A 56738-nucleotide genomic window follows, 5' to 3' on the forward strand; every position below is an offset into this window, starting at 1 on the left:
CTGAGACGTTTTCCATTCATCAGAAAACTGCAGCTCCTCTGATTTGGATGTTGCATTTCACCACATTGTGATTTGATAATATCTTGATTAATTGTTCAGCCCTACCACCAACACAGTTATATAATTGAACATTATTATTGATTTTGTGCATCCTGTAGACTTTTAGCATCACTTTTTCAAATGATTCTGGTTTAGGTTAAGTTTAACTTTTATGTTCAGAAAACTTCCCTCAGTTGCAAACTTGAGCCACATATTGATGATTGAACCTGTTTTGTCAGAGCTGCAGGTGAATATCTCCACCGACCACCCCTCACTTTCTGCGACATATTGTTGTGTCGTCATGTCTCTTCTGTTTAACACTTTCCGAGTAACGAAATATACTCATTAATTTCCACAAATTGCACAAACGTTTGGAGTGCCAAGCATTTGCTCCTGCGTGAGAAAGAGTTGGTGGGCAGAACACCTGCAGCCGTGACCTGCTGTTGTGTTGGAGTTTGATGTATCCCTGCGTCGCTCCAGGAGGAAGTGGCCGTTTGTTTGCGTGATAGATCCACAGCGGTTGCGTCCTTGCCTTAGCGGTGGCCCGTCTGGTGCTGCCAAGCTGGGTGATATCCCACTGCATCAGAGTCCCGCTGAAGGTCACCACTGATGGGACAGAGGAAGTAGCAGCGATCCATCGTGGGACGGGACACGGGCTTAACAAGGCCGCAGGACTGGGGAGGGGGGAGAAGAACAATAAGTAACCCAAAGCTTTCTTTTGCTGAAGACAGACGGCTGTTGAAACGTCTGATGGCATCTTACTCGTCTGAACAAGTTGGTTTAAAAGCAGATTTGAGAACGTTTTTCCTCAATGCACCAAGAATTCTTTTCAGGCACAAGAATTCCTTTAGAAAACACACATTTTATGAGTAATCTTCATCCTTTTGGGAACTTTTTTGTTATGTTGTCAATGCAATGGAGTAACCTTCAATTGATGGAGGAATTTTGCTGGAAAAAATAATAATCCTGAAAAATATTTGTGGACTGTCCTCCAAACTGTGAGCTTTCAAAGAAACGTTGAGTCTTACCAAAGGTCACGTGATCCTCAAGTTTAGTGATTTTCATATTTTATCCGTCTCCAAATTAAATGAATGTCCTGTGAGATGCTTTGTAAAAAAAATGCATTCATTGGGTGGCCATAATTGTTTTAGTATGGAAACTTTTACAGTGTGTAGTGCAAGTGATTCAATAAAGGAACAAATGTGTGGAGATTTTAGTCCCTTCACGATCAAAAGGGTCTCGCAGTCATTCAAGCTTGTTGTTCCCGCAGAGGCAATCTGGTCAGGGGACATTTTCCAAACAATGTGATGAAGAACAAAGAAAGAGGAGCAGCAGCCAAATTCTGATGTTATGAACAAGCTCATGATTAAATGTGTTTAGGAGCAAAGCTGGAAAGTTCTTCCTGTGTTGTGAGGAGCCACCTGTGTTGTGCACTGAGTTGGGTCAAATATGATAAGAGCAACAAAGAGCCGAGAGGAGGCTGCAGAGGAAGAGCAGGTAAAGTAAAAATAGTCTTCATTCAGAAACAATGTTGGCAACAGTGAAGGCAGTTTGTTCACGAAGGGGCGGCGAAAGCTATGAGGCACATTAGATAAAGTGGCTGAAGTGAGATGAGTGTAGCTTGAGGACAAGAGCAGGTAGAGAGTGTCTGATTAGAGGGAATGAGGGACAGGTGTGCAGGCAGGTACTGAGGAGGTGACTGATGCCTCGTTCACGTGCACATGAGCCTTATTTAAAACAGCTTTTTCTGTGAGTTTTGGTCTTTTGTCCACATACAAATTCAGTTTTATATCACTGAAAACAGTCCTTTTGTGTAAAGGTGCTTGGAATCGTGCTGATGCTAACCTTTGCTCACAGGACTTTTACATGTTTATCCATAAAAGTACACCTCCACTTTTATTGAGGCGCCTGTTGGTACTAGCTTTTCTTCGGGCTTCTGATCAATGTAACTTTAGGGTTAAGGTTAGGGTTATTTGCTTTTATGTTAAGCACACTGTGTTGCATTTATGTGCCCAATAAATGAAGTTTATGATTATCATGGCCACCTGGTGGTTTGGCATTCTCTTGATGGAGGACATGGGTTTTCTTTTTGGAGAATGAAGGAGGAAAAACTGTGTTTTAAAAAATAGTACATGTGAAGTAGGCATGAGGAGCAGCTCAGGTCAACTGCTCAGCTCGGTGGGAGGGGAGTCAAAGGGTTTGGAAGGACAACAAAAGTTAATACTGGCAGCCGTGGATATATATTATTTTTGGAATAGTGCAAAAATAAACCAAGATGAAGATGCTGAATTCATGAAATACTTAAAGGACATCTCCATTGTTCCCTGAATGCAGCAGAACACAAGATGAAGTCATTGACCCTTAATTGTCCAGTTAATTTTGTAAAATGGCAAACTTCACATTAACACTAACTGTTTATACATCTAACAGACAAGGAGCCTTATTATCAGTGTGAAGTGTTTCTGGTTACCTGATGGAAAAGTCCAATATTTTAGCCCTGTTTGGGTCTCCACCACCATTAAATTTGACTGTAACTCATCCTGCCTCAGTACATGTCAGCTCCTTAAAACCATATCTAAGATACTTGACAAAAACATTTACCAGTGATGTGTGTTATGGTGAACGTGTCACTGCTATTTCAATACTGAAAGCAACAGTTCTCAATGTAGTGTTTTTGTATAACACACCTGCACTGTGCACATGAAATACTGCATAAATGTTTCAATACCCCTTCATTCCTTTAATGTTCACCAGTTTGAAGCAGCTTAAATGGCTGACAAAGTTAAAATCTTCAAACTTTTTGAGTTAACAAGGACTGTCTGAATGCCCCATTTGCCTGAACCCACTTGGACCAACTTGGAATAAAGTTTTGCATCTTTGAATTTCGCCCTTAAAATCAATGAATAATTAATGAACGTAATAAAAGGAAGTTTTTGATGCCCGTTCCTCTATACATCTTGGCGTGAAACTCTTGAACAAAGCCTCCATTCAGGCCGCTGATGCCTCGGGATCCTGATGGAGCCTTTCCAGGTCGGTCCTCTCTAACAAGATCAGACCCAGCCCTCATAGATTCTATTACCCAACCACTCTATTACATTACATCTCCATTTACGAAGCTTAAGCAGCTCCGAGCACGGCTGGGGCTTCGACCTTGTCAAAGAGGAGAAGCTCTGACCAGATCGAGTAAGAGAGTAAAAGAGAGAGAGGACAGAAAAGACAGAATAAAACAAACCTCAGAGAGACAGGCTGAACTGTTGGAAGTGTGTTTGAGAAGATGGAGAGAGCTGGAGGACAGGGGAGAGGAGGGGGAGAAAAGGGAAAATAGAAAATCGATAAGCCAGGGGAGCAGGAGGATGAAGATTGAAGGATGATGTGGATGGGATTTGGGGGGCTGGGGAGGAGGTGGCATTTGAGAGATTGCAGAGTAGCTTAAGGCACTGACAGTGATGGCCATCGTCGAAAACGTATCGATGGACGCGATGTGAGACGGTGGGACAGGACAGCAGCTCCCAGAGGTGACCAGCTCGTCGGCCGAGACACTCCGGGGTCACGGTTTCCCCACTTTTCCGAAGAGACTGACCAAGTCCTCCTCTGTTATTGAGACTTGTCCATTTTCTCCCCTGTCCGATCTGAAAACGTGTCTCAGGAAGCAGCGCCTGTGACACTCCATCCGCCTCACTGTCCACGTGAACGAGGAGGACAATCACCTTGTCAATGATTTATTCTTTCAAGGTGATAGTCTGCTCCAAAGAAAACACGTTGAACCGCCAGCCCTCACTCAGAGTCCAGTGTCCTTGGCTATTGTAGTCAAGTCACTTTCTCAACAGACCAGAAAAAAAGCCATTTGTTCATCAGGAAAAAAAGCTGTGATTGATTAATTTTATTTACCTGCTTGTTCCTGTTCAGGGTTAGAAGAATGCTGAGGACATCCCATCATGCAGTGGAATGTGGTGGAAGGCAGGAAAACAATCAGAACCACGTACAGGCAAACAAACAAACAGTACAGTTCAATCCTTCGCCGCCTCTCCAACTGTCAAAGCTGCAGCCAGGCTACCATCATGGCTCGAGCGATGACAATGCTGGTCCATCCCCACTGAAATATTTCTACAACCTTTGAATGGATTGCCATGAAATTTCATACAGACCCTTGTGTCCCCTTGATTTGATTTGTCCAATATTTTAATTCAGTTCATACTGGTTTGGGATTAAATGGACAGTCTGCAATCTGTGCTAAAATCCATTCTAAAGCTCAAGTGTAGCTAATATGAGGTCAGCCAAATCAAGCTAGTACCTTCATCCTTGTAGCTGCAGTGGATTTTGTCTCCCAGTTAGCTGCATTTCATATTGACAGTTTGAAGATTACATGATTACCATGGCAAACCGTTTCAAACATACAGTATATATGGTGTTAAGGCATGAAGGTAGACTTGTAAACAACTGAACCAATCCTTTGCTTAAAGAACAATTCTTACATTAGGGAGGTGAAATCAGCAGTTAGCACCAAGCATTGTGTGGAGGGTCAACGGTGAGTTAAATTTCATTCTGCTGGTCAATGTAAGTTAAGGTTTGTGACTTTTTAGCATTATAAAACAATCTTATTCTTTTATGCCTATCCATCCATCCATTTCTGCTTATCCAGGGCCGAGTCATGGCTGCAGCAGGCTAGGCGAGGTAGTCCAGACGTCCGTCTCCTCACCAGCGTTTCCAGTTCCTCCTGGGGTATCCTGAGGCATTTCCAAGCGAGGTGAGATATGTAAGCTCTCCAGCGTGTTTTGGGTGTAACTCGTGGTCTCCTGCCAGTTCAACGTGCCTGGCAAACGTCCAAAGGAAGGTGCCCGGGAGGCGTCCAGATCAGATGTCCGAACCACCTCAAGAGCTCCTCACCCTGTTTCTAAGGCTGAGCCCAGACACCTTGCAGAGGAAACTCATTATGTCCCTGACCTCATTCTCCTGGTCACTATCCAAAGCTCATGACTGCCGGTGGGGGTTGAAACATAGGGTGACTGGTAAATCGACTGCTTCGCCCTCCAGCTCAGCTCCCTTTCCACCAAACGGTCCGACACAACGTTTGCATTGCTGCTGACACTGCACCAGTCCACCTGTCCATCTCACGCTCCGTTTTGCCCTCACTTTGTGAACCCCGAGGTACTTGAACTCTGTCATTTTTGGTAGTAAATATGTCATATTATTTAAATTCATACATTTTAATTACCTGTCATTTTTATGGTGACATCGGTCAGGCTGGTGGTCCATTGGCTTAATGTGGCCTTGACTGTTGGCAGAGGCGATGGGCAGTTAAGCACTACAGAGCCTCTGTGTGTGTTTGGACTCTGAAAGGACGAGGAAGCGTAGCATCATCCTCTTCACAGGAGGAGCGTTCAGACCACGAATCAAACTTAAAAGGTTTTATCCACTGAACCATTGAGCCACCACCTAAACAGCCCAGATGGGACTATTTTAATGCCAAATAATCTGCTTCCACTCCATTCTGAGTCAAAAAAAAAGGTCACATGGACCCCTTTGGATAAAGAACAGCGGGGAGACTTATAAATTATTCTCCATTTGTCAGAGTGAGCGATTGTAAATCAGAGCATCCATCGGTGATGGTGATGCATTTCCCCTCCCTTGGTCCGCACAGTGATTATAACTCTCTGGAAAGCTTGCCAGTGCTCAGGGCGTGCATTACTTACAAACTAATGTACCCACCCAGCCCAGATACACTATCACCATGCCCTAATGTTGCCTGCTGCTCCATAATATGGCCCTTATTTGCCAGCATACTGATGTTCTCTCATCATGTTTGGTCACTGAGGAATGTGCAGGCAAATAAACAGTCCTATGGAGACACACAAACTCTATTTCCTCTCCTCCTGTCTGTCTCTACCCGTCTCTCTGCTCTCCTCGTCCCTCTCAGCCCCCATATTTCCGAGGAAGACCTAATGAATATTTCCCTTTGAGTGAGAGAGTGTAAAACAAACACGAGCCTGGATCTCGCTTCCCTTTGCGTGCTTCCTTGAGGGGAGAAAATGTGAGATGCATGAAAAGGCTGCGAGACAGAAGATCACATACAGTATTTTGGCATCTGCTCTGCCTCCTCTCCTCTCACCAAATCCTCTCCTGTCCTCTGATCATCTCCAACAACATGGCAAATGCTGATGGCAAAGAGCGGGGATGAGAGAGAGACAGACCATCCTGTAAGACCCTCTCTGCCGCCCTAAATGAGGTGCTGACAACTCTGCAGAGGACTTGATGATATAAATGCTTAATGTTGGGAATATAATGAACCGTGGAAGGAAAGGAAGTGGAGTTTTTCTTGCCAGGTGGAGACATTTACCTTTGGAAACGTTTTTTTTTTGTCATCGACAAATGGTACTAAATACTTGTAGTCATTGTATTTTACTCATTTAGTGATGTATGATCTTGTATGGCTGAAATTTTAGAAGACTATTGCATTTCTATTCCTAAGCATAAGGTGCTGTCCTATTTGATTTGAAATGAACAGCCTCATTTGCAGTATTCAGTTACTCCTCTGTTCATTCCTCATACTCAAATCCTTGAACAAGCAAAGTACATTAAACATTAAAGCGTAATGTTTTTCTGTAGTAAGCTTTCACACCATCCATGGGTTACATTAGCATGAACAACATTTACGTGACATTTTTAATTAAAACGCTGCACAGTAATCCCAGATCTAACTCGCTATATCCATTTGACTTTATATAAAGATAACTTACAATAGTCTATTTCCTCTAAATGGATCATTAGCTCGTGAGGAGACCCTCTAACAGGCTGCTGGTTTGGAAACGAATTGCTGGAAACATTCAAAAATCAGCTGGAGACTTCAAACAACTCACAGTTTTAATGTTAGCATTAGCTTAAGCTAGCTAGCTGCAGCAGTCTGACAGTCGTCATTTTAGCTGATGAAATCTGTCGTGTAGAAATGAGAAGCCTGTTCTCTGATTGTGAACCTTGTAGCAACAAAATGGTGTCAGAAATCTCTTGAAGCAGTGGGAAATATGTGTAAACTCTTAATTCATGATAGCTTGTTCTCAACTGGGAGCACACGTTTTGTTAGCAAGCGTAACTGGAAGAAGCTTTTATATAACGAGGTTTCCATGAAAGCTCTCCATCACCCACTCCAAATGTCAGTTTTTCCAGAAGGTGCAGTTTTACTGAACATAGGCTTTTACTCTGATTACGAGTTTAATAATAGCTCCATGTTTATGTTCCTCTCTGCTACCTCCAACCCGCTCGCTGGGTCTCCAGGGTGGGCGCTCGGTGCAGCAGGCCTCCCCTGGGCCACGCCTCGTGTATCGGCTCTGATCAAAGGGGCTCCGGCGAGAAGATTACCCAGAGAGGGAGCACTCCAGCCTGGGTTTCCGCCGGGCACAGATGGCACACAGCGAGGCTGGAGGCCCGGAGCAGGAGCTGGTGAGGAAAATCAGAGAGATGCGGGCATGGCGCTGGGGCCGTCTGGGGAGAAGAGCCCCCTGGCCACTGACAGTCCATCCAAATGGAGGCAATCTTAGAGCCCCTCGAGGGAACGGCTTGCAAATGTACCCATTCCCTCCTTCATACTAGTGTGCCTCCATCTCCTCCATCTGATGTATGAATGAAGCCGAGCAGGCGAGGGGTGAGATGAGGCAGGGGGGAGGAGAAAGGATGATGTGGTGGAGGAGAGGCAGGCAATCTCTGTGTGTCCTTTGAAGCTTGTCTTATGGCTTTTCTCTGTCAGGTCTCTCTCCAGGGACACTCAGGGAATCTGGCTCTGGAAGGCATCGGCACTCTCACAATGCGAGGCTGAGTTCAAGCATCCAGCCTGGAAAGTCTCTGCATATAGTAAACATCTCACAGCATAACCTGTGACATTCAGACTTCCCGGAGTACAGAGGCAGTGACATGTGAACGAGCCACAGCAGCATGAATACACACGAAGCCGCTAAAGCAAAAATCTGCTTCTTATTTCTGAGGCTACCGTGCAACTGCAGCCCAGCTGGAAACAGGTGCAGCACAAAAAACAGCAAGCTGAGTTAAAGAGACGTTGGACACATGCTGGAATTTGCTTCCCAAAAATGCCAACAGCCATGAGAGCAATCAATGCAAGCTCCACTTGTTCTTGTTCTTGTTCAATAATAACACAAACATAAATCTTAAGTCAGACTGAACAAACTCTCCACATTAAATGAGGAAACACACCTTTCCTAACTGCCTTCCAGAACGTCGCATTAAAGCCTTGTTTGATGTGACATCATTTGCCTGTAGTTTGGTTACATTTAGGCACAAAAATGACTTGTTTAAGGTTCAGGTTAAAAGAAGGTTGAATAATGGTGGGAAAACAGGATACTGACAAAGTCCAATGTTAGAGCAGTCCGCCATGTTTCACTGCCATGTTTGTACGGTAGCCCAGAATAGACAAAACAAACACTGGCTTTTGTGGAAAACGTAAGTTCTTCTACAAGTGTGGAGGGAGGGTGAGGGGAGGGTATTCAGTTGGTTTCAAACTGCAACCTCACCACTAGATGCCACTAAATCCTCCACACTGGTCCTTTAAGGAGTTTAAATTATTTATCAAGGAAAAATGTCAAACATCCGTCTTTCAAACGTGAAGATTTGCTCCTTTTCTCAGTTTTATATTGCTGTAAAATGATTGTCTTTACTTTTTGGTCTTTGGTTGGACAAAACAAAACTTTTTCATGAGTATTTTTCACTATATTCCGATGTTTTAGACTAAACCGAAGATCGATTAATAAAGAAAACTATTGACACACTAATTGAAGATGGAAATAAGTATTATTTGCAGCCCTTGTTTGACTGTCGGCCAGATATGTGGTTTAGATAACTGCAGCTGAATTGGACCTTTTAAAGAAAGTTCGTGCTGCCTGTCCTGCAGAGTAAAGAGTCTTCATCTCTGAAATCTTTGTAATTCATCTTGAGCAACATGTCATCACAATCAACAGGAATATCTGTCAAAACTACTTGGAAAAAAAGAGGTTTGAAAACGTGAGTTTTCCTCCGAGCAGACCTGCATGTGTTCTGGCCTGAGCTCCATCCCTTTCTGCAGAGGTCTCCAGTCAAAAGCCTATCTTTAGCCTGCTGCGTGATTGTGGCAGAGCTCTGTAGGCCTCGTTTAGTCCCCCAGTGCAGAACTAATGTGCTTCAGATCAATAGTAGCTCAGAGGCAGGGCTGAGATAAAGTCTGCGCAACAGCAACAGAACATGGCCTCTGTGCTCTCACCATGCCAGCCCCTCTCTCTCTCCCTCTCATCACCAGCACTGACAGATGCAGGTGGGCTTTGCTTCAGACTTCCCCTGTTTAATCTGAGTCTGAAAAGGTTTTTAAAGATTAAAATGAAAGCTCGCCGTCGCTGCAGAAAGAGGAAAAAAAAAAAAAAACACTGGGAACAGGTGCACTTTTTATTTGCCCTGATGGTTTTCAGCATGACATATTTTCTCTCAAACGTCCACATTGATTGTCCTTTCTTCTTTCAATTTCTGTGAGCCAATGCATGTATGGTATTCTTCAAGCTTGGTCAGGACTAAATAGCCTTATCTGAGCCTGCCTTGTGGCTTGTGTACGGCGTGTCAGAGACGATTGTTTTCGGAGGACATCACAGGCAGATAGACAGATACTGCCGCATGCCGACTCCTTGTCAATTCTCGGAGCGGCAGCATGTGCGCTCACTCAGTGTTATCAGGCGGGAGATTGATTTCTGTGTCCATCTTGTTTGCCCTTCCCTTTGTGTTTCAAAGCTCAATTTAGAGGGGCCTATGATGTATTGACGCACGCACCGTGAATTACCCTGCTAAAAGATGCAAGCGCACAAAACATCTCGCAGAAACGGAAGGCTCTGTCCTTCCATTTGCGGCGGCGGGTTGTTGCCGTTCAGGGCACGTCCTCATTGTGAGGCGGCGTGTGATGTCTCGCAGAGATGAGGCTAATGTTTGGCAGCCGAACGTCTCACTGCAGCAGCGCTAACTAGATCAAGCCGCGCTAAAATAGGATGTCAATGGTGACTAATATGAAGAAACTATTTGCCTTGTGGCGGAGCTTTTTTTTTTTCTTTCCCCGGCTCTATTCGCCTCGCAAACGCATTCATCACTGAGAACACAATAAGCGAACAAACACCATCACTCTCAGCAGCAGAAAGCCGCCATCCCCCTACACGCACGCACACAGTCACGCTCTCTCTCTTTATCCACTCTGCATCCATAAACCTGGGCCTTTACTTCATTACCGCGACAGGCCGTTTGTAGGCCTGAATGCTGCACATCTAATTAAGAAACTTGCTTAATTAAAAAAGAGGCAATAAGCCTTTAATGGTGACGAAAAATAATGACTATGTCAGTGAGGGGCCCAATAACGACCAAATGAAATACTTACTGTATGCCGATTCTTAGCCGTCCCTCCACACATTCAGCTGCCGTCCGCCTCGACCGCAGCCGGACCTGCTAAAACCTGAGCCGGCCGCCATTGTTGTTTGGTCAGGAGGACAAATGAGATAGTTAGTGGCTGTAATAGATGTGGCTGTAAAAGCTACCATTGCTGTATTAGCTCTATTGCTCCCTCACCCATCAAGAGCCGAGCAGAATATCAGCCGCTAAAGGCCTTGAGGAGAGGAGGCACGTCTCCGGCATACAGAGGAGCATCCAGCTAAATGCCAGTGGGCCACAGTCATTTATCTCCCCATAATGTTTCATGACTATTATTATGCTCATTCATTCACTGTGATGTACACAGTGGAGAGTTCAGCGGTGTCAGACGGTTGTAATATTCAAGTCAAGCGTTGGGTTTTCGATGCTAATTGTCCAACATTTGACCTTGTTCCCCTAAAGCCAGAAACAAACCAGAAGACATTTAAAATCCGGTGAAAAGGAGTTTTTAAGATTACAGTCTGGAGTCTACAGGCTGCACGAGCTCATGTGCTGCCCTGTCTTATCATGCACAAACCAGTGCAGGCTTTCATGATCATGAACGTCATTCATTACGGCCGAAGCAGGGCTTTCACACCTCCATGGTTAATACGTAATTTGGTAGTAAATAAAATATGAAAATAAATAAAATACGGAAGCTCTAATTCTGCCACAAACATATACTACACTGAATAGAGTAAAGAGATGAATGAATAAACAAAAGTTCAGTTTATTGTGTGTTATCCAGCCTCATTGTTCTCTGTAGCTTTCTAATACAAAGAAAATTAAAACATATTTTGCTCATTTTGTGCAGTAAAAAGCAGAGTGTATAAGATGTATAAGATGACTTTATTCAGAATATTCTTTTTTTATTAATGGGTGCACAAAGACAACAGACCTCTTATTGATAGATTGTGTTCTTGGTTTAATAATAAAAATGGGACAGGATGTGAACCTGCATCAGAAGCCTTGAACATCTGTGCATCAGCCTCCACATGTGAAGCATCAGTGGATCGCAGTGTGGAGTCACACTCATCAGTCACAGACAGAGCAGAGGTCAGCAAAGGAGAGGCAGCCGAAAGGGCATAAAGCAGATGCAGACAAAACTCTGGCTAATGGGCAGGTAGACAAAAATACAGGGCTGCTGATGAAGCAATTGGGATCAGGTGTGCAGGTGGGTGTGGAGATCAGGTGACGGGGACATGTCACAGAAGGAAAAGCACAGGTGTAAATAATCAGATTCACTGTCCTGTGGCCTGTTGCTCAACTTTACTGACGCTGTCTCTGAAGTCCACACTGAGCACTACGTTAAAACTAGTTTTATACTAAAGCCGAGGCGACGTCTGGCTGCACCACAGCGATATGTGGGGTAAAGATCAAGTTAACCAAAAGGGAAAACACATTACATCCTCTCACAAATATAAAGATGAATTCATCAGCAATAAAATGCACCCTTGTCAATTAAATACTCTGGTTTTTCTGCAAAGGCTTATTTTGTCTGCTGTGACCAGTAGTTCATGACGGCTAATATTAGCTAATGCTGGAAAACTATAGATCAGAGGTGTTGAACATCTGGCCTCCAGGTCGTCGCAGCCAGCAAAACCATTTGATCCAGATCACGACGCACATGTGCTCGGATAAACTTAACGCTTAGTTAGCTAGTGCTCGTTTGGTGACTGACATACTAGTATGACATTATGAGATCATTAATGCATCAATGTTAGAGCAGCATTTTACTGTTGTAGCTGCTGGAGGTGAAGTGAGTTTGAACTACTTTATATGCAGTTAGATAGTTTAGTCCAGAGGTTCCCAACCTGGGGGTCGGGCACCTCCAAAGAGTCACAAGATGAACTTGAGAGACGATTAATGGGAGAGTGAAAAAGAACATTTAAGCAAATTTAAATGCATTTTTCAGGACTTTGGATGAAATGTTTCCTTTGTTTTGTGAAATATTAGACAAATGTGCCTCTGTGGGCTTCAAACATTTAAATTAAAGCATCTCAAACAACAAGCGGCCACAAGTGAAGGGCAAAGAGCCAGAAAGGTTGGAAACTAATTGCATTTTGCACACTTAGCATATTGTCCTTGAAAAGCACAATTGCAAAGTTCATCATGAAGACTTCATCTTTTGCACTTTCTCACAGGGCTTTTTGGTGACTTGTCTCTTTAAGGGGAGCCATCATAACTTGGGAGAATGCCATAACTTTTGCTGTGTGCAATGTGTGATATAAATACCGGCAGCGTGGCTTGTGAATGCATGTAAATACCTTCATGAATGCTAATAGCACATTTACAATACAAAGCAGTGCGTTGTAGAAGGTGAACACCATGCGTTTGCTGCATAACAGATGGTTACATCGGGCTGTAAATTTCCTCGCACAAGGCCACCAACTCCACCATGATATGACCCAGCCGGCAAGGAGGGAAGATGGAGGACGAAGTCAAGTGGCTGTAGTTCAACAGCTTTGTTTGTTGCTGCAATGAAGCGATAATCAATGGCTGTCTATCAGCGTGAGGGAGGGAATGTCTGAGGCCCCTTGAGGGAGGAAAGTGCTGTAAAGAGCAGCGGTCAGGGATAGTGTTCAGTGTGGGATGGCAGCAAAGGTCAGGAGCTTTCATGCATGGGAAACAGTTTCTTCCTTTTTAAACCAGACCTTGAAGTTCGTGATGAAAGTCAGCACAGTTTCTCGCCTCACGATTACAGACATGAAAGAAGAAAAACCAAAAGAATTCACCTTGGTATTCGCTGGGAAACGAACACAATCCTCAGTCACACAACGCACTGTTTCTCATTTCATCGGACGCCGCCGCCTCTGCAGCACAGCTACTTTATTGTGTTTCACTGTTTCCGAGCTGATTCGATGAACTAAAATGAGATGAGACACATTCATTCCCGCAGGACAGGACAAAAGCTCTCCCGAGTAGAATCGCTGGACTGGAGCTTGGACAGAAAAAACCCTCATGCATCAAGGCTGCTTTTCCCTGCTCATGTGAAACGACTTGTCATTCGTAAAGCAGATCGGATTGTGTTTCTATCTGGAATGTTTATTGATCATTTGAAGCAAAGATTCAGCTCATTTATTGTATTTGAAGGCAGTTTTACTTGTTATGTAAAAGTCTTAGTAGTAATTGAACATCTAAAACATCCTGGTAGGTTGGACTTCATAACATTTCCATAACACTTTTGAACACGGCACAAGTCTGAATGCCATCAGGTTCATGTAAAAGCTGCAGGAGCACAAAGTTAACTTAGAGAAACCTCAGAGCCCTGAAAGCGTGGTTAATCAGCCCATAGAAAGGCTTTTTTTTTTTTTACTATTGCAGCGCAAACGAAAAGAGGAGAAACAGCTCTGTGAGGCTTGACTTTGCATAGTGGTGTTAGCATGCTAACAATGTGACCACATTTACCGTGGTCAGCATCTTAGTTTAGCATGTTGGTACGCTAACGTTTGCTAATTAGCATTAAACACAAAATACATCTGAAGCCGTTGTGAATGTCATTAGTTTTGCAGGTTTTTTATTTTTTGCAGGTTATAAAGCAAAACACTGGACAAATTAAGATTTTAACCTGATGAAAGTCAGAGGATCATCAAAGGTTTTAAAATTCATCCTCAGAGGAACATCTGTACCTAATTTTGTCGCTATCCAACCCGCATTTGTCCCTGAAATCCACAAATATCAACTGCAGATTCATCCTGTGGCAGAATTTCATGACAATCCAGCAACTGTTGAGATGATTTAGTCTGGACCAGCGTAAAGCTACGCTGCTAGCATGGCTGGCACCCCATGCAAACTTCATGGATGGAATCCTGAATATCCACCAAAACGCTTCACATTCAGCATCTTGTTCTGTCATTCCAGACTTTTGCTTTGTGACACATCAGTGATGAAAGATGGGAGAAAATGTAACAGAAGATTCTACGGATGTTACGGATTGGATGTCTGAGAAAGGTTTCGTTCACCGCTCACTTCCCTTCCACACGGCGCCCTGTGACCTGCCTCCTCTGACGGCCGGCCGGCACCGTCTTCCTTCCTCATCAGCAGAGTTTCACACGCTGCTCGCGGTGTTTGAGCGTCTGATGAGCGCACGGACAATGTAGCGTTAATGGGTTTGTGAGTGCTGTTTTAATTTCCCATGTGGAGGCCGGGGGGGCCCGTCCTCCTGACCCCGGCGTGTGTCGGATAGCCCTTCCAGAGCTCAGCGGAGAAAAACGGCCTTATTAGCCCAGTTCATTAAAATCATTAATAGTCATGAAATGAGAGGCACCAGAGTCCAAAAGGCTTAATGCTCCATCCATATTAATTAGACACCCACAAATCTGAAGTGAGGGAAACCGGGGCTGCTGCAGCTCCCGGCGCTAACACACACACACACACACACACACACACACACACACACACCCACACAAACATGCACACACATTTAAGCAACCTGCCCACTGTGGCGTAACCTCCTCACACCCCTCACCCTCCCCTCCCCCGACTGTCACCGCCGCTACCCTCCTGTTACCACTGCCGATTAAATTCCGTTTTAATTAAAACTGATCACATTAAGAAACTGATGTGGTTAATTAACTGGACTCTGGTGGAAGTGCCTTCCTCGACATCTGACGGCTGCATTGTAAAACACTTCCCGTCGAGGGGAAGGGCGCTGCATGTAATACCACCACCACCAGCAGCACCAGCCTCCCTGCTGCCTCCCGCCCTCACCCCTCCCCCGCTTCACACAATCTTCATTTGTCTTTAAATTCGCTGCAAAACTCATCCGTCTTAACAAGTCATTGAGACCTATTTTCAGGCTTCAAGACTCTTAATTGAAGAAGAAATCTCCAGACCGGGGAACTCTGTGCGCCGTGATTTCTCACGTTTAAGGATTTTCCTTGAAATGTCAGTATCTTCGCAGCAGAATATGGATCTTTAGTAACATCTACTGACAGCTGCAGAAAACGACCATTGCAAAATCTTATTTCTCACCAAATTCAGTGTTTGTTCCACGTAATTGTGCATCAGCGTTGAAATGTTTCGTAAGGTTTTAGGGAATCTGAAAGTGAGGTAAACACAAGGAGCCCATCAGTGGTTTACAGGACTGGGGAAGATGGAGTTATGCCAGCAAATACACAGAGCCCACTGGTGGTTTATGGGACCTGGAACTGTGGATTTTCCCAGCAAGTACCCAAAGCCTGTGGGTAACTCAGAGAAGTGAGAAGCTTTCCAGTAAATACCTGCAGTACCACATGTGTTTGGAACATGATACTAAAGTGAACTTCAGCGATGTTACAGACTTCAGATTGGGGCTAATTGATTGAGAAAATGATGTTGGAGTCTTTATGGGACTCAGTAAAAGTCTAAATAAGTGGCTGCTTCTTGGTCTTTGATTGGTAGTTTTCAGTTTTCACGCTCCCTCCTTCTCACCTTCGACACACCCCTCTCCTCCTCTCTCTTGACGCCTTTTCCTCTTCCTTTTCCCTCTCTCCTCCCTCTCTGTCCGGTCCTTCCTCCTCTTTGTTCTCCCTCCCCCCTTCGTCACTGCCTCTTCCTCGCCAGCCTCCGACCACACGGCGCTCTTGCTAGCAGTTAGAAGTTATGGTTTGTGGCTGGTGAGCTGACAGCGCTACAGCAGAGGGCGAGATAAGGCTGTGACCTCTCTGGCCGGAGAGGATGAGATGAATACATTTACTCCCTGTGTGATGGGAGGCTGCGGTGGGGGAGAGGAGGAGGGGGGAGCCGGTGTGTGCCGTCCCTGGGTGCCCGGCCCCCCAACTAAATCTGCTGTATCTGTAACAAGGCTTTCAGACAGCTGGGATGTGGAGGGGGAGGATGACAGTGGGATGGGAGGGAGGAGGAGGATGGAGGATGAGGGGCAAGGGAGGGTTCGGGTGGTTTATATATATATATATATATGAAGAGAGAGAGAGAGAGAGAGAGAGAGAGAGAGAGAGAGTGTATCGTCTCTTCTTTTTCCCCAAGGCCTGATATTGGATGATGTCCCAAAATCAAGGCCTCTTGCCACAAGGCCATGATTCATCACCCTGATGTGTGTGTGTGTGTGTGTGTGTGTGTGTGTGTGTGTGAAAGAAAGAGTATCTGTGTGTACAGTACAGTACACTGTAGCCGTATGCACGCCGATGTCTTTCACAGTCCGTCTACTGTTTCTCTTTTATCTGTCGTTGTGAACTTTACTGGAAATTAACTCTTGTAACACTTAAGAAACAGAACTGTGAGACAAAGATGTGATAATAACTCCAGCGAGGTGTCATGATTTTGAGGTTATTTCCTGGAGGAGAAACAGGTGATTGACAGGCAGCAGTAAATATGATAGAGCGCTGATATAAAAACCGTCCAGTTGGAGTTTTAAATGATTGTTTTGCTCTGTGAAAGTGTTATTTACTACCGGTCGAGAATGAAAAGCAGCACATGTCTCCTTCTGAAGAGGGAAAACCAGCTGACCTAAAAAGAAACACTGCTAGTCTCCTTTAAAGGACCACACTAAGGAGTTTGCACTATTTCGCCCCATAATTGCAAATTGCATTTATTTTACATAACCAATCATTTTCATGTTGTTAAAAGTGTAAATTCAGCTGTAAAATTTAACATTTTTCACATTCCAGGCAGCCATTGGCTTCCATTCAGTTGTGAACAACAGTTCAATGATCAATGATCATCAATGATGGCTGCCTGCCTTTAAAATGATCAGGATCAACATAAAACATACATGATTTGTAGTGAATGGGCTGAAGCACCACCAGTATCTTGCTTTAGGTGTTGACATGAAAATTACAAATAAACAGACTCATGTTTTTGTTTACATTTTTCAAATTCCAGGCAGCCGTTGGCTTCCATTCATTTGTGAACATTGGGGCTGCCTACTCAGAGTTTCTGTTGGCTGCTTTGAATTTAACTACAAAGTTTTAGATTTTTGGATGTGTTTTTTGTATAGTTTCAGGCAGCCATTGATAGCCATTCATTTGTGAACAGTAAGAAAACCAATTAGCACAATGGTTTCCAACCTTTCGTGCCTTATGATAAATTAAAAAGACGTCTACTTACAGCTTGTCACATGTTGCATATGTAAATGTTATGAGTAGTTCCACCAAAAGTGATTTTTCCCATCAGATTTCTTCATTTGAATAGTTTTTAGACGCCTAAAGAGGTCAAAGTATGCTGTTTTTCACAAGCCACATGCAAAGATTAGAGAAAAGTTTCAAGAGATTTTTACATCCAAATAAAATCAAAGGCTGCTTAAAAACAAAACGACTTCTCAGACACGGCGGCACGGTTTGCAAAATGTCTCGTTTTGATGTCAAGTTGACGTGATTTGCAGTAAATGGCCTAAACTGCCGGCGCAGGATTTTCTTTTTGTCTTTGTTTGAGTGTGTGTGCTCGTGTTTTGAATGTGTGTGTCCACCAAGGGCATCATTTATCCAGTAGCCCAGAGGCAAAAACAACCTGCTGCCAGTATTGATGGTTCGTCCTGCTGCACCTGTGTGGATTGGGTTCAGAGGTCACCAGTCACAGGCAATCAGGAGTAAATGGAGCCTGCGTAACACTCGACAAACGGCTAAGAGCTTTAGAACAAAGCCAAGGCCGCCGTCCTGTGTGTGCTGCTCTGTCTATGTGTGTGTGTTACTGCAGTACTCCCTTATTTCACTCAACATTAGCCACTGTAACAGGATTAATTCTTGTTTATGTCTCAGCGGCTGACCTTGCAGGTGATCCCTTTATCCTGACTTCTCCTCACGCTTGCAAACCTCGCCAAAAAAAGTTGCATCTCTTTTATTTTTAACCACATAAAATGACTGCTGGGTGAGCCACTCAGCAGCCAAAACACATTTCCAATCCTTTTATCCCCTTAGTAAGGTTTAACACTCTCAGCTCCTACAGTCAGCCCAGTTCATCCGCAGACTAATCCAACGCTGTGTTATTGTCTTATTGACTCTCCGAGCCCGAACGCCAAGAACCATAACAGCTTGTGGGAGGCGTCGCGAAGGCAAGCCGACGAATTCGGCGTCTCGGAGCGGGACGAGTCGAGGAGGGGCTCGCCCGAGGAGGAAGACGCATATCAAAGAGGTATTAAAGGCACTGATCCATCGTGCCTTAACTCACTCTTACATCATCGTAAAACATCATCCAATTTACCAGCACTGTCAGAGAGGAACCATAACACATTTGCATAATGCAGCGTCTTCACTATGTTAATTCTCCCTCAACTCAGCCATATACAAGGACTCTTTTCTGGGTTTGGACTTATTCTATCTCTTTATTGTGTGTGCATGAGTGCTTTACACCATGGTAGGATGCTGATGACTGTGACAGATTATGGAGGTAAATGAGGCTCTCCAAAGCCCTCCAAGCTCTCCACACAGCGGTGCAGCGATGCCGCAGGGCATCACAGGAAGAGCAATAGAAACACATTACTGCCGAAATCATATTGTCACTGAGGGGTGTAAGTTAGCGGGTAAATGGATGGAGCACACACGGGGAGAGGAGGTGGGGGTGGCGGTGAGGTTCAGCCTGTATAGGATTAGCATTGACACATGTGATCTCTTTTTGATTTTCAGGCTGTGTCAAATATGGAAAATGACTTGATTAAATTCTGCCTCGGCTGGATGCTGATGCAAAGCAGTGCTCGCCGACTGTGAGCCCACCTCTGTGTAAGTTCAGGGAGAAACGCTCCTGTAGACCCTCTGACACTGTAATCATTGATCTGTGGCCTTCGGTGAAGTGCAGCAGTTATTTTCTAATGAGACGCTCTGATTTTTGTCCACACTAGCGGCACGGCTCATGGCTCACCACTGAAATATCTCAACAGCTACTGGATGGACTGCCATGAAATTTTACTGACTACAGTGATTCCTTGAGTTTTCTTTTGGGCTCTTATTGAAATATCTCAAAACGCATTGGATGGATTGGCATGCAGATGAATCCTAATGATGGTGATCCCCTCGCTTTTCTTCTCGTGGCTCCAGGAGTGAAATGTCTCAACAATTATTAAATGAATTGTTGTTTTCATTGGGTCCAAATTTCACTTTGTCAGATACTTTATGACTAAATACCTGCAAAACTACCGACATTCCCATCAGCTTCAGCTGCTCTGTGTATTTATCGCTACTTATTAGCATGCTAACATGCTAAACTACGATTATGACCATGGTGAACACTGTAGATCCTCGACCTAAAACATGTTAGCATTGTGACTGTGAGCCTGTTAGCATGCTAACATTTAGCTTCAAGCATGTGTAGATGGACACAAACACTCATTTAAATCCGTGTGCATGGTATGTTAAACCTGTTCATATTGGACAATTCCTCCCCTCACGATACATCCAGTGCCAAAGCTCAGTGCCAGTGCAGGAGGTAGTGAGGTGGAAACTGAGGGTGTGGAGGTTGGGGGATTGGACAGACTGGAGAGTGAAAGGTGTTGCACGTAATGACAGATTATGTGCAACACACCAACTAACTGATGAACACAATGGAGCATTCAGCAGCTAACGAGCGAGATATTTTCCTCAGGAGTTAGAGAGGAGATACTGAACTTACATCCATCAGGTGGACACGAACACGACTCCAGATAAATGCTAATGTTGCTCCGTATCTGCTGTATTTTAAGCAACACTCTCAATAGGTCAGTGTTGTGTGCACAGCTTGTAGGACTGGTCCAAATGGCCAGAAAATCAATGAATGCAGGTTTGAGCTTTAATGAGTTTAATGCTTTAATGAAATATTTAAAACTTAAGATGTTTTTATGGCGCCTCCATTGGATCTAATAGAAAGTCTGTTGTGCATCATTTTTAATAACCTTTCTTGTTAATGCTTATTGGAAGATTCGGGCCAGAATTTGAAATGAAGTTCAGAGGATTGGACCAAGGTTTGTCCACATCGCATGAGTTTGCAGAGACTGACCCCTGGTGGGTCGACGGGGCTCTGGAAGTCAAACATAATCAGAAGAGCTACAACAACAGAGCGACCTCTGATTTGACTCACACTGGTCTGATCTCAGCAGGCTGCTTTTATCACCGCGGTTTGATCTCTTAATCTGACCTCGTCCCCGCTGTCATCCACGCTGAAGTCAATGCAAAGTGCTTTAATGTGCAGTACCACTAATGGCCACTGGGCGCCGATTACAGAAACATCTGATCAGGATTCCACTTAAAAAGTCCAAACTTCTTTCTAGAAACACAAAACTTCAGATGTATGATTCTCAGTATTTATTTTATCTTCCTGTAATTTGTAGAATAGGAAAGAAAACAGGCAGAGCTTGACTAAGAGGTTACTCTAAACGTGTCTTACTATGGAATAAAATAAATAAAATATCTCTGGCGGCTGGTTTTCTTGCTCCACTTGTTGTTCTGATGATCTTTGAAAGTGCTGCCCCTGAACTGAAACTCTCGTCTTCTTTCAATGCTTGTAGAGCCATCTGCTGGACAGGCAGGTTCATTACAGAAGCGTCAGATGATGCAGAACATTTGGTGTCCATACCAGGAACATGTTTCGTTTCATTCGTTTGATGAAAGTGCATGCGTGTTTTTAAATCTACATACACACACACATTACCAAGATTTAAGCTAGAAAACAACCAGTTTTCGAGTAAAAATCCTCACAAAACACTTAAAATAGGTGGTAATTTCATTGTTAATTGATCAAACTATTAAACTGTGGTAAACGAAAAGACATACTAATAAGACAAGTGTGCATACCTTATCAATCACCCATAATTATTTTAGTTTTATCTTCATTTTTTATAAAAATGAAATGCTGGCCTGACAGTGGAAATAGTTTTATGTAGAGGACAGCGGACAGACAGCAGATCACGCTGCAGTTGCACCGTCCTTGCAGCCCTCCCTGGTTCAGGTCTGATGATCCTGCTGATTGAAAACATGCCTCCTCCTTTGATTTCAGATGCCAGATGTCTGTGCTCAGGAAATGAGAGCTCCCACCCGACATTAGTTTCAGCGTCTGCATTATAAAACTTCACTCCTGGTGCTGCACGTCGTCCTGCAGCTCCAGCCTGAAGGATCAAACTGTTTGTGGCAGCAAACTGATAACAAGTGAGTCTCTTAAGAGGAGAGCTGCCTGAGTCACCTCAGGACTGTTCATGCTGGTATGTTGAAACTCAGACTTTCTCGACTCTCTTCAGATTTCACTGGTTATTTGCTGCCACCTAGTGGACACAGCGCTGCTGTGCATGCAGCAAACAGACAAACAAAAACAGCTGCTGTGCACATGATTAACAAACATAAAAGACACAGCTTGAGGATGTTATTCCATTGTGTTTTATTTCTATTTTCTGTTTTTGTTCTTTTTAGTCTGAATCTCTTTAATGTTTTTTATTCTTTCCTTTCTCATAATAATTTGTTACTCACATTTTGTGTTTTGTGAGCTGTGCTGCAACTAAACCTGTTACAAATTAATAAAAAGAAGACACAACAGAGCTAAAATGAAAACTCAAACCGCATGTCTCACCTTGTTTAATTGATGGATGGAGGCACGGTCTGCTCTAAACTAACATGCTGAATGGAAATTACACTAATTATAATAATACATGATAAAATAACACAAACACTCAATCATTTTCACTGTTGTTCTTTTGCTGCTTGTTAAATAAACTGGAGGCAAACTGCTGTGATGCAAAGTGTTTTTCCTCTCTGGGTTAAAATGACTTCACTGTGCAGCTTCAGAGGAATCCACCTCCGTGTCTGTCAGTGGTAAACGGAGGATTTGAGCGGCAGAAGAAACCCAGTTCATGTCATAATGATGCATTTCAGGCAGGATGATGAAGATGAGATTAGATCTGAACTAAATGAATCAAGATTTCTTCAGAGGCTTCATTCTGCCCTCTGCTCCTAATGATGTACTGCATATCACACACACACACACACACACACACACACACACACACACACACACACACACACACGGACACACACAACATAAACACAGTCCTGTGGACTTTAAATCCTGCCTCTTGAGACCCAGACATGAAGAAGGTCTCAGTGTCCAAATCTCATTTTGAGACCTGCACTGTTTCATTTTTGCACTTCCGTGACATTTTCCTAAATTTCCTTAAATACAATTAAGTAAAGTGTTAAAAGAGAGTCAAACTATAAATGATACAAACATCCTCCGGTGTGGAGAATCTCCGACAAATGAAATTTTGCATAAGAATAACTTTTATCCTCAGCTTTTACTTTCTTAATTATTAATAATTCTGTTTGATTAGGTTATTTTTGTACGCAGGCCACTTTTATGAAGAAAACACTCCAACACTTTAGCATTGTGCTCATATAACACTGTTGAACTCATGATGCGAAGTTTAAAAGGATCAAAATCGACATTGTCTTAATTCCACACACTCCTCTTCCTTGTCAAAACCCTGGTGCCTACATTACCCACAATGCTACATAACCACTAACAGTTCAGTCTGAGATTGAGGCTGTTATGCTACCAGCTGCTAGCCTCGAGCAGAAATGAGGATCAGGCTGCAGAGGTCTGTTAAACTCACCTCTTTCTAACTCCACACCAACAGATTGTTTTGTTTTGTTTTGTTTTGTTTTTTCAAACTTGTAGCCCTCAGAGACACCTGACTCAAGTGACATCACTTGAGGCAATTCATCAGCTCCCTCTGGAGACACCAGGGACTGGGTAGGACTAGGCAGACCACAAAGACACCTGGATGAACAGCTGTGGACTCTGCACAGGGTCCAGGATTTTGTACTACACCTGTGGGAGACAGGTGTAGTACAACTTTTCACATTATGCAGCAGTCATCCCTAAAAACGGTAAACAGGGTCTGATGTTTATGAAGCTTCATATTAGTGATTTTACTGTTTATAATCATTGTTACCACTGCTTTTATGTGACTTTGTGGGTTTAAAATTGGATCTATAAAGACAGATTGTAATTAGAAGTCGCATTAGTATTAATAGTGTTAGTGGTCTATTATTATTATTATTAAGTATATAAAGTGTACAAAGAGCCAATCAGCCCTGACAGTGTGGTAAACAGCGGCGGTCATGTTGGATGTCGTTTCCCCTTTAAAATCGTTTTTGGATCCGTCGATGCTGTTCTGTCCAGAGCGGTGAGGAGGGGAGGAGGAGGAGGAGAGGAGGGGGAGATAACTCAGGATGACATATATTCAGCCGCCGCAGCGGACACGCGTGTTTTCAGCATGTAGAGGCGCGCACACGGACTTCATCTCCAAACTTGACGGCGGAATAAATCCTGCTGTGCTTTGACTGTAAACACCGACGGACGCCTTCGGATTTCTCTGCAGGAATTAAGCAGTGTTTGGCTGCTGAGGAGCAGGTGAGGGATCTCCTTTTCTCCCCTCATCCATGTTTCATGTGTGACCCTGCGTCAGGGCTTTCTGCAGGCGTGAACTTTGCTCTTGCAGGGTCAGATTACACCGACAGTCACGGTGTTTGTCTCGCAGGCAGATAGCTAGAGGAGGGTATTCCAGCGGTTTGCGTGGTAAACAAACAGCAGGCGCGCGGCTGCCTTTCAGCACCAAGGACAGAGATCCGGAGGCTGCTGCGTAGTTTGAAACCAGAAGCTTCTGCCAGTGACTCAACGGCCCGACTGTCTCCTCTCTGCATGCAACACCGGCTGATGTCAGTTTCTCACCTCCAGAGCTTCAAGGCAAACATCGAGCTGTGAGATTTGTTGTGCAGCAGTTTTTGCTTTGTGTTTGTTTTCCCAGACACCGCAGGGCCTCCTGCGCTCTCCTGTGTCACAGAAATACATGTAAACTCACAGTTTGAAGTGTCAGAGAATAAGAATTGAACGGTTAAAATGTCATTTAGCAGCAGAAGGATCAATGTGAGGCTGAGCTGCTGTCAGTCAGTTTTATTCATGTAACCTAAAATGATGAATTTGCCTCAGAAGGCTTTACAGTCTGCACAGTTTCATACTTTTATCCTTACAGCGTAAGTTTAGCCTCTTTTTGTTTGAGTGGTATTTTTCTTTTTGTCTTTTTTTGCATTAAATGTGCCAAACAAATCAAGTTTAATTTGCTGATTGATAGACGGACTGTGAACTGTTTTACAGGAGCAGAAAATGGCGGCTGCAGACATCCTCTACTTGACGTTGTGGATCTCCACAGTCTTCACCGCCGGACTCGGATGCCCTGAGCTCTGCACCTGCTCGGATAAATACGCCCGCTACTTTGCTGAATGCTCCTACAAAGACTTAACTGATGTCCCGGATGGTTTGCCTCCTAATGTTACAACCTTGAGTCTCTCTGCCAACAAGATCAGTTTGATACCACTGGGCAGCTTCGACAATGTCACCCGGGTGACGTCGCTGTGGATGGCCCACAACGAGATCGTCTCCATCATGCTCGGGACCCTCGCGCCTTTGGTTCACCTGCGTAACTTTGACATCAGCCACAACCGACTTGTAGACTTTCCTTGGGAGGATCTGCAGAACCTCACAGGCCTGCAGCTGCTGAAGATGAACCACAACGAGATGGTCCACCTGCCGAGGGACGCCTTCTCCAACCTCAAAGACCTGAGGTCCCTCCGACTCAACAACAACAAATTCGTAACCATCGCTGAAGGGACGTTTGACGGTTTGGTGTCTTTGTCCCACTTGCAGATCTACAAAAATCCCTTTGCATGCAACTGCTCCCTCGACTGGCTCAGAGACTGGATTACAACGACCACCATCACAATCCCAGAGCAGAATCTGATCACTTGTGAAGCTCCAGAGAAACTTAAAGGGGAAATGATCGGAAAATTGTCCGAGTCAAAGTGCACAAGCACAAATGTCACAATACGAGCTGAGCCAAATGCTCATAACTCAACTGTCTATGAGGGCAGTGCGCTGGTCTTGACTTGTGAATTCACTGGAAACCCAAAGCCACTGGTCATGTGGAGTATTCACAGCCAAAGGCAGAGGCGAGAGGTGGCTTTGTCATTCACTGAGGATGACTCGGCAGATTCAAGTGAGGTCTCCCTGCTGTCCAATAATCCAGTCAAAGTCTTCAACAACGGCACTCTGATCATTCCACACATCATGAAAGACGACGGCGGCAACTACAGCTGCTCGGCCACCAATGAATTTGGAAGAGCTGAGGATTCAGTGTCGGTGACGGTGGTGGCTCCGCCGAAACCAACACCCGAAAAGCAAATTACCACAACACCTACTTACACTAAAACACACCCATCAATACACCAAACAACAGGTAAAAGATCTGTGTTTGATTCTGTGCGTCTCTCTGATGTAAAGAGAAAGGACTTCATGAACGTCGTACCCACTTTCCCACCCACAGCGGAGATCAACTCGAAGTCTTCTGAGGAGCCGGCGAGCCATCCATCACGTGCCAGTAAGTGTGGCTTGACGGCAAATACGAGGTACATCTCCAGCCACGTCTTTAACGGGAGCCTGGATGATATCAAGCAGTACACGTTTGACTTTGGCGTCATTGCTTTAGGGGTGTCAGAGACGGAAGCGACGGTGCGCCTCAATCCCCTTCTCATACCCAGAGACAAGAGCACCAACCGCGCCTCCGCCGCCACCACCGCTTCATCTGAGAGCCTCCAGGCTGACAGCGAAGAGCACCACGGCCCGTCAGACGTTTCTGAGAAAGTCCATTCAAATGGCTTGTATCTGTGCATAACTGCCGACCGCAAACACTCAGCAGTGCAGTGGTCGAGGATCAAAGAGGGCGTCAACACGTATCAGTTCAGCGGTTTACGTCCTGGCACCAATTACTCCCTTTGCCTGACCTACAGAGGCGAGGACTGCGAGGTCCAGGTGCTGTTCACCACCAGGAGGAGGGTACCGAACCTCCTCATCATCATCTCCGTCAGCATCTGCCTCCTCACCGTGTCCACCGTGCCTCTGCTCGGCGCGACGTGCTTCCACCTGGTGTACAAATACCGCAGCAAGACCTACAAGCTGATCCTGAAGGCCAAAGACCAGTACCACGCGGAGAGGGACCTCGCCGCCAACTTCAACATCCATGCGCCGCACACCGAGTCTCAGAGGAAGATCAACGGCAGCCAGCTGGACGAGGAGGAGGGGGAGTCGGACAGCGGGGACGGAGAGAAGGAGGCGGATACGGAAGAAAGCATCATGACGGAGTCCTTCAGTCTGTCTCAGTGTAGGACGAATTTAGACAACTGTGAGGTGGGATCTGAGTATAGCGATAGGTTACCTTTAGGAGCTGAAGCAGTGAATATTATAAGCAACTACAAATATCCCAACCAGTAATTATTCCTGTGTCTGCATCACGTCATTAACAGTTTTCTTTTGCATTTGGTTTAAAGGTAAAAGACAGGAGTTTTTAAAGTTTGTGCCAAAGGTTTAGCTTCACTGAAGCAGCACATAAACATTACTTTTTTCCACGCTGATCTGGCAAGAGTCAAAATCCATCCCCTCCCTTCAGACCACACCCAACATTCAGTGAGCAGACAGGCCACCAGCTGGCAGGCTTGATCGATGATCAGCGCATGTTTCCCAGACAGCTGATCGAGGCCTGGTTTAGGCCTTAACGGTAACCTCGTTACCACACTGGAAATATCACAGCTTGTTTTCCCCCTTTCAAAATATACAGCTTGAACACGCTGACAGGAAAAATAGAGCCAGCCTGTGCTCAACCTCAAAATCAAAAATGACTTATCAAAGTAGAAAAAGGCGCTTCACCATCAAAGCGTTCATCGTCTGCTCAGCTTCATATTTTATTCGGATATCATTGATGATGTGTTTCAGCCAGAGGCCTCCTCAGAGCACGAGGAGACATTTATGGACGCACGCTTATCAATGCTGCTCTCATGGCAGTCCGGTAAAGACCAGCAGGAAGCCCAGACCAGCAGCAGGTTAGCTTAGCACAAAGACTGGAGACTGAGGTGAGCAGCGTCAGTCTGCTCTAAAATGTTTGCTTTAAAATGTGCATCTGGATTCAGATCTGCCCTAAAATACACATGGTGATGGACAAGCATGGGACACATAAAGCAGACATGTTTCATTTATTTAAGTAAGTGCAGTAAAAGAAAGTCCTGGATCTGGATGTGTTCTTTGGTCCATGATCTAACGTTCTACCAAATTTTAGTAATATTTTTAAGAAATATCCCACTTGACGTAGAGAGAAACAGAAAATAAGGGGAAATATGAGCTCTTTGGCAGAGTGACAGTCATAAACATGAAGGCTTATTTGTTGATTTGTGCCAATCATACTTCAGCAAATTATTTTAGCAACAGTAGCTGTGACTAAATGTTGTTGCCACTTTTGACCACAAGACCTATGAATTGCCAAAATGTTCCTCGGGACTGAAATAAAATCCTGAAAAAAACAGAAAATGGGGCCTAAAATCTTTATAATAATGTTATTTCATCATGTCCAAGTTAGTAGTTTTCAGCAGCTCAGAAAAAAAGTCCCTGCCATGAAACAACCAATCTCACCAAACTGATTTTAAGTTCAAACTTGATTATTGCCTCCGTCTATTAATTTAGAGCATGTTCGTTTAACGTGTTCCTGATAAACAGCTAGTGAGTGAAAACAAGACGCAAACACACCACGACAACAAAAAAAGACCAAATTTAGCAAAGCTCGTGTTACATGTGACATGTTTGCAAAGATATTAGGAGCAACGTGAACTGGATGTCTGCATTAGTAAATGGGCTAACTGTAACTAAAAAAAGAAATGTGCTGCTTTAAAGTACCTCCAGTAAATCTGTGCTGTGGTTTTAGGAGTGCGGTAGCTTTAAAATACAGAAACTCCAGCTTCTCTTACGGGAGTTTACATGTTTAGAAAAACTGTGTCGTTTCAAAGAGGAAGACGCCGCCGTGCGCTGCAGCTGTGAGCTCTCCGTCCACACATTTCCTCTGAACATAACTGTTGAATGTTGAATAAAACTGGCTGTTTTAAGTAAGCTCTCCGTCTCACTGGTAAAATGTGGGTAAGTTATTTCAGCAGTATCCACCGCCGAGTGTGTGCGTGACGTTATTGCCTCGTTGTATCTGGGTCATGTGTCCATCCTGGTGTGTATCCCGGAGTGTTTAGACGAGCTGCATGCTGCCCGTTGTTGTGAGTCGCAGTATGCTGTCTTAATATTCCTGACTTAAAGAATAACTTGTGTGTCTGCTGCTGCTGTCTTTTTTCTGTTTTATACCCCTGTGATAAAGGAAGCAGTATGTTTTTACCAAAGTGTTTCAATATCCTCACTAACTCTTAATTAAACTCTTAATCCCATGTGCCTCAATAAAGGTTTTGACACAGGAAAACCGAGTGATCGCTCATCTGTCCGCCTCTGGTTTCTCCTTTAGGACCAGCATTCAAAATAATTAGTTTAGTGACTTTTATAGTTTTGTTTTTATTTCCACATCACACCCATCTAACATGTGATTACAAAGCACGACTACACTGTGAAAACCATTAAAAACATAGCAAGATATTTTGTCGTAACACTTTCAATACTTTCAATTCAACCCAAAAAATAAAGATAATGATTTTGTTGATGTTTTAAAAGTCGACTCTGTCATTTACCATTTGTCCCGTTTCCATTACAGATTAACAGCAAATATACGGAGGACCAAAAAAGCCTTTCTGGTGGTTCAGTTGATTATTTTTTTCTGATTGGATTAAAAATTAAACGAGTGAAAACTAAGTCAATTAAAGAAGCAATTAATTGAAAATATGTAGGATGATAAGAAAATGGGGTTAATAGATTTATTAATGAATATATCAAATTATGGTACCATTGAGTCAGATTAGTAGGTCAATGATGGGACTCAGAAACACTTCACACTTTGTACATTTTGATGTATTTATACACTGTATTTGAGCCCTTAATCTTTATTCAGCCATCACTTGTCAAATGTGAGGAAAGCAGTTTATTTGTTCATCCATTAAAATCGCATCCACTCTTTTGTGTAACATAAAACTATAATCCAATGTAAAAATATGAAGTGTGGTTGCATGTATGCAGTATGATTAACCTCGGTATCTCCTCATGTGATTCATCTTATAATAATTAGCTGAAATTGAAGTAGAAACTGCTGCGCACACAAACATCTAACAAATAATATTTAGATATTACTCTGTAATGAGGAACATAAACCCAAAGGTCACAGTGGAGCATGGTGTTGATCTTGTATGAAATTCCCGTGACCGTGAGATTTTTTTTCTTTACATTAAATGAGAAATTGTCTTGGTGGTTGATTAATTTCTGCCTTCATGATCTTGTAAACCCTCTCGAACACTGGATTTAAGAAACAAATAGCATGGTGCACACTGAGAAGCAGCTTGTGTTGACATGACTGTATCAACCGGTGGACTACGACCTCTTATTGACTCCGTATCCTGTTTCTGATGCCGCCATTGATCAGAACTGTCACTGCACTTTGTGCTTGTCAATATGCAACCACTAAAAGGCCTCAATAGCTCAGCACAAGCAAAACACAATGACAGTTTGACAGAAACTGCATTGACAGTCACACAGCCAGAACCTCATTTTGTATTTGGAGCTGATGCTCCTGTTAGCTTCAGGGTGACTGATCCTCACCAGCTTTTGTTTTAGGTAAGTCTTTTATTCACACGTGAAACAATTGTCGTTGGAGTCCTTGTGGGTCATCCAGGCCTGCGGGGCCGATCTGCAATGAAGGACGAATACATCAATAACAGGTCAAGACAAACTCTAAAGCCTGCACCACTTTGTCGCAGATAGAAATCTGAACCTGTTTTATTGGGATGTTAGTGGAGAAGTATGCTGCTGGCTTTGAGTTTGTCACCATGTGCCTGATTTGACCTTCATTAACGACTCTTTGAATAATAGTTGCTAAATACAATGCTGTTTGGAGTATACTGACAACCACACCACACAGATTAGGGATCAGGTTCAGTTTTATCCTGGTTTGTTGGGGTCTCGGTGGACTGGACGGGCGCGGTCGCTGGCTTGTCGGCCTCCTTCTTGCTGCCTTTCTTGGAGCCGTGGTTGGGGGTCCCATTCAGGACGCTCTCAGAGGTCTGCAGGGTCTGGAAATGCTTCCTGGAGCCCAGCAGGGACGGGTTGTTGACCAGCGTGTACAGCAGCTGCCAGCGAGAGCGAATCCTGCGGCGGGTGGTCGCTTTGCTCGGCCTGTTCTCCTGAATCCCTGAAAGCATGGAGGAGCAGGCTGTCAGGGCAGAGTCGAGGAATTAGAAAAAGACCTCGTCAGCTGGGAAACCCATTAAAACCCAGTGGAAGAACAATAATTTCCACTGTTTCATTGTTCTTCGAAGCAGTAATTCATGTTTAAAATCTTCGAGTCAACTGTTTTTAGCAATGCTAGCATTGGTCTAACAACAGCAGAGTTGGTTGGTGACTAACAAGTGAAAGTAGATACAGCATGCTTACTTACTTGCTTAGTTCGCTTATAAAGCAATTTTTAAAACACACAAAGTGCCTCAGACACATGAAGAGTGTGGAGAACATGGAGATCAGAAATGTAACTGGCTGTAAGGTCGTGCAGAGATTCATAAGTAATCAACAGGATCTTGCTCTACCTTCCTCTGCGTCTCTTATTTTTTGTCCAGCTCTTCCGCCCTCGACCATCAAGTCCAGCAGCAGCCCACAGAAGGCCTTCATCACCGGGTGCGACTGGCTGACCTCCACCTTCAGGGAGTGGGTGTAGTATCTGTAGGCTGGATGGGGCCAAAGGTCACAGAGCATGACTACAGTCAGGCTGAGATCGGGGCCCAGAAAATAGTCCCTACCTACACACTTTCTAAGTATTGTCTCTATACCTGCTATACCACTGTTGTCCAAAAGCTGTTAAAAACTATAAAATAGTGTACCTGGGTCGTAGGACTCTGCAGTACGGTGCAGCAGACTGATGTCAATACGGCCGAGATGGACGATGTTGTATAAAGCTGTTATCACCATTCTCCATATTGCGACTATCAGACCCAACATGGTGTTGATCAAGAACAGCAGGTACGTCAGGAGAAACAGACTCTCTCTAGAAAAACCATGAAATATTTATTAACATGCTGACAATGGTTAGGTCCAAGGACAAGGGCCCAAAAGTGGGAAGTATGGGAAGTGTTTTTGGACTAAAAGTCAGGTTCCTGTGGCTTCTCTTGAGATCTGAAGATCCTATTGATTAATATATACTGAATACAATAATTTAATATGACAAATACCAATCACAAGTAAGAACAGTAAAGCATTTTGCACTGGAATCAGCTTCATGTACCTGTTGTTCAAGTCTCTCGTTCCAGCTTCCTTTTTGATGAAAGCAAACTTAGCAGTGACGTGTTGAAGCACAGTGACCAGCAGCAGAGTGACCCAGGCCGGCCTGAGAGGTCACAAAGATGGAAAGTAATCTCAGTTTCAATGAACATAAAATGACAAAGAGTGAAACAAAAGGTTGCTGACTCACCATGCCTTTCCCGCGACCTCAAAGACGATGATGTTACGACCGTGAAAAACAGGGATGATGATCAGAAAGACCAGGAACAAGAAGCAGATGAAGAACACCACGGTCTGAATAGCCATTGCTGCCAAAACACAGTCAGAAAAAAGTCATTTTTAGCTCAGTTCACTCCTCAGGTCCTGCATTAATTAAAGAATAAGGCTGTCATTCATCTGTATTTTTACTATTTTCAGCAAATCTTATGAGGAACTCGTGTCATCCCTACATGCTGCATTCAGCACAAAGTCCATTTTGAGAGTAAAATCAATGATAACTTTGCTTTATAGTTGATCTTTACCGAGGGAGACGATGGCAGCCTGGTACCCCGTCAATCCCATCCAACAGACGATGCCAGGTTTTGATGGACGGATGGTCTTCTGGCTGTTATAAATGCTGTAAATGTCTCCCTTATAGAGTCCTTTTAGGTTTGACCTGAAACATGTTAAAACCAGCGGTACATTAAACTCAGACAGGAAGGCCTGGGAACATATCAGGTGGCAGAAAACGTGAGGTGTTTGGTGCTACTTCCAACACCGGGATGGACGTGAAACTTCCTGTTGAATCATGAGTGCAACAGGTGAGACACTCTGCTGAAAAGAGCTGATTCACAAAGTCCCAGAGAGCACTGCATGGGCGAACGTCCAATCACAGAGCTTAAAATTCTGCTACCATGTGGCATGTTGGTGGAGACCAAAGCAGAGCTAAAAGGTAAACAAATGCTCATGTTGCTCTGTGTCTACAGGATGTCGACAGGCAACTGTTTGCTAACAGATCACCTTCTTGCCTTCTTTAAGAAAAGAGATTCTTCTACGTGGTTTTATTGCACTTACCTGTGAAGAATCATGGACCTCATGAGCATGACGAGACTGACCAAACACGTCAGGGTCATCGCACAAAGGTAGCACACTAACAAACAACATGGTGGATAAGAAAAACAAAATTAGCCATTCGTTTTATAACAACACACTCCCAGATTTTGTTAAAAGACCAAAAAGTAGCCCCACATACCCTCCAGCAACCACGTGTAGAAGGTCACAATTTGGACAACCTCCATCCTGTCGTCTGACAGGACGATGCCAAACCCCAGTAACAGGAAGGCGATGTTTTCATCAATCCCAGCACGAACGATGTGCAGGGTGGGAACCACCAGGACGACCAACAGCAGCGCTGTCTGAAAGGAACACAACGGTGTCTACAACGGTGAGTAGATTCTGTGTGATTTAAGAGGTGAAAGGTCATGACGACGGTCTGAAGACTTACATGATATATGGTCACAAAGGCGACGAATGCTGACACAGCCAACTTCAGCGGAAAACGAAACACTGAAAGACAAAATAAGTCATTAAGGACGCTTTAACTTTTGGAACTAAAGCGTTTGGATAATGAGTTTTCCACTCAGTGTGAGTGTGTTCGGGGTTAGGGTTAGGGTTAGGGGTTAGGGTTAGGGTAAACAAAATGTCTGCTTAATGAAATATAAACATCTGTCCTTGTACGACTGCACAAACCTTTTTCTGGGATATAAATATAACTCTTAGGCACCTCCAGGATTCTCTCTGCCAAGGTTGGTTTGTCTGTAGATGAAGAGCTGTAACATAAAATCATAGAGAACGAATCATATTAGACTTGAACAGTATGAATGCTCTTAGTTTAGATAGTTGGTTGGTTTGTGGTAAAAACAGAAGATGAAGGGGGAAAGGACATGAAATCCTGTCCGTTCACCTGGCTGTGGAGGGCCTTTTCTTTAGAAGTAACTTCACATAGTCGGTGTAGTAGCTGCTGTCGAGGTCCTGCGGGCAGAACATTCAGAGGTGATGTTAAAATATGTTTAATTTCTCTCATTATTTAGGGTTCAACCTCATTTTAAAGTGACATAAACATTATCTGTTATGTTCTGTGTAATCTGGGGTCTTGATGCTGCAGATTCCTCTGAGCTTCAGTCAATGTTTGGTTAAAAGTTAGTTTTTAACAAGAATGAGTAAAAAAAAAATACAAGAAAAATCTGAAGGTTAAATAAAAGCTGGTGCTAAAAGCTGTTTTTCCTGTTGATTTAAGAGAAGAATTTCTCTTCTCAGCCATTAGTGAAAAACCGTAGATGGATTAAACCTGCTGTTAAAACAAAAACTCTGTTGTATTAATATGTTTGAAAGGGAAAAAAATATCACCTCCATCGTCATAATCTGCTCAAGGACGCCGAGTTAAACCCGCTCTGTTCTGCACAAGCTGCTTACAGTAATCATGGTTATATGTTTTACATAGTTGAGATTCATGTTTCTTTCTACATATAAACCATGAGGCAGAAAAAATGTTGAGCTACGTTTCATCAGAGGACAAAGTGTAATTTTGTCTTGCTTGGACGTTGATGTCTGTAATCTGACTTTTCTCACCTCGTCAGTCTTTGGTCCTTTAACAAACAGCAAAGGAAACTGGACACACAGATACGCAAGGCAGGCCAGCTGAGGCAGACTTGCGAGCAGAGCGTAGTACTTATAGATCTGCGGGGAGGAAAACGGGAAAAATGTAATCTCTAAAGGATCGATCCATCAGTTGTAGTTTTATCTGACCGTGATTTGAAAATGAGGTGAAAGACATTTTGTTTCAAACCTGCAGTAATCAATATTTTACGTAATATTTTATAATAAATTGAGTTGCTGCCTGTGAAAGTGGAGGTTTCTGTAGCAGCTAAAAAGCCTGATTTCTTCTCACCGGTGGAGACCAAAACAGAGAAAAAGGACAATATTGGACTATAGGAGAATTGGAAACGGGGCTCCAAGTGTGATGTGTAAATAGGCAACTGTTTGCTAACAATGCTAACGTGCTGCAGGTGTCTCACCTCCGGCGTCTTTGGACAGTCGAACTTCTGCCACACCAGGACCCCAAAGTGAGTGAAGGAGAGCAGCGTCCCGAAGACGTAACCGGCTTTGTGCTGCAGAGTGCCGCAGACCAACAGAGGATAATACAGGACAGGATAGTAGAAGATGGCGATTATCTTCATGTACTCTGAGAAAGAAGCGGGTAAAAGAAAGCATCACATCCCTGACGCGTGACCTCCCACAGGCCGTCCGATATTGACTAACAAAGATGGAGCTGAGGTCAAAGGCAGTTTCCAAGCTAGCTTCTGCTCCTTTAGCCGTGATGTATTTTCCCATAAAGGATGTTTTTTCACCAAACTCTTACTTGCATGTATTCAAGATCCTTTAAATCACTTAATTTCATCATTACATGAATTTAACATGCAAATGTCCACCTTTAATGTCCGCCGGCGTGTCTTTGGAGAAAGGCAGAGGGTCCGGGGCGATCACCAGCACTGCCAGCTTACTGAACACCAGTCCAAAAACAGCGATGACCAGGCCTTTTTTCTGAGTCTGATCCAGGAAGTTGGCTGGACTGTGAGATCAAACAGGAGCATTTAGAGAACATACCTGCAGCCTGAAGTCTCTTTTATCTACCTGTTTTTCTAGACTTTCCAAATTCACCTGAAGATGCTGGAGGATCCTCTTGTGAATCCTTGGCAGAATTTGTTCTTCCTGGTGAGAACTGCCAGGATTAACATGATCACCAGCTAGAGGGAAGGATGAAATTCATCAGGCTTCAGACGATGCAGCACTTCCACATTAGGAGTATAACTGTATATTTTAGCTCGGTTCATATTGGAATAAAATGCATTGGAACACCAGGAAGGTTTAATTGGTATGAACGAAACTGAAAAGTTTAATCAATCCTTTAATGTCCGAAATTTTAAGGTTTGGAGTTTCCTTGTGAAAGTATAGATGAGCACTGTCATGTCTGTAGAGTAAATAAGAATCTACAGCCAGCAGCCAGTTAGCTTAGCGTAGCATAAAAACAGGAAGTAAGGGGAAACGCTAGCTTGGCTGTATGAAAATGTGCATGGACTCTAGTTAACAGCATTTCCTGTTTTATTTTGTACTAACTTTCCTTTATACAATCCTGTTCGTTTTACTTCCTGTCATTGTTCGGTTTCCCGCCAGTTTTATCATCACCTGATCTCAATTATCCAATCAGTCCTCCCGGTCTTTATAGTCCTGGCTCTCCAGCACCTGTTTGCCAGGTTGTCTTTGTTCTCCCAGCAGATTAATGTTCCGTAGACATGGTGGAGGAAGTGGTGAAGTACCGCAGTGTGGGTGTACTTTAGTTGGGATTTGGATGCTGCTTTTTAATGTTAACAGGGTGGAGGTGAAGACAGCGATAACGTACCATGAAAACAAGCTGCTGCAGTTCTGCTGACCACACACTTTAAACTTTCTTTGAATCAAAGGACGTTTGTAGCATAAGGCTCATCCAGCTAACCTTCAAAGAAAGAATGTAGCCTCATGTTCCCTGTGTGCTAAAAACTAGAGAAAGTTAAGGGAAAACATTCAACTAACCTTCCCAGAACGTTCAGGGAACATAACAATCATAGTTTTACATCTCAAAACCTTCCTGTTTTAACATCTAGAGAACGTTAAGAGGGAATGTTCATTTAAACCTTCGTGAATATTCAGCTAATCTTGTCAGAACGTTCTGGAAACATAACAATTACATTCGTTTTATGTCAGAATAACTTGCCCTTTTAACATCTCGGGAACAAAAAAATGATGTTCCCAGAACATTTTGAGAGCCAAATGTTGCTCGCTGGGCGTCTTACTGTGCAGAACCTTCTGGCACAAAAACTGAACTTTCCAGTCAAAGCTGAATGTGATTTGATCTTGTCTGTTTTCAGTAAGTGCTCCTCAGTGTTTGCCAGCTACAGTATCTCATCAAAGAAAATTCAACTTGAAAAACAAAGCAAAGCAATTCTTTGTAGATGCAGTTGGATGGATCACGACTGACAGCGCCTCAAATAAAGAAGCTCATTTTACAGAGAATCTGCCTCCTGAAGAGAGGCTTGTTATTCCTGATCAGCTGCCCAGCCGTCACAGTTTATTCCACATTATTGACTGAACAGGAAAATTAGTCCATGTCCAGTCTGTGGACAGTATGAGAGGTTAACAGACGTAAAGTGGAATTCTCTTATAATTGGGTTCGGACAAAATGATGGCAGACATCATTAAAGTGAAGCGCTCCCTGACGCAAAGACATCTTATGCCTTCATAAGAAAAAACACTGAAGGATTTGATGGAAGATGCAAAAACTTCAGAACAAAACTGAGACTGTGACGTGTTGGCCTACATGCTCTGTTTGAAGTATTATTACATATTCATATTTACTTAGAATCTGGAACCCAGAACTGTTTATAACTGTTATTGTTCAAATTCAGATGGAGGGCAGGAAGTGAAAACTACAATGGACAAGATGGAGGAAAAGTTCTTACTCTACTAGTTCAGATGAAATTACGAGAGAAAGGTATGTTGGAAGTGTCTCGTACGTTATGAAGAGGAGCCATTTTCCAACTGAACTGAAAGATTTGTTGCAACCGTAAAAGACGCAAAAATCACTTCCTGCCCTCCATCTGCAGTTCGCGCCACAACAAAAGAGTGACATGACGTCATCTGTAAACAACCTATTCTGTCACCAGCCGTTGGCGTCAGTTCAACATTTAGCTGCAAGTAACAACCACAACAGTTCCACAGCAGCTTATAACTGATACGTCGCGTCCACCATTTTGTCTGAACTGTGACTCAGCAAATACTGACAGACATGTTTCATCGCCAACGACTGCTTCAACCTGATTGTTGTGCACATGACTTGACGGCGCTCCTCTGTAGTTGCTACACTGACCTGAGTGCTGCTGACAAGATGATCCAGGTCGTGCTCTCAGTAATTATAATTACTGAGCCAAATTTGGGCCTGAGCCGTCTCACCTCTGCTGCTCTGATGCCACAACATGGTCAAGAGAGCCGACATTCAGATGCAGCTGGCCTGCTTTTTCTCTGGGCTATTATTAAAATCTGTATTTGTCTACTACCATGGAGTTTTATACAGTTTATCCCACTATGTCTTCTTGTCTCTTTCCTTATAAACGGCCTCATTAAGAAATCTTCATCTCCACGCTTTGAACTTTGAATGATTGTGTTGCTTTTAATGTGACCGACTGGATAAACACAGCAGTTATTCCTAATATAAGTACTGTACCGAGGACATAGATATCCACTGCTATGAATAAACACAGCTTGTCTCTAAAAAAAACCAGAATAATTAGGAATCAGCTGTGTAATCGACATCAACACTCAACACAATGTGCCTTTACTTTCACATGTTCAGTCACCTTTGTCGACCGGAGCTTACTTACAGATATCGACAGCATGCATATGTGGAAGAGCTGATCGTCCACTGTGGGGTCACATGGTAAAATAACTCTAAAAATACAAAAAAAAAACAAAAAAAACAACCACATTTGATTAAAAAAAGCTGAATTCTTGGCAAAATCCATTTTGCTATTTACTGTAAAACACAAAAAAACGCTAATGTGTAAAATCTGCACATACAATTTTATGAGTTGTACGACTGATGATGACTGTCAGATAAGTGAATTAAAACTATTTGATTTGTTCTTTATAGGATTAATCCAGATTTCAAGGTTACATTTAATTGTTTATCAGGTAAATAAGTGACAGTATCCAGCAGGCTGATAAGTAAACAGACCTAAAATCACCGCCTTGAATCATAATCACTATTTAACGATTGACCATCGTACACCTTCAGCTCTGGACCATTAAAGGATGCTCAGAGGGGTTTCACACTCACTCTTTGGGTGGTTTGGTTGGCTCTGCGTTGTTCGAGTACCAGTCTGAATAATCATAGTAGGAATATTCAAAAGGCTCAAATTCGACCTTGCTGTGATTCATGGCAGCCGCTCAGTGGAGTCAAACGGGTGAAGCAGGACGAGTAAAGATCCAGAGGCCTGCAGGTCCTCCTCCGGTCGGGTAACCCGGCTCAGTGATCTGCTGCTGCTGTAACGTGTCGGGACAGTTTGGCCCAAACGCTCAGACACATTCCAGCCCAACGGAGAGCTGAAACACAGCAGATTAACGGCTGCACGGAGGGGAGTAAGAGGAGAGAGAGAGAGTTCAACGTTACCCTGAACAAGAGGAGAAGGGGAGGAAGAAACTGACCTAAAGTGACCTCTGCTGCTCCTCATGCGGCTGTTAATCATCTGAAACTGGCTTCGACTTTTATTCAGTGATAGAAAGAAACTAAGTACGTTTATTAAAGTACTTTACTTGAGGATTCTCATTTCAGAGGGAACTGTTGCACTTTTACAGCTTTAGTTAGGTTTAGATTAGATTTTCCTAAGAAAACAGACAAAGATCTTTAAAAATCTGGTGTTTTGTTATAGATTAAATTACCAGACAGTTTGTACGAGTGAAGATAAAACATTTAACTGATTAACTGCTGAGTGGATTGACTGCTACCTATTTTTTGTGCAAAAATGTGACAACTTGCTGCGTTTTCCTGTCATTATTTCAATTATTGATTGATTTCTGTTGTAGTTGCGACACATTGTGACGGCTCGAGCTAACTGTGACAGCTTTTCAGAAGTTTTACAAACTGAACGATCAGTCAAATACATCTAAATAATCAGCAGATTAATCAAAAAGGAAAATTATCATCAGTTGCAGTTTTAAACGAAATAGTTTTATCTTGATTGAGACCCAACAAAGAAGTTCTTGTGCTTGAATGTCGTAAAGACTGTCATCTAAAATGTGACTTGCACGTTCATTTCCCTCAAATCAAAAGTACAAACTGTCTCTCAGGCATGTAATAACAGTTATGATGCATTTGAATGTTTGCTGTGTTCATGTTAAATAAAAGCTCTCTGTGTGATTTCATGCTCAGATTAGTCGATATCAGTTTTGCGCTGCAACGTGCGTTAACGTGTCTGCCTCCCTCTGCCTGTTACTCAAGAGACTAATCTCATAAGAAGATGAAAATCCCTCATTTGAACAGGGGAAACCTTTGTGTGAAAAGAGCTCAAGAAAGGCCAAAATGGGAAGGTTGAGCGTTGTTTGACACGTGAGCGAAAGCCTCCGTTTAGGATCTCTCCAAACTCTCCAAACGAGAGGACAAACACAGATCAAACAGCAAACTGCAGCTTAAAGATGGACCCATGGTGCATGAAAGCTTCTGCTGTTCAGCTGTGCATCAGAAACACTTTACAGCCGAACGTCCTCTGAGTTTCTTAATCTGGATCTGTGAGCTGGCTCATATGACAGAGGCCGCCGAGGGCCAGCTGATCTGATCCCAGGATTTTCTGACGGCGCGTGGACCCACAGTGCTCAGCTGCTGCTGTTTCAACATGAAAACACCACCAGTGCTGTAAAAGCAGACGCGCTGGATGCTATTCTTACCTCAAACTCCTGAGTCAAAGCTTAACTTAAGGCTTATAACAATAAAGGTTTTTTTATTCTATTTCAGTCGCAGCACAGACTAAAAGAAGCGTTTGGTGTTTCCAGTTCTGCTCCTCTGATGTTTTCATGTGTTTGAATCAGAAGGGAAAGTCAGACTGAGTGACGTCTCTTATCGAACTGACATTTGGTTGAATTACAGCAACACTCGCTGCAGCTGCAACCATCTGTTTTCTCATCTCATTTCAAAGTGCTGTGAGCTTCAAACACTTTATTCCCATAATACAGTAAAACTGTCACTGCACAGCCGTCTAAAGAAGTGTCACAGTAATGGCAATATTTGGTACTTTTACATAAAACAAATGAGTTGATGACCATGAAGAGTTAAAGGAGTCGAAATTATCATAAACTGAAAAGTTTAGCTTTATTTGGAAGAACAGTTTATTGGTTACTTCCTGTTTGTGCTGTAAAATGATCCACATTTCTCTCCAGTTTCAACTCAGTGGATCACAAAGAAGACAAGAGACCATGAATGTTTTCCAGTTTTTTTTCCCCCGGTGGACACTTGTGGTACTGCAAATAAAAATCCCTTGCTCCCTAAAAAGCATTTTCCCCATAGACCACCATTATAAAACAGACGTCTGTAAAACTATAACCAGCTGTTTCTTATTTAAAGTCCCGTCTGTATCTGATGTGATCGATTTGATCAGTTCACAGCTGATGTCTGCAGAGTCCAGAGAACTGTGAGGGCAACGGCGAACAAAGATGCTGCGTTCAGGGTTCAGATGAAAACAGGATGTCGGAGGGAGAGAAAAAGGCTTTTCTGAACGAGACGACCAGGGAGCCTCGCCGGGAAGGATTATTACCCAAACACAGGACTCCTGTTAGGATCCAAGAAAAGCTTTAACAGGCCCTTAGCTCAATATGTTTTCTTCCATTTATGCAGTAATTGGAAAATCTAAGAATAAATTGCCTCCAAACTGGCCATGTTTTTAATAGCAACTGAAACTGAAGAACTCTACTATCATCTAGATTTTAAGCTTAAAACACTGTTTTGAGGTTACGTTGAGGGTATGTGTGTGTGTGTGTTGACTGTTTGTGTGTTAAAGCAGACAGAAGGGGGCGCTGTTTGATTACATCTCTTCATTACAGGAAGTCCAGGCTTCAGCAAACGTGTCTACACGCTGCAGCTGGCACACAAAATATACTGTATACAATTAATCCTTTTTCATCAATTCAAATCTGAGCTCCACATCGTCTGGTGTGAAGTGTGACACTCTTATAAAAACAGAACCAACGTTTTCAAGCAATTTTTACTTCATCAAGGCATGACAACATGAACGTAACAGTCACATTAATGTCAGCGTGGATACACGGTCCATCTATCACCAAACAAATAAAGATCTGCACTGTCACGAAAAACACAATAATGAAATGCTAGAGGATTAAATCCAGAGTCTAGATATGATACAAATAGACAGCAAGCATGATGATAAGAACTGAATTGCATTTTCATTCTCAGGACGACCTGATGTGGAAACAACACACGAACAATAAAGTGGCCTTTAAAAAAATAACAGCACGCAGAATCTCTGATATGTGCACAGAAGTACAAAGCAAATATCGCTCAGACATCATCCTCCAAACCTGGAGATTACTGATGACCGACTGCACGGGTTTCTGGGGGATCTGGGCTTTTAGTTTTTGAACATGTCGCACAGCAGTTTCTCCATGGGCGTGTTTCCGATGGTCCTGTGGAAGAACAGCAGCTCGATCCGCTCCGAATTCACAAAACGCAGAGAGGGAAGAAGAAGAAGCAGCTTTCCAAACCTGAAAATACACAAGAAACAAAACAAAATCAACTTCTGAAAGAAACAGGAAATAGAGCACGTATGGAAAAAAAAAGCTGTTGCAACAAGGATGTGAGAGGTCAAGATTGAACTGAAGGAAGGTGAATTTTAAAGGGCCTCTACAGTTAATTTAAATTAAGTTAAAGGTGCGCTTCATGATTTTTGTTCCCAAACTTTGACTTTAAACTGGCAGAACTCAGTAAAAAAATATATAATTTACTTTGATAAATGCTGACAGTGATTAAACATTCATAAGACAAATCCAAAACACTGAATTGTGTCGGCGTCTGTGGGCGTTACCTGGCAGGTTGACTGGGGTAGTGTGAGCGGATGTGTTGTCCCAGCATCACCTGAGACTGATCCTGCAGGTTCTCCACCTGTTCTGGGTCTTTCAGCCCACGAGTCTCTGTGGAGGAGAGGAGACACTGATGTGAGTCATGTGAATGTATGAGCTCTCCACATCATTTCACTCATTCATATTCACAGCTGAAGTACTGAAATCTGAAATCTTCTGCTAATTTTCTTGAACCTTATATTCAGTCTCTTTACTGGAGTTGGAGGTTTTTATTTTTTTGCATATTTTTTTTATCTCCTGCTTCTAAGAATTTGTAATTTTTATCTTTTGTCTTTAGCTGCATTACCTAAATAAAGTGTTTTAAGCAGTTTAAAGAATAAGATCATAACATCCTGTTAGCACCCCGATGGGAAGACATATTGATCAAAGTCTGCAAAGTATGAAATGGTTTGAAAATAATTTGTCCAGAAGGCCGTAATTGACCACAACCCTGCTGGCCTCACCTGGCTTGAAGAGCACGATGGCCTTGAGGCAGGCAAACTCCGTGGGGTCGACGGCAAGGGCCTTGAAGCGGCTGAAGACCTCCTGCAGGAGGCGCAGGTCCAGGCTGGTGTAGCTGGTTTTTCCCTGCATGCCGGGGCAGAGGTCGGGCAGAGAGAGCAGCGGGCAGCTGTCCAGCGGCAGAGACCACTGGATGGCACAGAGGAGGAAGAGCTCGCTCCACGCCTCCTCCAGCAGGATCACCTGGAGGGACAACCACAGAAAACAAAGCTGTAAAATAAACAATGAACACTGAACTATGAACAGTAAACCCTGTCTACAGCTTTAATCAAAGTAGTTACAAAAAAGTATGGAAGTCCAACTCTGCAAAAACAATAAACGCTGAAAAATTATACTATATATTAAAAAAATAAAAACATCACTTAATTATCCTGAAGTAGTGAAATATTTCACAATTATGACCTATTTTTATTTTGTGGGCAAAAAACAGAATTCAGAATTTTTAACTCATAATTATGTTTTTATAACTAATAATATAGTTTTTTGACAAATGTATGAGATATTATGAGTTTATATTTGATCTTTTGTGTAATTTCTCATTTTTATCTTTGTACAGCCGGAGTTAATTTAATCAAAGAAAACTGACAGCATTTATATTTACGGCAAAAATTAAACAATAAATTAATAAACTAAATAAAACCCTGAAAACAATTACTTTGATGATATGTATTACATTTTTCTCAACATATTAAACTAAATGATGATGTGAATGACTGTTGAATAACTATAATGGTACTACAACTAATGAAAATTGGCCACCAAAATTTTTTTTTCTTTTCTTTTTTCCCTTCTTTTCCTACATCTTTGCATAACTTAATAAAATATATTGGACTGGACATAGGACATAGTTTCCATTGTGAAACTATAAACAAGTTATTTTTCAACAAGATAAAATTACCAAGATAAAATTACCAATAAAATCTGAAAATGTAAATGTAACCTGTGCTCCAGTGCAGTAATTCAAATACTTTATGTAGGACATGGATGTCAAAGCTGAGTCTCACCTGGTCCCTGAAGGGCAGGTTGGAAAACACCGGCAGGTTTTTGGCCCACTTCACTGACATGAAGAGCAGCCTCGCCGAGGTCTCGTACACATTTTCGGTGCTGGACGGGTACAGCGCCATGTGGTACTCGGAGGACGCTCGCTCGGGCTCGTTGCTGGTCACGTCGATGTTCTCGTCCACTGAAACAAAAAAGACCAGGTCAGGATTGAGGGTGCCGGGTCAGCAGTGGATGAAATAAAAGAAAAGTCTTGGGTTCATGTTATCTTTGTTAGCTTAGCATGTCCATATGCTAATTTCAGCTTGCTACATGCTGAATATTTCATGCTCAAAGGAAGCATGCTAATGCCAGATTTTCCTCTAAGAAATTAATTTTGCCACAGTTTTAATCAGTACATTATTTCATATTTGTTGTTTTTAATCATATATTGTATAAATGATTGTCTTGTGGAATCATCTCAACACACTAAACATAATAAAATTCACTCTAAAACAGTAAAAACAATATTACTTTCTTCCACAGATGTTGAGCTAAATTTATGGAGGCAACATGATCTTGAAATGGGCCTTTAACAGGTTTGTGTTGACGAACACTCGGTAAACCCGCACAGTAAAACTGAAGCTCCCTTTGTCTGATCTGATCTGAGTGTAATTCGCAGCCCGCCGCCTCGCTCTCAAACGTTAACCCCCCTCTCCTCACCGTCCTCGGGCTCCAGCTTGGCGCAGGTCTCGGCCGTCATGAGGCTGGCCATGAAGCGGTGGTTGTTCTGGGGACTGATGCAGCGCTGGGGGGCGACAGAGGAGGTAATGGACATGGAGGAGGTGATGTGGGGCCATGTGATGACAGAGCCGCTTGACGAGGAGGAAGAGGAGGAGGAGGAAGAGGATGAGGAGCAGGAGGTGGGCTCTCGCGTGGTGGCCAGGTGCTCCTTCTCAGGGTCCACGTCGATGGAGTCCAGACGGACCTGAGCTGTGCTGCGGGGCTGCCGCTCGTTCTGCACCGCTGCAGCGAAGAAGAGGACCTTTAATTTGACCTCACACTGCTTCTCATTTGAATCTCTGAGTCACAGCGAAGGTTTCCACACTTACCATCCTTATTCATGCCCGCCTGCAGGCACTTCTTCAGCCGACAGGCCTGGCACTGGTTGCGATGAGCTTTGTCCACTGGACACATGCCTGTACCGGCCTGGCACCTGTAAACCCACAACCAAGACCTTAAAGGGAGAGTCCACTCAGAACTAACAGAAATGCAAATATATGGTGAAAAGTAGCTGAAATCACTCTAATTTCTCCATCTTATTTTAGATTAATGTCCTTGTTTTTGTGTTGATTTTGTGTTTTTTTTTTTTATATGAAGCACTTGGTGCATGTGATTTCTTTGTCATAAAACACTTTGAGATGCAGCTCTTGCATGAAAGGCACTATACAAATAAAGTTTGGCGTTATTATTATCATCATGTTACTCATTATATGTAAATAAAAGCCATGTTTGAAACATCTGCAGGGACAACTGTGGACCACATGGACTCTACCAAGACCATTTATGATCTTTTAAATTTTGGTTGTGGTGCCACACAAAAGAAAAACACGCTCTTCATTTTTTTCATAATATCATACACAATGTGTAGCTTTTCACTGGACATAGCTAAATTTAATGGGAATGTTTTGGATAAAATGTTGAAAATCATGTCATATTTACGCTTTGCCTTAATTCCCCACAATGCACCTCATATACTAAGTGGCTGTAAAGGGTCGTGGACGGCGTTCTCTTGCCTGTAAATGAGCCTCCTCCTCACGCTGCGTTTGAAGAAGCCGCTGCAGCCGTTGCAGGCGTAGATGCCGTAGTGTTTCCCGCTGCTGGTGTCTCCGCACACTTTGCAGACCAGAGCCGGGCTCAGGGCTTTGCCCGGGGCTGGACTCTTGGCTGTGAGTCAAACACGGTCACACGGGGCAGGTCGGTTAGTGCCATTCATGTAGTCTGGTATTGTTTCACACATGTGCCTGCCATCTGTACTGTCAGCTCAGTCTGCATGCAGCTCAGCGGGCTGACAGAACACTAAGGTCAATATTGCAACAGCCGTTTGGGCCTGAAAATCTCATTTAGTGGATTTTTATGAAGTGAAAACAATAAATGGCTTGAAGCGGACTGACGACTAACACAAACGATGCAGGGATACTGATATTAATCCAAATAAACCCATTAATTCTCCTAAATTCAGGGAGCATTGCTTACATTTGCATAATAAATATTCATTTTGGCCTTGTTTTACTTTAATTAAGTATATTTGAATTTAAGAAATGCACTTATACGAGCTTGGAGCTATGAAATTATGTGCATATTCATGAGCTTTCAGTTTGACTGCATGCTGTTACAGAAGCTTTCCTTCAATTAAACAGATGGTGTTTGAGTTAAAAAGACAGAAGGCTCAAAACAGTTTTGTCATCTGGGACGTCAAACTCAAACACAAACTTTTCATTTTAAAATCAAGATGATTAAAAGTCTACAGGCCCAGTTTGGGTCCCATCCGTCAGGCTTCAGGCACCTGTTGCTCCTGCTGAAACTCACCTCCTCTGCTGTCGTCAGTCCCGCCGCTCCCAGAGGACTCGGTGGGGGAAGCGGAGGACATCATGGGGATCTTCGACAGGTGATCCTCCATCATCGTGTATTAAACAAGTCTCCTGAGTGATGACGAAACTTTGCTGTGCACTTTTAGTCCTCAGCTCTGGAGTTTCAAACTTTCAAGATACGGCGTCCGCGGTTAACAGAGAAAGTTCCTTTTGGGTTTGTTGAAACAAGCAGGAGTATGTAGCTGTCAGGCCTCCAGACGGGAGGTTGAGTCCCCTGCAGAGGCTCTACTGTGCTGCAGCCTCTGGCGTGGAGATGCAGATGGGCTGGGGTCCGGCCATCAGCTCAAGCTCCCACTTGTTGCACGTCAGCAGGTTGTGAGTCCTCCCTTTGGCCGTCGGGGTCCGTCACTGTCTGTGGGTGCTCCTCGGTGGCTGCTCCTCAAAAGGGAGCCTGAGGGGGGGGTGGAGGGGGAGGATTAGCCCCATGCGCTGTGTAAGCAGCATGCTTATTTGTCATCCTCTTAATCTTTACTGTTCATCTACTGGATCAATCAGTCACATTGCCCGAACATTGGTGCTCGGATCCTCATCCGCAAACAAAAACAGAGGAGCAGCAGTGACGACTCCTAAAACTCCAGCTGTAACTTTAGACCAGTCCCCATCCAGCTCCGTCTCCTCGCGTCTCCACTGCCCAAGAGGCCATCCATCAGTCAATGCTCCTCTTCGGTATCTGCATTTAAATGGATGATTACATGAGGCGCACATTATTATATTTATCAGCCTCTTCAATTTGTATTTCCCCTCCTGTCCCTCCTTTTTTTTTGCTTCCAAAATCCAGCTTCATTTCCCCCCCACTGTATATTTGATCTGTGTGATTGCCTCCCATTCATAATGACCCCTAGTGTTTGCTGAGGAGCTGCCTATTAACTCCCATTTCGCTCTTTTTTGACAAAGTAGAGATCATCCGCTCCCCTCTGGCTCCCGGGAGAAAAAGGTCACAGAGGGAATAATAGAGTTTTGAATGGCTGATGTTTTCGCGGCGCTAATTTAGCTCATTCATGAGGGTCTCGCATTTATTATTAAAGAAGCTAGAATTATCGTACATGTGGCATTTACATAGGCAGCAGTTTGTATCTGCAGGAGGCTGGAGGAGCAGAGCCAGCGTGCAGACCTCAGGAAGCAGACGAGCAGCCTTGTAATCACGTTTAAATGAAAGTGACTTGCTGTTTTAACATCAGACAATTTGGGGCAGAATGAAAAGCTCTGCACATTACTGCTGTGATTAAGAAAAGAGAGATGAGCAAGCCATTAAGGATTCTGTGTCGCAGCCAGATTGTGAAAATCAAACTGGGGAGAGGAGACAGAGGATCCATGTTGCAGTTGTAAAAGCGTCAAACAGCGTTTCTGCTGATCGTCCCCTAACGATCGTTCAGCTCTCTGCTCGTTTTCATCGTCTGCTTCTTCGCACAGTTGAGCGGTTCAAGTGAATGATCCTAATCTGAAGAGGACGCGAGCGGCCATGTTTCTGACATCTGTGCGCTGGCATCTGCACTGTTTGTTTATCTGTTTGCTGTTTGTTCTGTGCTCCTAACGCCTGTCGATAACTGCGCTCATGACTCTGACCTTGGATCGGACATATGAGCACTTAAAGGGCCGTTAATTGAGTTTTCTGCTGCACCACCAGACACACATTGTTCATGTGGAGTCGTGTGTAAATCCCATATTCACTCAGCTTTCAGGTTTTTGGCTCCAGCATGGCTGAGAAAAAATGTTTCTCTGCTGTAAATGTTCCACTTTTTTCACCAGGAGGTCACTCACTTTGTCACCAACCGAAACAATGAGCTGAAAGAGGCTAAAAGGCTCAGAAGATCTGATCTGTGCAGCCCGGTCGCCAGAGTAAATAATGTACGTTTGAGCGTTGTTTGTGGGGATGAAGCTGAGTGTTTTAAGCCTCTTCCTCACCCTAACTGAGTGTTTTTGGTGCCTAAACATAAACTTGAACTTAAAGCTTGAACTTAAAGTTTGAACATATCCTTCGTTTGCAGAAAACGTTCAGTTCCATCATTTATTCTGGTTTGTGGGTTGATCTGTACTGTCACTGACTGCTGTCTGTGGAGGATGAGTTACATTTTACAGCATCTAAAAACATTTGCATAAACTCCAAATTTCAATGAACACAAAAAATAAATTGAAGATGAAGAAATCTTAGGATTTTCCTTCTATTGCCTCGAGTGTCTTCTGGGGTGGGTTTGCACAGCGAGAATCTGAACTCGTGATCTCTTAAATCCTGACTATGGGCGGCATATTATGTTCATTTGATCCTTTATTTGTATAAAAAACGTTGATTTGTGCAGCTTTAACTCAACACAGGGTTGATTAAAACAAATGTCTTCAGCACCGTTTCATCGCTGCTAAACTCTAAGAAGGAAATTTGCTTCGAGAGCAGAATTAATGTCGATGTCAGCGAGTTCCAGCTCCACAGTCGCACGGCCGGACCATAATTGGAAAAACAAAGTGGAAAGCAGTTAAGTAGATTAGAGTTTGACCACATTTTGTCTGCCTGGGCACCGATCGCCAGAAGACGGGGGGAAGAAACACAATTAGCTCAAAAGATTAAAAGAGCAGTGAAGACACACTCCTCGTGGGCATCTTTAGCCATATGGTGGCTACTCTCTTCATCCTTGGCCAACACACTGTTGACCTTTGTAAGATTTACCAGTTAATTAGTGTTCTGAGATCAGCGTTCTGCAGGCTTTCTGCGTGGATTCACCCAATTACACCCTGATTACTGATGTGGACATGAAGTCATTTGTGTTTCTAAAAAGAGACCAGTTTCATCCACCTGGTTTTGTGCACATTTAATTTGAAAAGACAAAAGCAGCTCAGCGAATGTCCTGCTGCTGCTGCTCGCTGCTGCAGACCTGCACCGCACTCAGAAACCTACAAACTGAAGAATTAAAGGAGTGGAGGTGGAGGTTACCTCAGTCTCTGAGTGTAGACGGGGCCGCTGCAGCTCTCTGTCGCCAAAGCAACCGATTAAAACATCAGTGGATGGATGAATTCATCATAAAACACACGTGCAGGTGCTCTGTTAACAACGCAATGATGTCAAAATGACATAAAGTCAAAGTGATTCACAGGTAATTTGGCAGAAATTTCTATAAAACTTGCACAACATGTATAAGTATGTATGTATATATTGGTTTTATACTGCTTTTTTGTTGCACCTACAGGTTTATACACGTACATTAAGATGTTTTATGATTTTGTATTTAGATTTTATCTGATGTCGGGTCAGTTTTTATACCTGGATTCTGGAAAAATAATATTTAACTCAACCATATTTGTTGTATGAAAACCAACATTTTCAACTACTGAACACTAAAATGATTAATTTTACTTCACTGTAAACTGTAAATGCCTTATGATGATGATGATGATGATGATGATGATGATGATGATGAGATATTGTGGTGGTTATACTTCAACAGACTGCAGAGTTAGAAAAACCCAGAAACTGAAAGACCAAAGCCAACTCACGACTACCGTCCGCCTCATCTCTTCTTCATGTATTATGCAGCTTTAATTTACTTATAATGTGCTTTTGGTGCCTTTTAATATCTCATGAGTGAAGGACCTCATGAGTGATAGCATTTATTATTCATTAAAATCACCTGTTTTATCCATTCAAATACTGTGAGATAAGCAAAAAGAGTCAGGGTTAGGTATTAATAACCTGGACAGAAAATAATAATGATTGAAGGAGGATGAGGGTCTAAACATTTAGAGATATTTGTCGCAAATTCACTTACTAGCACTGCTAAGGCTGCACAATCTTCTATTTTATACAGTAGTGAAGGACATATTTAGATCCTTTACTGAAGTAAAAGTACTAAAACCACTCTGTAAACACTCCTCTACATGCATTCACAACCTGACTCAGTTCAAAGTATGTAAGTATTATTATAAAAATTTACTTTAAGTATGAAGAGTAGAAGTGCTGAAGCAGAAAAATGCTCCCTGTCTGTGTTTTATTATTAAATCTGATGCTTTTGGATGCTGCATTCATGTGTAAGTGCATTTTTTTGTGGATATTTAGGGTTGTACTACTTTATATCCTGTACTGTCACAGCTCAATTAATCATATTCTGCATCATCACATGTTTGCGGTGCGGCTTGTCCTGTGAAAACCACGTATTTCAAGAGGTTTTGAGCCTGTTTTCAGCTTTGTGACGATGCATTTTCCAGCTGACCCAAGAGGATTTTTAAAGAGTTTATTTAGCTGAAGAAGGAGGAAGGAACATAAAGGAGCACTCCATCCTTCAGGCTATCAGAAAAGATGGAGATACATGGTTTTCAGGTAACCATTAACTAAAGCTGTCACAGTAAACAGTGAACAAACCATTTACTCCCACCAAACTTCACTGCCATCTAACGATATGACGCCCATACATGCAGGCACGCTCTGATTAGAGCACTCAAAGCCACATTAATGAGGCCAGCCTTGTATTAAAGTGACACCTGCTGCAGGAGTGTGACCGCGCTGAGCTGCAGATCAGATCTGGCCTCTATGTTTAGACGATGAGTGTGTCGGCCGCGGCCCGCCGGCCGGGCCAATCGCAGCATTATGACACTTTACATAATAATGATAAGCTGCGGTGACACCATCAAGTTTTAGGTGGAGACTTGCTTACACGAGCAGGCCATAGATTATGCCAAGACAAATAGATTAGACGGGAGCAGCCTTATATTAGGATTCAAAGCACGATTAGAGGAGCGGTGTTATGTAATGACATGAGTGTGTTTCATATGAGACTCTGAAAACACGTCTAACGCGAGGGACGACCTCTTCCATCGAATCTGCTCATTCTCACAGGCGACGGTGTCACACGGACAATATGAGCACAGGGGATGTGGATCAAGGGCCTGAAAGTTTAAGGAATCCCAGTCCAGCATCACCAAATCACCCGCCGATCGCCGATGACTTCCACTGATGTGTTACGTTAACGCATGTTTTGCTTTTACTGCATCGTTTCTGGTGCAAATGTCTGAATGCAGAAAGAAATGTGATGCAATGTGAAGAAAAGAAAGTCCACATGTGGAGGAGGCGGAGCAGATGGAGCCCAGGTGGACGAATATTAGACTGAAATCATACTGTCTGAAGAGTGTACTTGAGTACCACTTGAGTAATACTTGAGTACTCTCGAAGTGTAAATAGCTGCTAAAGTTTTGACAAACTTTAAGTGTACTGAAGTACAGCAGAGAAAATCAGACTCAAAAGCACTGAAAACACACTTGCAGTACAATTGTAGTATATCACCAGTGTGTTGGAAAAATACTTAATTATACTTCAAAAGAAGTGAAACTAAAGTACACTTTCATTGAGCATGCTACTAGAGTTGAAAATAAGTACACTTTATTGCTATTAAAAATATTTGTAACTTAAAAGTACAATTTCTAATACACTTACATTAACAAGTACTTGAAATGATACTGTAAGTACTGCAGAATTAGTGTATTTTAATTTTTCAAATGTCAAACGTACTTTAAATGAAGCACATAAAGTAAAAGTGTACTTGTACTGACTTTTCTGTACTTTGATTATATTTCTAACACACAGATTTTTAATACGATGTTACAAGAATTAATGATTGACAGAAAATCAATTAATCTGAAGCTGATTAACTGTTTTAGTTCATGAAAGTAAAACATCTTTTTATTTTTATATTAGGGATAGAATTATTACTTTAGGGTTCAGTTTGTAGGAAATCCAAATATTTGTTATTTGTCTGTAAATGTGAGATTTTTTTTTAGACGTAACCAAAAATCAAGTAATCACAGGAGTTGATCGATTGATAATGAATGATCGACAGTCAACACACAACAGCATAGGAACTTAATTTATTTATCTCATGTTTAATCAAATTGTTTCATTTGACTATTTTATCGATACACGTCATGACTGATCAGTTTTATTGATCGATCATCAGTTGATAAATCTGTCGTCAGGCGACTGAACAACCAGAGAAAAGTGGTTCGATCCAAACGTGTCGGCCATGTTTGTGTAGAACCTTCTTTTAACACATCTGCTGTTCACACATTTCTACACACACACACACACACACACACACACTCACCTGGTTACATCACTGCCCTCACACTCAGTAACCTTACTGGCCTGAGCAGGCCACACAGATGAGAAAGGATAAAAGAATACACACACACACACACACACACACACACACACTGACACACACACACACGCACACACACACACACACACACACACACACACACACACACACACACACACACGCACACACACAGGGGGAGAGTGTTACCATGGATCATGAAGGAAACTTAAGGAGGAGGGTGGAGATGGGGGCTGTTAAATCTGATCTGGCCAGTGCTGACGACAGCAGTGCGGCTGCGTCCTCACATCCGCCTGCATCAGTGTGTGTGTGTGTGTGTGTGTGTGTGTGTGTGTTATATAACAGAGTGATAAAGCTGCCTTTGGGATCTGACTGTGGCTGCTGAGCCTCTTACCTGTGCGTCAGGTGTGTCAGGTGGAACGTTCTGGCTGCAGATCTTCGTCTTCCACATCATCCTCGCGGTGGATGTTGAGATGAACTCAGTGTTTTCTTAACGCAGACGTTTTTGAGTCAGAGCGAATCCTGCTGCTGTTTGTTGTTGTCGTTTTCTGTTTTAGTAAATAAACTAAATATTTTTGATTCTTGGCGTTACTTAAACAGTATGAGTCAGATTAGCATGTGAATAAATTTGCTGTTGATGTTCTCGGCCCCCTGAAGCTCAGTCCTTATGACCTGGAGCATCATCATTAGCATTATTTCATGCTAATGCTAATCAGTTACAGTAATTATCAAAATTTAACAGTCATTAAATTTACTGAATCCATTTCATGTTTTCTAATTTCTCTGCAGTTATGAGTTATTCATGTTACAGCCTGAATGATAACTTCACCTGACCGTCACAGGCAGTAACGTGCATCAGAACAGAGATGAAAATCTGCACTTCATGCATTAAAAAGAGCTTCTTCGGCATCCTGGTGGTTGAGTAGATGGAGTAGATTCATGTAATGTTTGTGGTTTGTTGGTTTTTATTACCTCCTCCTTCTCTCACTGTGTTTCCTGTTTCTTCTTACTGTCATACGATCAAATTTAGGCAAAAACCTTGTGCTAAATGCTACCTTCAGTGTTCTAACATGCTCACATTGACAACGCTGAAATACTGATTTTTACCAGGTAAAATGCTCACCAAGTTCAATATCTTAGTTTAGTGTGTTAGCATGCTAACATTTGCTAATTAGCATTAAAACCAAGGTACAGCTGAGGCTGATGGGAAAGTGATTGGTCTTTGTTGAGCAAAATTAAAGCATCGCTAAAGTTGTTGCGGTTCATCCTGAGGGGAGCGTGAACGTCTGAAAAAATGTCAGGACAATCCATCCAGCGGCCGTTGCAACGTTCTACTCAAAACCATAAATGTCAACCTCACGGTGGCGCTAGAGGAGAAGTCGGAGGCAGGAGGATTCATCCTCTGAGGACCATGAATTGCATGAACAGCATGGCCATTTTCTGTCCTGAGGTAAAGCGCTGAATCATCCCAGGCATGGCCCGGGGCCCCTGTCCAGTTCTGGGCCCCCTGACCCTCTCAGGGACCCTCACAGACGTGCTGGAGGCCACGCAGACTGTGCGTAAACTGTTGGCCGGCCGTGTGTCGGGCTCTCTCTGTCCTGACCTAGATCTCTGACAGTAAACAGCTGCTTCCTAAAGCGACGTCGTGCTGCCATCAGCAGAACGGCCCCGAGAGATAAATGTCAGATTGGACCTCGGCTGAGCCTCTTGATGCAGCTCAGGGCCCCGCGGTTTGTTTAGCAGATCCACAGACACTTAGCAGCCAACTGCTGCCGCCGCCGCCGCCGCCACCGCTGCTGCTGGCATTGTTTGGTTTAATTAACTCTGTTTTTCAGCCTAAAGGTCTTTGAAATCGTGTCCTCATTAAGCTCATTTACAGATATTTACATGAGCTGATATCCAGAACATTTTAGCACATTGTACATCAGGTGTTAATTGCAGGACTTCCTTTATTAAGAGGTAGTGTTTCCAACAAGTCCTCCAAATCAAAAGAGAAATGCATCCGTTGTCCTCCCTCTTTTCTTTGCCTTTGTTTCCTGTAACTGATCACACTTGACAGATGCAGCTCGTGTGCTTTGCTGCACAGTCCTCTTTCCCCCCGTCGGTTATGTCTGAGGGAAGATCGAGGTAAAATAAAATCAGTTTGATGATGTGACGCCGCTGTGGTTAAGGTTTGTTTAAGGAGAGATGGTGGTTTGGGTAAAATAAGTATTTCACAGCAAAAATCCTAAGTAAGAAGAAATATCTTAAATCAGGGCAGTAAATGTTTTGTTTTTCTTATCAGACAGTTTTTATGTTCGAGCATTTCACACAACAACTTCAGCTTCTTTGAGACCAGATATTTTTACTTATCTTAACATTCATTAAAGTTTCCTGTTCTGTTGGTGGATAATTTTGCTTATTTCAAATAATATTTCACCCATTTTAGATTTTTTTTTCACTGAGTTTTTGCAGTGTTCGTAGAGGTTAAGGGACCTTTGTCATCATGGATACGATAAGTAGAGTTCAGGTGAGACTTCATCAGGTAAGATTTATCCAGTTTTTGATCATCTGTACAACAGAATATTTTATATTTGAATATATTTAAAACATATTTCATGCAAATATGTCAATATAAAATCTGTCACATGTGAATGTTTATATTATTATTCTGTCGTGTTTTCAGCTACTGAAGGTTGTTGAATAACCTGATAAATGAATAAAGACAAACGTGACTGACTGAGTTTATCACCAGGTGCAATTTCTGATTACGTCTTTGACAACGTGGACATTTAAGTCCACAGTTCAGTTCAGCGGTGAATCAGTTTAAGAAGATTTGATTAATCCTTTTGAATGTCAACTGTTGTCAAAGAGTAGGATTAAAACTTCCAGGTATTCTGTTATTTAGCAGGTATTAATCCTTTCTTACTAATTCAGCCGTTTGAAAGGCGTCATTTAATCCATCAGGGGAATCAGTTAATATATATATATGGAAATCTGGCCCAATTCACTTGTCATAACAGAAATTTTAGCAAAAAATTTTTGGTATTTTAGATTTTTCAGCTGTCAGCTTGTGAAAAACTACTGCAGGTGTAAAAATAAAATAACTGCAGATCTTTGAATTCACAAACTTAATGATGATTCACCAAACGATTCTGGTGGTTTTCCAAAGCTTTGACAGGCAGCAGGAAGCACAACACCTTCAGCTTCGGCCGCTAATCCACGTCCACTTTGCATCTTTCTAAGTGTCATTTTTGCATCAGTTGAGTAAAACAAACTAATTAGACAAACGTGTGGCAGTTGGCTTTCCGTCAAAGACCTAATTTACCTCGACCGCTGCTGCTGCTGCTGCTGCTGCTGCTGCTGCAGCGGATTAGTTCAGATGACTTTAGATTAGATTAGAGCCCCTGTGGAAACACAGAGGAAGCAAGGAGATTATAGCAAATGAGGTAACTGAAGTGACCATTGTTACATTTCTGTGAGCCATAATACAGTCACACTGCTTCATTTGAACAGATGGCTGCGGGGACGTGCTCTAAGGAGCGCTTTACTTTCTAAATGTCGTTTGAAAAATGTGCAAAACTGAAACTTGACATGTGAGAAGCAGTTTTCTCTGCGTTTCATTGACGATCAGGGATTGATTTCTGTCATCTGTCGTATGGAGACAGCAGTAACTGGCTCATACTGTGTCTCTGCAGTCTTATGATGAAAGCCCCATAAAAATGCAATTCTTTCTTTAATGTCACTGTACACTGACTGTCTTTTCTTTTTTTTGCCAAAATAATCCAATTGTTTGTCAGTTTAAGCTCTGCTAACATGTGATTTCCATGCATCATTATTTCTGAATGTTTTGACACAAAAATCAATCAATGGAAAAGTAATTGCAATACATCAAAAAACAAGACTTTGATTTTTTTTTTCTTTTTTATTGGAAAAACTAGTTCAAACATTGATAGCTGCTTTTTGTAAGTTCTTATTTTTTACAAAAAAGCCCCAAAATTTGGCACGTACATACAGCAAAACAAAATAGAAATTCAACTTTTTACGTAAAAATTAAGCTTAGCTTTTGTTTATTTCATAAGATAAGATAAGATAAGACTTTAATGATCCCACTTGATACAACAGCAGAATGAAAAGGAGAAGTAGAAAAAAGAACATGTAGAACAAATAGACAATAAAAAAGGTACAAAATGAAAGACTATGCTCA

At 42.8% G+C, this 56738-nt stretch overlaps 2 protein-coding genes and 1 pseudogene across 4 annotated transcripts; 1 reads left to right on the forward strand and 2 right to left on the reverse strand.

Moving 5' to 3' along the window:
* Nucleotides 1–23537: 23537 nt before the first annotated feature.
* LOC143322616 (immunoglobulin superfamily containing leucine-rich repeat protein 2 pseudogene) lies at nucleotides 23538–28668 on the forward strand (annotated as a pseudogene). The gene is made up of 2 exons (XR_013077314.1): nucleotides 23538–23751; nucleotides 24493–28668. The product of XR_013077314.1 is annotated as an immunoglobulin superfamily containing leucine-rich repeat protein 2 pseudogene (transcript).
* Nucleotides 28669–28799: 131 nt separating this feature from the next.
* Nucleotides 28800–38787, reverse strand: LOC143322621 (receptor for retinol uptake stra6-like). 2 transcript variants are annotated; one of them, XM_076733934.1, is made up of 17 exons: nucleotides 38525–38787; nucleotides 38070–38136; nucleotides 35317–35402; nucleotides 35088–35227; nucleotides 34674–34840; nucleotides 34228–34335; nucleotides 33563–33630; nucleotides 33349–33428; nucleotides 33104–33165; nucleotides 32852–33014; nucleotides 32674–32749; nucleotides 32142–32275; nucleotides 31811–31928; nucleotides 31625–31726; nucleotides 31224–31387; nucleotides 30933–31070; nucleotides 28800–30562 (listed from the first exon to the last, which is right to left on the reverse strand). In XM_076733934.1, the coding sequence occupies exons 1-17, from the start codon at nucleotides 38623–38625 to the stop codon at nucleotides 30273–30275; spliced, it is 2064 nt and encodes a 687-aa protein (XP_076590049.1). In that variant the 5' UTR covers nucleotides 38626–38787; the 3' UTR covers nucleotides 28800–30272. The 2 variants fall into 2 exon arrangements, with proteins under 2 accessions (XP_076590049.1, XP_076590056.1); XM_076733941.1 differs by having other exon boundaries at nucleotides 28801–30541.
* Nucleotides 38788–40566: 1779 nt separating this feature from the next.
* On the reverse strand, nucleotides 40567–46801 carry LOC143322635 (photoreceptor-specific nuclear receptor-like). Its single transcript, XM_076733954.1, has 8 exons — nucleotides 46399–46801; nucleotides 45606–45756; nucleotides 44922–45025; nucleotides 44533–44835; nucleotides 43836–44014; nucleotides 42774–43014; nucleotides 42276–42381; nucleotides 40567–41955 (listed from the first exon to the last, which is right to left on the reverse strand). The coding sequence occupies exons 1-8, from the start codon at nucleotides 46490–46492 to the stop codon at nucleotides 41823–41825; spliced, it is 1311 nt and encodes a 436-aa protein (XP_076590069.1). The 5' UTR covers nucleotides 46493–46801; the 3' UTR covers nucleotides 40567–41822.
* Between the last annotated feature and the right edge of the window lie 9937 nt (nucleotides 46802–56738).

Source organism: Chaetodon auriga, chromosome 1 (assembly GCF_051107435.1).
Source record: "Chaetodon auriga isolate fChaAug3 chromosome 1, fChaAug3.hap1, whole genome shotgun sequence".
NCBI lineage: Eukaryota > Metazoa > Chordata > Actinopteri > Chaetodontiformes > Chaetodontidae > Chaetodon > Chaetodon auriga.

Bases quoted from the DNA above. Each gene is read 5' to 3' on its own strand.
- LOC143322621 (XM_076733934.1), bottom strand. From the start codon at position 38,625: ATGAATCACAGCAAGGTCGAATTTGAGCCTTTTGAATATTCCTACTAT. The intron at 34,336-34,673 runs GTGAGACACCTG...TCCTCCCCGCAG, and splicing joins ACTGTCCAAAGACGCCGGAG to ATCTATAAGTACTACGCTCT. The intron at 32,750-32,851 runs GTATGTGGGGCT...GTTGTTTGTTAG, and splicing joins CTACACGTGGTTGCTGGAGG to TGTGCTACCTTTGTGCGATG.
- LOC143322635 (XM_076733954.1), bottom strand. From the start codon at position 46,492: ATGATGGAGGATCACCTGTCGAAGATCCCCATGATGTCCTCCGCTTCC. The intron at 44,015-44,532 runs GTGAGGAGAGGG...TTTTTGTTTCAG, and splicing joins CAAGCTGGAGCCCGAGGACG to TGGACGAGAACATCGACGTG. The intron at 42,382-42,773 runs GTGAGGCCAGCA...TCTCCTCCACAG, and splicing joins CATCGTGCTCTTCAAGCCAG to AGACTCGTGGGCTGAAAGAC.